The following is a 72,089-nucleotide window of genomic DNA, read 5'->3' on the forward strand; positions in this document are numbered from 1 at the left end:
TGTCAAGATCTTGTACCTCCTTGGGCCTCAACGCTCTGTAAAATTAAGAGAAGTATCCTTGGGAAACGAGCATGGGGATAAATCGTGATACATTCAAACATTGATGCAAGGACTTGGGGACCAAAAATGGTGGAAGTGCTTATAACAGGATATGGTTTGTACCACTCCCCTTAGACTGAGGTTCTGTCTGAACCTTCAGGAGGAGAACGGAATAAACTCCCTTCAGGCTCCAAAACAAGGAGTTGAATATATTGTTTTGGCCTACGGAAAGGCTAAATAGCAGGTATAGCAAACAGAATCTGCACCTACAGGTAACACATGTGCAAATCGCATGTATAACCTTATTTCTACATCTAAATTTGTACGGATGGATACAATAGATATGTATTATACAAGATGGTACATATGTACACTTATGATACAGCATGAACATCTACATTTGTGAATAAAGCTCGTTAAAAGAGGCCTGGAGAGGAGCTTCAGCAGCTGACAGGACATGCTGCCTGCCCAGAGAACTAGAATTCAGTTCCCAGAACCCAAATCAGGCAGCTCAGCTGCCTGAAACTCTAGATCCGGGGGCTCGGACACCCTCCCCTGGCCTTGGTCTGTACACACAGACACATATCTAAAAGTTCACTGAGGGGGGTGAGCCATGACATCAGCCAATGGCATGGGTGCAGTGGATTCTCTGTCCATCAAAGGAAGATATGAAGCCATTTTCCCTCCCTCTTCATCGAAGTAGAACGGCTCCAGGAAAAGACACCTGCTAAAAAAAGATACTAGGACTTCCAATGCTCAGAACAAAGAGTGAGCAAGGAAGGGGGTCTCTGAGCCAGCTAGACGAATATCCCCAAGGACCTGTGAAGTCTGCCCCTCTCCTGGAGAATTCTGATTTGTGGGGTTTTCATTTTCTCTTTATCTATGGAAATAATAACTTCTCTTTTCCTAATTTAACTGTCTAGTGTTGAAGAAAGCCTATACTGCATTCTGAATGGGAGACATTTACTGAGACAGCACAGTATAATTACACTGAATACATGGATGCAGAACCCACAGATGCAGAAGCTGATAGCATAGAAAAACACTGCCCTCTGACGATGAGCAGGGACAGAAAAGAGTGCTCAAAGAACAAAAACGAGGATCCTGCAGAAACACAAATTGGACTGGAAGTGAGATGTGGAAACCTTTAATCCCAGCACTCAGGAGGAAGAGACAGGCAGATCTCTGAGTTTGCAGCTAGTCTGATCTACATAGAAAGTCCCAGGGCAGCCAGGGATGCATAGTGAGACCTGAGACTAGAACCAGTGTTCTCGCTTTGGACAATGTCACCTGTCGTTAGACTGTCGGTTCCTCCAAGGTTCATTTACAAGTGTCATGAAGCTCCGATTAAAATTCCAGAGAGCTTTTTAATGACAACAGACAAATTGGAAATAGTCACAAAAGAAGAGCTAGGAAAACATTCATGAGAGCCATGGGGAGGTAGACTCTGGCTCACCAAACACTGGAGCATGATACTAATCCTACACAATTAGACCAGAGCACTGCTGGCACATGAGTGAAGGGTATCAAAGGGATAGGATAAAAAGTCAGGGAAGAGAGGAGATGAAGGAAGTGTCAACCTGGAAAGACATGAAACAATGAAAGATCCATCCTCAGCTATCTTCAAAGCCATCTCCTAACGGATCAGAGATGCAAATTCAAAGAGCAAACAGCAGCAAAACCCAGAAACACAGTAGGAAGGAATACGGGTGGCTCATACAATAATCAGAAAACTGAGCTACCTCTAGCTCACCACACCATACAATGAAATAAAAGATGGATATACTCAAGATTAGGAATTAATTTTCTAAATTTCATGTATCAAAACTGGCAGGGTGGGCAAAACAATTTGCGATATACATCACAAATAAGAGGCTATATCCCTAATGTATAAAAACTTTGTCAAACCAAGGATCAATATACCCAACGTCCTACAGATAAATAGACAAAGAGGTGGAAGGAAAACTCATGAAAGAAGTCTGTAAACATCCTGGGCACATATGAAAGAACTTTAATTTTACTCACAGTAAGAGAAGTGTTTATTAGCTGGGCCTTGATATGATTTCTCTGCATCAGGAATGTGGAGCCCAGTTCCAAGACTGGGGAGTGAGCATCTCTTATACTATGAGGTGAGGGCAAGGTGACACAAAATCAAAGCTCAGTTTGACAACGTCCCATAACTCCATAACTGGACATGAAGCACAGCAGTCTACCCATCCCCCAAAATCTGGCTGAACGAAAACACAAGGTTTTTATGACCTCATCTATAATTTCAGACCATGAGAAGGCACTACAGCACGAGAGGCATCAGTTAGGCACACTGTGCTACATTCGAGCAACGGAGGACTGGGTAGCCATAAAAAGCAATCAGCAGGCAATCTCTAAACCAATAATGAGAGGCTTTGCAGGTGTTTCTGAGCTAAGTGAAAGTTGATGCCCATGATATGCCATCTTTTGCACAAAGAAGAAAGAAAATACGAGAGATGCTGATCTTCTTGTGAGGAGACAGGGGGAAGCTCAAACCTGATTTCCTACGAAGTTTGAGAGATGGGGTCAGCATAGACATGTTGGAGAACTGACTGATTCCAGGTGAGAGGCAGAGCAGGGACACAGTGAACCCGTGTATTTCATCAAGCTTCAAACCAGCTGAACATGCTGGAGTAACATGCACAATTGAGAGACAGGAAGGAAGGAAGGAAGGAAGGAAGGGAGGGAGGGAGGGAGGGAGGGAGGGAGGGAGGGAGGGAGGGAGGAAGGGAGGAACAAACAAATGAATGCTCTTTTCAGTGGGATAGTATTCACTAATATACCCTGTTCTTCATTTGTTTGTTCCTTTCCTAATCAGCTCTCAATAAGAGCAAACAAGACCACAGATGAGTGACCAGGGGAAGAGTGGTCTTGTTTGCTCTTATTGAGAGCTGATTAGGAAAGGAATCAGGTGGGCAGAAGAATCATCATTTTGCAGCTATCAAGGCAGAGATGGGGCTAGGCGAGAAGCACAGGATGACTGATTATCCCTGGGACGCCTGGGAGGAATACTGATGATGAGCAGACTCTGTGCAAAGGCATCTCCTGAGATTTCTACAGCAGAGAACGGCACTTGGCAGACGACAGGGAACCGTGCAGCATTTAACCACGTGATCAAAGTAAATACCACCCGTGTAAAAGCATTTGACGTGGGTGTGGCGAGAGTTTATGGGTGTGGGTGCACCCATGTGTTTTCTACAAGCCTTTCTCGTGCTTGGATGGGTGGCAGCGTTTGGCCCTTTGGGTGCTTGCCTGACTTTGTATTTCGATCTGGCAAGATGGCTCAAAACAGTACTTGTCCAAGCATTTGATGACCTGCGTTTGATCCCTAGATCCTACCATGTGGCAGAAGAGAACTGACTCCCAGCGGTTGTCCTTTGGCCAAAGAAAACCATTTAGCCAATCTCACTGTCCAGGGACAGGGAAGGACACTCCTTCTCTAGTGGGAAGGCCCTCGGAGTTTACAAGCATTAGTATGGTTTCCGGGTTCAAGAGTCTTAAGTCCCATTGTAGAAACTTACTCTGATAATATAATCAGACACAGTCATCCATATTTGACTCCTAGCATCTTTGTAAGAGAGAAGGAAACTGGAAGAAACACATACGGAGGCTTCTGCACTCTGCGTAGAGGTTCTTAGTACCTTGGGACCACCCCTGACATGACCCTCGACCCTGGGTCCCTGGAAGTGTGATTCAGACTACGCCTCTTTTTATGAAGTTTTGGCCTGTGTAGGAATTACTTTATACTGATTCAGAACAGGTCATGAGCGTAAGCTTCAGCATCCAGGTTGGCAAAGCAGAGGTGTAAATCCCCACACTGTCCTCCCTTGTGCTTTCCTGTCTTCTGAGCCCCTTGCTGCTGCTCTGACCATTGTACAATTGCCTCCGTCGGCTACAGAAAAACACCTCATGGTATTTAGAATCTCCAAGTTCTTGACCAAGCTAAATCACAGGTTACACGGGTGTCAAGGCTGAGTAATTGGTGCTTAGAATATGCCCAGCATCGTCACTCCAGATGAACCCCTAGACAGGTGCTGTCCACTTCTCTGCCTGTATTTCATCACACAGGTGGTTAGTCTTTCAGGCTGTGAAAATGCCAGGCATAGTAGTTCTGCCCCCAGGATGCTTATGGTGCTTGGCAACCTCTACCACACACACCCTTTGAAGACTGCCCTATTCCTATGTGGGAAACTTGCCTCTGAAGCTAATGGGTGGAGTGGAGGCAGGATGGAGGTCCTAGTGTTTGTTGGGTCTCTCAGCCCTGGGGGAAGCTCTTACACAGGATGCAAGGCTAGAGGAAGGAGAACAGAGAATCACCATGTGACGGAGCACGAGGCATGACCCAGTCTTTGACCTGTAGGGAGGCAGCTAAGAACTGCACCCAGCCCTCTGCAGAGGGTTTCTGAAGTCAGAAGGAGTTAGGAATAAACAGCTCCTAAAAACCCACATGGTCTCCAACCCATTAAAATGAAACCCTGATTTCACATACATCTTCCTGTTAGCACCTTTGACCCAGATCCAAAGTTGTTGTCTACCACCACCTGTATATGAGGTTGTATGGTGAGTCAGGTGGCCCCTCTTCTGGCTCTGCTTTCATTTTAGCTGCCTCATTCTTACTTTGGCTTCTTAAACATTTTCATTACGTTAAGATGAAATAAGTTTCCAGCAGATGCATCTCTTTCAGCAGTGATATAGAATATAAATTACTTAATAGGCCAAAAGAAACTTCTATATCTGATTGCATGTAAAATGTGGGTGGGGAGGCGGAGACCTATTTTATTGGCCTTAAGCAAGCTCATCAAGAAGAGAAAGCATGCTCTGCCGAGACGGATTTTGTCTTCACACAGACTGCGAGAGACACCTAAGGAGTCTCTGACGCATGGAAGTGAGCTCCACAAGACACCAAGCAGTAATCCACACTTGTGGAAGTGCTCCCCACCAGGGTGCCCACCTCACCTTGAGAAACAGGATCTTCGGGAGCTGTAGAGGCAAGAGTCTATTCCCCAGCCCCAAACAAGGATGGAGCCATCCGAGACTATGGGTCATCGTTCTAAGTGGCTCTCATGTTCTCTTTCCATTTCCTTCGTAGCCCCAAGCCATAGACCTGACAATCTGGGTTTATGCTCTCCATTTTCCGAGAAGAGATGTGGCCAGCCTGAACCTGGAGAAACAAGACTCCTGGGAACTGCCCAGGAGGTAAACAGACCAGTAGGCAGCTAGGGTTTGCTTTCTCCTTTTCGACAGAGATGTCACCCTGTTGCAAGTGGCAGGAGTCCAACATTTGTCTAAAGCCTATCCAGGGGTTCCCTTCTTGATTAATGAGAGGGAAAACCCAGAATCCACAGGTTCCCCAGGACCTCTGTGTCTCCCCCTCCTCCAACCCTAAGGTTTTTCAAACCCTTTATTAAAATTCATACTCACAGGTAAAGCAAGGATGGACTCAGCTCTGGCCAACCCATAGACCAACCAGTCACGTGTGCATGCGTGTACACAGCAGGTGATAACCATTGAAGACCACGAAACAAAGGTCTCTAAACATTTTATTCATCCTCATCCCAACCCGTTCCAAGAGGGGGCTGTGATGCCTATGGTGGTTTGAATGAGATGTCCCCCGATAGTCTTAGGCACTTGCCCCCCCCCCAGTTGGTGGCTTTTGGGAGGATGTTTAGGAGTTGTGATTTGCTGGAGAATATATGTCACTGTCTATAGACTCTGAGGTTGCAAAACTCACATGCCATCTTCAGTGTGTTCTCATTGCTTCTTGCAGGCTCTCAGATGCTCCAGCCACAACCCACCTGCCACCTGCCCACCATAATAGGCTATATCTCTCTGGAACTCTAAGGTCCAAATTAATTCTTCCTTCTGCAAGTTGCCTTGGTGATGCTGATTTATGACAGCAAACAGGAACATAGCCAGTATGGTGTTTGACACCAGAGCCCATCACTTGGAATCATGCTTTATCTCAGGGATGGGACCAGTGTGTCAGTCAGTCTGACTCATTCGTAATGCCAGATTCTTCCTTCAGCTGCTGGTTAGAACTCCCTTCCTTAGACTGTGCCTTCCACTTCTTTCACCCCATCCCCAAGGCCTCTGCTTTAGCTTCCAATGCCTATGCAGATTAGCCAAAGCTGCGTTCGGCACTGTCCTTCATTTCTGCCTTTCTGACCACCTTCAATGCATTTCTTCTCTGTTCTAGATTCCCATCATCCTAGACAATCCCTTAGTGACATGCAAATATTGCCCTTCATGCCTAAGATACTGTCTGGCAAATGTGGAGAAGCTTCTAGAAATCTGAAAGAGACACATGGTCCTTTATGAACTTGAACAGAGCAGTCGGGTTGGAGACAGCCCTTGTAAAACTGGAGACAGTGTGTGGAAACCAGGCATGTGCATCTCCTTCCATGTTATTTTGCCATCTGTCTTTACCCAGGAATTGTGTTAAAAGGTTAGAGATCAATGTTCGGCTGCTTCTCAGTTCAAAGCCACACTTATACTTTCATCCTAGGCTATATTTGACAGTAAGGAGAACACTTGCCAATAGATGGGTCAATTCGGTGGCCAGGATGCTGTGAGTTACAATGTATTGGCTAGTAAGCTTTCTCCCCCTTCTTTCACTTCTTTTCATGGTAATACCCACAGAGAATTTTTTCAGTTTTGTGTAATACAGCTGTACCAAATGCTAGAATGATGGATAGGCAGATAAGGGAGGAAAGAATTGAGACATTCTGGGAGAGGAAATCGAGCGTTTATAAACACATGTGTACTAGTACCCTCAGTAACAAACCCGTTCAACATCCACGTAGATGCCTGCCATCTGTCACTTCCCTTCACTGTTGACACCGTAAAAGATCAGAGGGTGGTGTTAACACACATGGGTTCCACATGTCACTGTGAACTTGAAGAGGAGGCTCAGAGAAAAAGCACACCCCAGTTGTTTTCTTTACAAGGTTTGGTTTTTCCACTGTTGACATCTCTTTGAACCTCATAGTGAAGTTGGGAGGTAAACTCAGGAAAGATATTTAAACCTTGGCTTTGAGTAGAAGGATATCAAAATATAAATCTATCCTCATGTGATGGTCATTAGGGAATAATATGGAAAAACGTGGTCACATCTTTATTTTACCCATGGTTCCAATGGAACACACAAAGACAAGTGCATCACGCCTGTGCAGGAAAGCCACTGTGGCTGCAAGACCCCCAGTCTCCAACAAGAACCCCGGTGGCCCAAGTGTGTTCCCTACGTGATGCTGTGTGGCAGCAGCAGAGTATCTCCTGTCCCTCGGGGTGCACAGTTCTCCTTTGACTTTTGAATCTTCAAGAGCGTGAGCTCCAGGTGTTCATGTGGTGTTACAAGTGATACCCGGACAATCTAAAGCCCATTCTCGCTACCTCTTCCCCAGCAGGCTACAGAATTTTCCTATAGACAAACCCACCCCTTCCCTCTCCCATGATACCCCTAGACAGTTGACTCCACGCCTGTTGACTTCCCGATTCCTACTCAGACAATTCCACTCCTCCCCCATGACCGTGTCATTCAAAGCTTTGTGAGCTCTCAACAACCCTCACCAACGTCTCTGTTTCCCTGCTCTCTGTGCCACCTTTTAAAAACGCTTTTTATATTTTGAAACTATGATATAACCTGTATATATTATATATAGATTCTTATTTGAATCAATATAGCTTAATAGTCAGTATTGACAACAGCCTGGTCAACGAATCACCCATTTATTGGCAAGTATTCTCCTCCTTTCGATCAAATGTGTCTTTAGGATAAAAGTGTAAGTGTGGCTTTGAACTAAGAAATTTGAAATGACAATATAATATATACATATAACCTATATATAATATATAATATAATGAAACTATAATATAATAATATACTACACCTTCCCTTTTCTCCAGCCAACTCCTTGTGAATCTCCCCTTGTTCTCTTTCAAATCCATGACTTCTTTTTCTTTACTTGTTGCTTCACACACACACACACACACATACACACATGCAACCACGTCAACCTGCTTACTTCATACAATATTTTCTGTATGCGTACGATCCCAGAAATGACCATTTAGTGTTAGATAAGCAACGGGGGAGGGGCTCTTCTCTGGGAAGACAATTTCTCGCACCCTCAGTATTCCTCGGTTTAGAGAAGTGTAGTTCTCACCCTGTGTCAAAGAAACTTCTCTCTGTAAAAGATGGAGACCATTACAGAGAACCACAACCAATCAAAGTGCGGAGAATTAGAGACTGTGCAGTGCCCAGTCCCAGCTGATAGATTTACGGCACCACTCCTTCCTGTGCCTATCCCACACCAGGATTCACTGCAGGAGAGGAGACAGAAGAATTCTAAGTGACAGAGGACCGGGAAATATTCTTTGCTGTGAAATTACAGCAGAAATGCTAGAGAGGCTATGCCCAGCTTCATCTGGCCCTCACTGAAGCCAGACTCAACCCAGAGAGCACAAATTGGATTGTGGTGTTGCCACCTTGGTCTGGCTCTCATCATGTCACCCATTGCCCTGCAGGTGGGATGAATAAAACATACACGGTACCCAAGCCTTCAGCTCCCAGAGCCTGCTGTGCCAGCGCCAGCCTCCTCTTGCTGCACCAGGCACTGGTACATGTCCAGATCCCTTTCTGGAATGTGCTTTCCTTCAAACACTTCCCTAAATAAATGCTATTCGGCTTTCGGGTCTGGTCAGCTTACTTTTCCTCAATGGAGTGATTGCTGACCCCTGAGAAATTATCCATTTATATACTCCATATGTGTCTCTTCATAGAACTAAAATGATGTCTATTTGCCTCACTTGTATCAGTTTCATGGGTTGGCCATCCTCCCTTCCCCCAGATTACAAGCTTCCGGTGAACAGTACCTATTTGGTTTTATAAACTTCAGTGATCTTGAACTTCAGCTGTTGACCTCTGGTGTGCATATTTTTGTTAGGTCATCACTGGTGACAGGCCGTGGACCACCTAGGCAAGACTCCTGCTCTTAGTGATTTGCATTTAGCTCAGGAGACAGGTCTAAAGACACACATAGATTGAAGACTATGATGCTGAGAATGAGGGAGGCTCTAACAGAAGTGTGGGGGGTGTGAGAGAAGTGGGCAATAATCTCATGTAAAAAGAGAGGAGGGACAGATGAGAAACACAGAACATCACTAAATGCAGTAATATGGGAGGTTTGGACACAAGGACAAGGGAGACTTTAGGGATGTTCACAGGCCAGCGCCCCAAAGCACCGAAGGAGCAGAGATTAGTGACATGGGTGTAAAGACCACCAAGACAAGTGTGTGAAGCATTTGCGTGCCTTTGTGAGTGAAATAAGGAGCCACTGAACAGACTTAAGAGAATTATCACACTTGATTTATGGTTTCTAAGACCCTATAGGTGTTATAGAAATTGGGTGTGAGCCCATGAGGCAAAAATTTCAAGAGGATCCTAGGAATAGGGTGGAGCCTCAGAAAGAGGGTGAGGCAGGAAGGACAGGTTTCTGAGGCAAAGCAGAAGGCTGGGACCAGGGACGCTGTCAGATATCACGAATCTAATAGCAGGGTAGATTGTGATGGGCTAGATGGCTGGTTGGATGGCTGCTTGGATGTGTATGAATTTATTTTTTCTGTCAAAGATAGTCAACCTATCAAGAACCAATATTCTACAAATGTCCACTCCGTGTAAAACTTTTATGCAAAGGAATTCAAAATTTTAATCTCCCCATTTTATAAAATTTTTATTAGGATATTTTAATCTCTCCACCAGGAAAAACTTTTGTTTATATAAATGCCCCATTGCATTCTGGGACCCTGTTGTCCCAGAACAGCTGACCCCTTCTTGTTTAACCTTTTCTTTCACTTCCTTTGTGCTGATTCTTTTGAAACTAGTCAAGTATGAAAGATGGTGAGTTCACACCCCACCCTCAAGGAGAAGACATAGCTATCTCCTGCTTTAGAATAAGTGTGCTTGTTAGCCTGGTGTGGGTTGTGTGTGTGTGTGTGTTTCTAAATAGAAATTGCCTTGACCAAGTTACTTTCATACTATTCTTGTGTTTCTTTGTGTGACACCAATAATATTTGTTTCGGATGGATGATGGATGGATGGATGGATGGATGGATGGATGGATGGACAAATTGGTAAAAGTAAATAACACAGCAGAGAATGAGTTTTCATAGTGAAAGATATGCTTTAGGCACATTGTTTCCTGGATCAGCCAAGGATTCTTGGAGAAACAGAACCAATAAAGTATATATGCAGTGAGATCTATTAATAAAGTATACATAAGAGGGATCCATGTCAAGTAAGCAGCTTTCATTGTTGGAGGGTGTGTTGGAAGACTGAAAACTCAGACAGGAGTGGTGTTGAAGCCAAATATTTTATTCCACAGAATACCTTATTGTTGTGTTGTTGTTGGTTTTCCCTCTGAAAGTCTTCAACTGATTGGATGAGGCCCACCAACATCACTGAGGAAAATCTTTCCTTACACTCTATTGTTTGAAGAGAGTTACTATGTCATCAAATACCTTTTTAGTAGCTCTTAGATGACTGATTCACAATACAACCAGATAATGTGCCCTATCTGTAACTGATTCTGTGTGACAACTTCAGGGATCAATACTGATGACAGAAACCAAACGGGACATGAGGCATACAATGCTTTCTTTCTGGTCCCTTACGGAAAGTTTGCTGGGCCCTGGGTTCCCTTCCTTTCTCAGAGATACTCAAGCAAGGTAACTGTTGATGCTTAGGGGAAGACTTGGGATTCATATTGAGCCAGTCTGAGCCCAGGAAGGAATTGAGAAGATATTAAAAGGATTAAAGATGACAAGAGGTACCACCAAGGCAAAGAAGCAGAAGGTGGTTGTATTTGAGTTTAAATCAGTTTGCATATTCTGGCATTAGACAAATGTGATCTCATTGCTCAAAAATGAAAGCCTAGAGATTCCAGACCATAAACCCAGCCTAATCAATCTCAACCAAACTCCCAGCAATTTGTACATGTGACGAGATAATACCAAGAAGGCAAGACTGTTGACTGAGGTTTCTGTCCCACCCAGTCCCAAAGAAACACACGGAGGTCTACATTAATTATAAACTGGTTAACCTATTAGCTCAGGCTTCTTCTTAACTTGTACATCTTACACTAACCCATAATTCTTGTCTGTGTTAGTCACATGGCTTGACTTTTTATTGGCGAGGCATTCTTATCTTGCTTCCTCTTGGTCTGAGTGATGACTGAAGATGGAGCCTTTCCTCTTCCCAGAATTCTACTGTTCTGGTCATTCCGCCTATACTTCCTGCCTGGCTACTGGCCAATCAGCATTTTATTAAACCAATAGAGCTGACATATCTTTACAGGGTACAAGACCATTGTCCCACAGCACAGAACACAGCAGTTTGCCAAATGTTGTGGGCAGTAACAGGCTGGGTGTCACTCAATTTCTAAGCAGTTAATCACCACTTCCAAGATGGAGAAAAATAACTCCTGAAAATTTGCAATTCTTTCTGACTAGAGCATATTATAAAAGTTTAAATGTTAATAAAGTAGCTTCCTATATAATCTCTTCTGCTTTTTGTCTGTCACTTGGTATTTGAGAAGAGTTTGTCTTATCAGTGGGAAACTACCACCTCCTTCCTCTTCTAGAATAAACTGCCAAAATAAGTGGATTCTGACATCTCAATCCTTAACCTACATCTGAGCCAAATAATATTTGAAAATCTTCTCTGAGAAGGACTGGAAGAAAATTCATAGAATTTTAATAATCTTCTGTGTGATTTATTTTTACATTTCACATGAAAGAAAATTTTAATTAAACAGTATTTTCAAAAAAAATTTAAATAAGAAAGACAGAAATTCTCTTCCTTGAGAAGACTATATATGCACCCTTCTTGGATGCATGCAATTACTATTTTCCTAAGCCCTTGTCTTCCCCCTGTCTCTGTCTCTTTTTGACTCTCTCTGTCTCTGATTTTATCTCTCTCTCTCATGCGCACACATGTGAGTGCACACACATATACACATGCACACACACATGCACACACACACACACACGAATCTTTCTGTATCAAAACCTTTTTCCTAATAAACTCCAACTTGACTTCACTAAACAACAGGAAAGACAATTTTTTTTTCAGACAAAAGTCAGTCATGGTGAATTTCCAAGCAGGTATTGTAACCTTGGTGCATACCAAGTTCCAGGCTGAGCATTTAGCATACAAAACCCCTATAATCTCTGAAGAATTCCCACACATGAACACATTTGTGTCTTGGATTTCCAAATGATAAATCAAGACAATCTAGCTCTTAGGACACACTCACCCCGATCCACAGTGCCTCTCTTAGCCACTCTAGGAAGCCATAGCACTAGCTGTAAGAAGATAGAAATTGGTACTCTGAAATAACAAATTATATAGCTACATTCCTCTTGAGTCATCTGAATTGGATGTTTATTCTCTGACAGTTTCATATGTATACATAATGAATTTTACTCCTCAGCACACAGGTGCCCTCTTTCCTTCCTCTCCTGCTCCCAGTGAAACCCTTCTTCTTTCTTAAAAAAAAAGAAAAGAAAGAAAGAAAGAAAAAAAGAAAGAAAGAAAGAAAAAGCCCCCCTCCACCACTTTCATGTCTTCTCTTTGTGTGTGACCCACTGAGTTTAATTTGGGTTGTGCACGTGTGTGGCTGGGAGGTTATTTTCTGGCACATGGGAACTTATAAGTGGCCACATCACTGAAGAAAGCGACACTTCCCCCTCCAGCAACCAATAACTGGCCTGTGTCCCTTAGGAGGGCCAGGGCCTCATGAGCATCTTCCTCCTTCATGTTGAGAAGTTAAATGGCCCCATCTCATGTAGCTAACCACAGGCGCAGGGTGTGTGTGTGAGTGCAATGGTCACATCTTGTCCAGAGACATCCTTTAAATGCGTCTGTCCCCATACTCTAGCCCTTACATTCTTTCTACTTCCACAAGTTTCTCCAACCTTGGGATGTCCTGTTGGAGCATGTGTTAGGAATGCCATTTGGGGCTAAGTACCACACTATCATTTATTCCGGGCACTTTGACCTGTGGGGAGGCTATCTTTTTAAGTTCACCACCCACGGCTGCAGTGTCCTTGAGAAGGCATCCTGTGACAATCGGCATTCCCTTCACTCTGTTCCCTTTCCTCCGGCCAGTAACAGAGAACACAAGCACATTAGGATCCGTGCACCCAGCATCCTTTGCCGACGTTGACAAGGAGCCATCTATCCCAATTAGCAGCCATACAGCTGCTCTGCTTTCTCTTCCTGCACATCTCTCACCAAGTGTCTACTGCTGTTGTTTGCATTTTCTGGAAAAATGCTTTCGGCTCGTTGCAGGATGTCATTAACGAACAGTTTTATATCACAACAGTCCAACAGCCCCTGTTCTCCCTTCCAGCTTTCACAGACCCCGTGGGGCTCTGAGCACCTAAGACTCCCCGTCTTCGTACCTGACCTGCCGTGGCAAAGCTGCTCATCAGCCTTCTCACCTGGCCTTGCCTTTTAGCTGTCGTGGCTGTGGGGCGCAGAGAATCAGCCTTGCACCTGCTCTCGGTTCCCGCCAGGCCGTGTCCCCTCACTGCCAATCTTTTCTCTGCAGTCTGGCTCAGCGCTCACCCTCATAACATCGGCTTTCCTGTGAGGCAGGCTGGCCTTAAGCTCTGGGCTGAGAGTCGAGGGTCAACATGGCAGCTCCTCTTGCTCCCTGTGGTCCACTCCTCCAGCTCATGCTTTGTGCCACCTCCCAGAGTTCCCTGGGGGAACTGTGCTCCGGGTGGCCTCAGAGGTGATTTTCTTCTTGGTGGCACCTGCCTTTCTCCAAGTTGTACACAACAAAACCAACTTCCAATTTGACGCTTCCTGGGAAAGCCTCTCAAATACAGTGTTCTGGTCAGCCCTTCTCTCGTCCTCTGCTAGAGAAGCCAAAGTGAGCCAACTGCTGCACGACACATCCTCACTTCTCATCACCATGGGAACACTTACCACAAATGTCAATTTCAGTAACAAGTTCAACACTATCAAGTCCTGTAGATACTCAGCGGGGCATAGCTGTGTCACCTGGGTGGGAAGAGCCACCTCGGGAAAGTTTTCTGAAAAAGTCATGCAAGCTCAGGCAGGGGATGGCAGGGGATGAAAGGGCATGGCACGGAATGGCAGGGATGGCTGGGCTCGCTCTCCTCTTCCAGAGCTCTCTTGACCTTTTGATACACTCTTCACACTCGGCACTTTAATTCTTCCAAGGAATATATTTTAAGGTCTAAGTTTGTTTTAGTAGCTCCATAATTTTCATCTGTAATTTCCTGGAGTCGCTACTGGGGCAGTGCAAGAGGGTAGACAAAGGCTGCGCGGCTGGTGCTGCTGTCTCATGGTCTGCGAGTGTGCAACTCGAAGTGCTATAAGCAGGCATGGTCTTTATGCTGTTCTGTTTGTACTCAGACAAGAACCAGATTCCTTTCCCCATTAACACTAGTGTTTTTAAGTTTAAAATGCATTGAGACTCCATATCACCCCAATCAGAATGACAATCATAAAATAAAAAAGAAAGAGAGAGAGAGAGAGAGAGAGAGAGAGAGAGAAGAAATGCTGGTGAGGTAGAGAAACAGCCCTAGCACAGAGCTGGTGGGAATGAAAACTACAGACGTCACAACGGAAATCAGTAAGGATATTATAAAATGCTAAAAATAGAATTACTATATGACCCAAATATACCATTCCTGGATATAAACCTAGAGGATTCTAAGACAGTAAACCACAGAGACACATACATGTCCCTGTTACTTGCTATATTATTCATAACCGCCAAGACATGGAACAAGCCTGCAGGCCCATTAGTTGGCGAATGGAAAGGGAAAAAGTAGTGCATATAGGTAATAGCAATAGAAGTCTATTCAATGTGTAAAGAAAAATGAAATTATAACATTTGACAGAAAATTCATGGAGTTGAAGATGATTAGGTTATGTGAAATAAGTCAGGACTAGTGTGGTGGTCCTGAATGAGAATGACCCCCTTGGCTCATAAGTTTGAATGCTTGGTCCCCAGGTAGTGGAGTTGCTTGGGAAGGATTAGGAAGAGTGTTTTTTGTTGGAAGAGGTATGTGATTGTTGGAGAATGTATGTCACTGGGGGGTGGGCTTTGAGGTTTTAAAAGCCCAATCCAGGTCCAGCGTCACTCTCTACCTGTTGCCTGTGAATCAGGATTCAAGTTCCCAGTTCCTGCCATGATGATAATGAATTAATTCTCTGAAACTGCAAGCAAGTCCCCAATTAAATGCTTTCTTTTATAAGGGGTGATGCCCACTGTGGGCAGCACCATTCCCTGGCTGAGGTCATGGACTGAATAAATGGAGAAAAGGCTGGAGCTAATGACTGAATTCCTGTCTCTGCCTTGTGTTTATGGGTATTATGTGCTTCAAGCTCATCCTGCTCTGATTTCCCTGCTGTGATTGTTTGAATCCTTGAACTATAAACCAAAATTAACCCTTTATCCATTGAGTTGCTTTGGTCAGGGCATTTTGCCTCAGCATTGGGAAAAGAAAGCATGACAGGGAGTGTGTGAAATAAGAGACAGTAACTGAATATAGGTCAGGAGGGACTCATGGGGGGGCATGTAAACGTGTAAAGGAAGAGAGAAGAGTGGCAGCGGTGTTAATAAGAACTGAGTATGTGTCTGTATGGAAATGCAACAGTAGAACCCATTGTTTCATACGCTAACTAAAAATCTAAATAAAAATTACCACAGTAGAAGTGTTGGCTGGCCGTATGAGTTGATGCAGCTCTGGCATCTGGAGTCTAAAGGAATTTTTTTCACCTGTGCCTGAGTGACCTTGTATAAGTAACTTTTCTCTCCTTCAGCGTCCTCCCTTTGAAGTAGGCAGCAATAGCAGTAATGGCCTCATAGGTCTTCATGGTGTTAGATGAACTCATAAGGGCACCGTGGCATAACAAAGGCTTTTGGCAGGTGTCAAGAGTATCTGTGATTCCCTAAAATGGCACAGCCTCCAGAACCGATCTCAAGAACGGGTTTCATGCAGAAGTCAGAAGCCTCCTCATAAGTCAAAGACACTGAAAAATACTCTGAGACCCAAGATGGACTCATGTAACACCATGGCCTGGCCCTCATCACCCACCCTCTGCCTGTGTCTGTTTGTCTGTACTGATACTGTCACTGTGTTGGAAGGGGAGCTATATCCAGAATCCACAGAGAAGGCATGCATAAAGAAACTACCCCCGTGGTTATACACTCATATTATCCTGCTGCTCCACTGTCAAAACATATTTCATGACCCCATTCTCTGTCTTTATCCTCTTATTCTTCCGCCCCTTTCTTCTTCTGCTTGGTTCCCTCTTCCTCTCCTTCCTTCCCACCTTTCCTTTTCCTCTTTCTCTGGAACTCAATGTTTTCCTCTTTTCAGGGTCTGGTTGAATAAATAGATTTTTTTTTTTTACTTCTCAGGGAAATACTATTTTGGGGAAAACTATTGCTTCCCTTTTGTCTGTCTCTATGTCCAAGAAATGGGAACTGATCCGAACAGAGCCAAGCCGATGTTGCTGTGTAGAATGTGAAATGGCTTCCGAATATCCCTGAACTCTAAAAACCTCAACTCAGGGGCCTGTAGCCACCATGTTTCCTACAAATGGACCAGAGAAGTGGAGGTAGATGAGGGAAACAGGTTCAGGGAAGGATGTTCTCCTAGACTCTAGACCAAAGGCCAAAGCATCGTCCTCTAGTGGGTCTCTCAACATTGTCTTAACCGAAGCACCTTGCTTAAATAGGGCACCTGCCACTAGCCAATCAACTAACTGGATGACTTACACTTGCCATTCATTGCTATTTCTTCTGGGCACCAGCAGATACCCAGCATGCTAGCTGACAATTGGATTCAAAGAAAGCTGGTAATGGGAATAACACATCACACCAGAATATCCTTGTGGTACCAACTCTGCCTAGCTATCTAATATTTAATGCCTTGCCTCAAAGAAAATGTCTAATGAAATAAACATCAGCAGACACGGGGCCACCAAGAACCTGCTTTAGCACAAAGAGGTCTTTAAGATGCTTGAGAATATTCTAGGAAGCTCCCTTTTCTGTGCGGTATTATGCCAAGACTCGGTTTTATTTACACCCCCCCTTACACACACACACACACACACACACACACTGTCTCCTCCTCTTGCTCCTCCTTCTCCTCCTCTCAGTCTACAGAGATAAATCCTACCAATAATTTCCATTTCAAGCTGCTGTCAGCAGATCTTCCTATCATTTTTCCTAGCTTTTAACATAGTAAAAAAAAATAAAAAACAAAATTTTCCATTGCCTGACTATTACTAAAAAATCTAACTGGCAATGCAAAACACAGCAGCCTTCAACCGTATCCCTGTGGGAACTTGGTCACATTCCCAAACTCCTTTTCCCAGGAGACCCCTTTGTATCCCTGCATTTATAAGACATCTGGCTCTTCGTCCCTACAAGCTCAAATCCAGCTGCCTTGGCCCTGGCTTGAGCTGTGGAAGCTGAGGCTTCTTGGCGTGTCAGATTCTTTTGTTTGCATTACTTTACCCCCACTGTGGTCTAACCTGCAATGGTTAGTGGGCCCACATGCCAGGGTGGTCCAGCCTCACCTCCTTGAGGGGCTCTAAAGTACAGCACTGGGAAACCCAAACTACATTCTACATTCACCCACTAGAAAAGAGAGTTGGTGATGCTAACGATTAATGGAAATGACATTTTAGAGTAGCCACAATTGTTTCTTGTCATGCAGATCTATACTAGATCCAAAATTCTTCACATTCGCTGGGTCACCCTAGGCCACACCCAGTTGTGTTGCAGCTTAGTTGTTTGAGCCATAAAGGGCACAGAAGACACAAAGAAAGTCAAAGTTATTGGTGCAAAAATTATATTTATTAAGAAATTCTACCCTAACTGAGCCTTTTCAATACTTAAAATTTCTCTCCAATGCCCCTCAACCTGATCTCTCTGAGCCTAGAGACAGTAGAATTCCAAATTCAGAGCTTAGGGGCAGAACTTGAAGGAACTAAACAGTAAAACAGAATCGGTCTTACATCATAAGCCACATCAGCATTTAACTAATGGCATTTTTAGTAATACATATATAGTACATACATACATAGAATAATAGTGTATTTTTACAAACAATGACATTTTTAATTCAGTGAAAGATAGGAACTAAGGTAATTCACACAGCGTTCCAGGTCTTCTGGGAAAAGGTTAACTCTGTATTGTGTTCAATTTCCTTCTCAGTTGCTTTTCCCAAAATCAGCAGAAATCCCATTGTGTTTACCGTCCACAGCACTGGGAGGGTCACAGAACTCCCTGACCCCCGTGTTCCCTAAGTATGTTCCTTCATGTTAAAAGCTTGCTGAAAAGGTCTCTCCCTGGCTAGGGAAAATCACAACCGGGATGGAGGAGAAGATCCCGAGGCCACGAGGCCACACCTCCAGATGTGGAGTTATTGGCGGGCTATAACTGAGTGTGGGGGGTCACTTTTCTTTAGGCCCACGCTCCAGTAGATGGCCCGGTCCCTGTGAGCATACAGGGAGTACTAACTGGAATCAGTATATACTATTAAAAAACAAAAGGCTTCAAGTTGAGAGGTAGATGTGTTGGAAGGTGACCTGACTTGTGGGCAGGCAGTGAGAAGTAGGTGTGAACAAGACACATCGTATACAAGCGTAAAATTTTCACAAAGAACATTTGGGAAAGAACTTCTCAAAGTTTCTCCAATACTTTTCCGGCTCCAGTAGAAACAAACAATAGGTTTACTGAGAGGGTGATGGGTTTGCAAGATTTCTGTCACTGGTTTGACAAAAGCTTCTCCCCTGTGACTGATTTAAAATAGAGATGGTACTTAGTAAGGCTCCAAGTGCTGATAACACAACCACGCCCACAGACCCCCCTCCCTGACCAGGAGCCAGTGACGTCAGGAGAGCAGGCTAGGTCTTCTGCTCCAGGTCCAGATCTTCAGGGGGCGGCAGTGTTTTTTGCATCAGTTTTCAGTGAAACACATCCAGGCTTCACAGTATGGCTACCTGATGCGCTCGCTCCCCATAACTTCAAAACTAAGAAATAAGTAGAAGCCAAAGACGACTTTTCGGTAGGAGCCCAGCGCAGCATGGCGCCTTTTTCTGCACTGTGACCTACTCCCTTTCCTTTGAGATATCAGAGCACCTGTTGGAGGACCATTTGGGGCCAGTGGGGAAATAGAGAGCAGAAATCAAGGTACATTCAGAGCCTTAATCCCTCAATAGGCCAGGTATTATCAGAAGCCTGCTGCCCCAGGCTTTAATGCTCCTTTGCCTGTGATTATGAAAATATCCTTATTACATTGCAACATGGCATAATCATTTGCATTTTTATTGTTTTCACTCAAAAGCTCCTAAGTTATTTAGATAAGCACCATTAAGCAAAATTCTAAGTAATTAGTTCTTTTGATGGCTCCTGGTGACAGGAGAGGAACCCGGAGACATTTATTAACAGTAGCATTAGTCCCAAGTGGGACATAACCGCACACAGAACTCAGCCCCGGTACAACCTCTCATTAAACCCCGAGAAGGAATTAGCTATTTTTCCCTTCCCATGCCAGTCTTCATCAGCCAGTCCCTGCCACTTAGGCAGGATCATTATATCATTTACTCTACAAACATTCCACAAATCACTGCTAATGCAAAATCCCGCAGGGTGGCTAAAGCAATCACACCTGTCTTCAGAGAACTCAGAACTTCCAATTCAACTGCACTCATCAGGACTTCAAGACCAGATGGGAAGCTGAGGTCCATCTTCATCCTTCCTTGTGGTGGGTCACAGACAGATCTGAATGGGCTTCTCTAAGACTCACCATTGGTCAATAGGATCCACGTTTCGCAACTAAGGTCCATCCCAGAATCCCACTGAAACAAGAGACAACCCACGGATGGGGAAGACTTTTGGTAAGTGAAAGTCTGTGGCAAGGCATCCATTCTTTCCAAGCAATGACAAATATCTCTGCCCTCTTCAGTTGACATGGAATGTATCAAAGCGAGGAAAGTTCTTAAGCTTAGAAAATAACCCAAAGGTTTTCTGGCTCTACACACTCGTTCATACACAGGGACACATCGGAAAATGAGAAGCTAGGCTCCACAACTGAGTGAGAACATGCAGTGTTTGCCTTTCTGAGCCCAGGTTAATTGACTTAACATAATATTTTCTAGGACTTATAAAAGAAGATATAAAGTGGCCTAAGAAGAAAGGGGAGGGGAGAGACAGAACACCTGAGATTTGAATGAAGGGGGTCCAGGGAGAGGAAGGGTCTAAGCAGGAGAGATAAAAAGCTGAGGACGACTGGATGGGGAGAGCCAAGCAAAACAAAGGAGGCATGAAAGTGTCACAGAGAAACGTGCTGCTCTGTAAGCCAAGAAAAGAGAAAGAGAAGAATATAAGAGGAGATGGGGAAGGGGAAGTCATGATCAGAATGTATTGTATGAATTTAATAAGAAAGAGAAGAGAGAGAGAGGAGAGAGAGATGGGAGAGAGTGAAGTGGGGAATGACTTAAAGGGAGATTTATATGAAGAACTTAAGGGCTTTATCTCATGTATTTCAGAAAACAGGTCTTTGAGGGAAGAGCATCTGAGGCAGACAGGAAGGGTCTCAGATGATCTTCCTGTTTTCCTGTGTGACTAGTCCTGGTGACTCCTATGACCCCTGGAGTCTACAGCCAACTGATAAGCGGTTGCCTGTCAAGGTTGAAACCTGAGGACCTCTGAAATTCTGATTCAATTCAGAACCTCAGCCTCCGCTCACCTGCCTTGTGCTTTGAAGGCAGGCTCTTTCTACAGGGTAAAAATCCTGCATGGTGCTCTCTCCCATCCTGTAGCAAAAGCCAACTCAAATGAAACTTTAAATAAGACTTTAAGTAAGAGCTCCTGTTTCTGACCAGCTTTGCTAACAGATGACTTCCCAAGCGCAGACATAGGCCTGCTGAGGATCAGGCTCCGGAAGACTTTAGGTGTTAGAAGTGTGCATGAACCTCAGTTCTGACTCGGAAGTGTCATGCAACACACCTGCTGTGAGATCTCAGCAAAGCTGCAGCTCCCTGGAGACATCCCCACACGTTCATCTGCCTCCCCAGCACCATATTGCCTGCTTCCCCAACCACACAGAAACAGAAAATGCACCACGTTTTTGGGTCAGTGTTTCAGAGGAACAAAATATCCTTGAATTTGTCCCTAGATTCTGACTTGTTCTCGTTTCTATATCATTAAAGGCCCATGAAAAACAATGCAAAATTCAGTGTTGGCTCTCTCAACAAAATAAAACACACAGGGCCCTTTTTTCACAGTAGTTGGACTTCGTTTGAGCTGAAATTCTACGTGCCCTTCCAGGAGCCACATTACTGACAGAAAGTTCCATGGAAACTCTGAAAGAGAGGCTTCATCAGGTGGCAATGACCCAGGTGTACCAAAGCCACTCTGATTCAAAGTGCCTGCCTGAAGCATGCAAGGCATAGGAACCCAGAAGATGAGTAAAGATTGTATCTCTAGATCATGTGGAAACCCAACATGGGGACAACAGGGAACACGGGAGGCAGCAACTTCCAGGTGAGGAAGATATGAAAACGCTTAGCAGGTAAGTACCAGCCTGAGGCTGCTGATGCCTGGAAATCGTGGTTAATGTAGAAAATGCCAGGATTTCCATTGCTTTTCCATTTCCCAGCCCACTGACCCCACTGCCCTGCCAATAACTCCAGATTGGCTCCACCCATTATCATTAAAAAACATGCAAGAGGCATTTCTTTCCCTCTCCCGCAGGATTCTCCTCTGGACACTGCTGAAGGAGTGGGATTTCTAAGTCCCACTGTCTCGCTTGGGCAGTATTACTCATTTCTATTGGCGATGAGGAAACGATAGATGAATTCGGAGGATTTCTTGATGAAACAGCTTACAACCGCCCTGCTGCTGACAAAATCATCATAGCTATCCCGTTACACCTCTCTGCCAGCTGTGTAATTAGTGTCGTTTCCAGTCAATCATGGAAACAGAGGTGAGTGTGGAGGATGCAACACAGAACTGCATGAATGTGAATGTTTCAGGGCACCTCTGGAGAGATGGTACTCGCAATGACAGAGACTTGGCACATGTTTCCAGAGGGTCTTAAGTGCCCTTACCAATATCAAGTCTGCCGTCTTCTGATAGATACACTTTAAGAGGAAGCGTTGGGGTGGGTGTTTCTGAAGGCACGTGGGGAGCATGCTCCATTTGGAACTCATTTGAAAATGCATTAAATTAGCATATTGCTATGGGTAGTACACGTAATTTCACTTCTGTGCTTTCCAAACCAGAACATGATTTCAAAAGACCAAAACCTAAACAATGCAATTTATACCCTAGAGTCTCCTCCTCCTACGCTTCGGAACTATGCACAATTGACTGCCTTCTCTTGTAGATCTTCCCGGTTAGGGTCTGGTACTGCGTAAAGAGGTTATTAACATTTGCTTGGCATATAACACAAATACAATTAAGTAGTATCTGTGTTAGCTATGGTAAAGAAAGAAATGGAAAATATTGGTTAAAACCCTGGTACGGTATATTCAGCAATTTGTGATCAGTTGTCCTCCCTAAGCCAGGAACATCTATACACTCCCAACCTGTGTTCAGAGAGAGTTGACCATGAAGGTCAGAAATACCTTCTCAACCAAGGAGATCATTTAGCACAATTCTGACTGTACAGTAATGAGCTGCTGAGTCTCTCATGGTGTCTCTTAAGATTCGTGACAGAAAAGGGTTTCCTTTTTCTGTCTGGTTCCTTCATAGCTATGCTAGTGAGAATCATGGCCACCAAAGACACCCACCTCCTAATCCATGGAGGTGGTGACAGAAGAATATTATACACCGGACAACACAAAACACAAAGCAGTCTTTTCTCTGAGTCCCAAGATCCATAAGGTGTTCTTCATATTTAAATTCTCCACGTGAGTCAATTAGGATTTTATAGTAACTGTATAATGGCATGGGGAAGTTTATAGAAACCGTCAAAAATAATCAACAAATCTAAACCTTTACAATCTAAAGCTACAGTAGATTAAAGATAAACCCACCTGTTTCTGATTTCAAGTTATAGGTTTCTGCTTGAGAGATGAGGTTAGGTGAGGAAAGTTTAGACCATCATCTTGTAAAGATGAAAGTACCACTGAGAAACTCCTGTGTCGGCATTTGTGCTTGTGCAAAGTGACTGTCAGTACAGTGTTGGATATGACATGGTTGACAAGGTGTATGAAAGAGCCACATAGGAAACCTTTGCATGAGCACAGCAAGACACACAGTGGGTTTTATGGATAGTGATAGTGGGGATGGAGACAATGGATGAGGTCTAGGGACAGTTGGAGGGTTGTACAGACAGTAGCTAGAGACTTGGAGGGAGAGAGGGGGAAAGTGTTGATGGAGATGCCAAACTATAAATCTGGACAATAGACTAGATGACAATCATTCAATATAACATGAGATACTTTTATTAAGTCAGAAATAAAAATGGTTGATGTAATACAATGAGTGCTCAGTTGGATTTATGTTTGCAATGGGAAAGTATTTTGGTTGGTTTTGTGTTGTTTTATAAACTTGACACAAGTGAAAATCATCTGAGAAGAGGGAATCTTAACTGAGTAAATGCCTCATCAGACTGACCTGTAGGCAACTGCAAGCTTCTATGGCATTTTCTTCATTGACGATTGATATGGAAAGTGCTGCCACTCCTGGCCAAGTGGTCATGGAGTGTTAGAAAAAAATCAAACTGAGCAAGCTAGCAAGCAACATCCCTCCGTGGTCTCTGCTTCAGTTTCTGCCCCCAGTTCTTGCCTTGAATTCCTGTCCTGGTGGGTTGTGATCTCGAAGCTGTAAAGTAGAAATGAATCTTTCCTCCCTAAACTACTTTTGATCATGGTATTTTATCACAGTGATAGAAACCTAACTGAGCCAGACAGGTTGTACGGGATTGCAGGAGATAATAATAAACAATTGGAGATGTCACAGGAGAAATTTAATTTTTAGAAACAAATTTGAGCACATCAAATTATGAATGGAGATGGAGGTCACTGAGTATATCAACATACAAAGTAAATGTGTAGAATTAGGATTCAATTAAAAATATTTAAAATAAAGGACAAAAAGAAAACCTACAAAGAGGAAGACTATGTTTATAGACAAAAAAACGAATATGAAGAAAACTAAGAAGATTTAAAGCCATAAGATGGTATAAGACAGTGGATACTACATGAAGTACCAAATGCCGCTGGGAAATAAAGCAGGGTAGATGAGTGGACACTGGATTTTACACTATGGATATTATCAGGCACTTGAGATAGATAAGTGAACAAGGCTTTGTGAATAAGGGTCAAGTTCAAAGTCGTGGGGTGAAGAAATAGGAAGCAATGAACTGGGAAGTCAAAGAATCATACTGAGAAGGAATTGTTGGTATGCTTTGTTGGTAGAGAGGATGAGCATGGATACCCAAAAGGGATACCTTGTGTCATGAGATCCCAACAAGATGAACTGAACCCAGCACCAAAATGGAGGGAGGGGCAGATGTCAAAGGAAGGATGTCAATGTCATGAGTGGTGAGGAAACACAGCCACGGTTCTTGCCAGTGAATTTTTAAACTTAGTGGAAGAAAAACTGAAGGACAGAATTACTACCTTCTGATTTCAGTTATCCTGATAAAAAGATGAATTCATATGAATTCTTAATTGTGAAAAAAGGGAGAATCATTCTAGCATTTAAGCCAAATAGCTCCTACAGTCTCAGATATTATCATCTCAGCATAGATTTGAATTTATAAAATTATAATCCAGCAGTTTACATTAGCTAAAAAAGCAATTATAATTTTATCTGATGCTCAACATTAGGCAAGATCACATTTGTAATTCACAGGAAGCATTTTTTATTTTTTAAAAGATTTTTTTATTCATTTTACATACCAGTCTTAGTCATTCCTCCTGCTCGCCCCTCCACTTCCCCTCAACCCATCCCCCATCCACTTCTCGGAAAGGGTAAGGCTTCCCATGGGTAGTCACAAAGTCTGGCATGTGAAGTTGCAGCAGAACCAAGCCTCTCCCCATTGCATCAAGGCAGAGCAAGGCATAGAAAATGGGCTCCAAATAGCTATCTTATGCACCAGGGATAGGTACTGGTCCCACTGCCAGGGGCCCCTCATACAGACCTACCTACACAACTGTCTCACGTGCAGAGGGACGAGCTCTCTCCCACGCAGGACCCCAGATGTCAGTCTAGAGTCCCTGAGCGCCTCTAAGTTCATGTCAATTGTCTCTGTGGGTTTCTTCCTCATGATCTTGACCCCATTTTTTGTTTGTTGGTTTGTTTGTTTTTGTTTTGGGGTGGTTTTTTTGTGTTTGTTTTATTTTTAGATACAGGGTTTCTCTGTGTAACATCCCTGGCTGTCCTGGAACTTACTCTGTAGACCAGGATGACCTTGAATTCACTGATCCAATCTACCTGCCTCTGCTTCCCAAGTGCTGGGATAAAAGGGGTGTACCACCACATCTGGCTACTCTGTTTCTTTTTTCTTCTTTTGAAGGACTTTCTATTCTTTTTCTTTTCTCTCCCAAGCCTACATATATTTTTTAACACACTACAAACCATTTAGAGGTTTTTGTTTTGTTTTGTTTTTCATCTGAATATGTCTTTACTGTCTATCTCTGACTTTTTCTGAGCACATGACTCTTTAATCTGCCAAGCAGCATGGCTAGGATTAAAGCTGTGGCTTTGGCAACTGGCTCCACCCCATTCCTTAGCTTTCTGAGAGTCTAGCTTCATGGCAGAGGTACTGACAGGAGTCATGCTTATTGCCACAACTCTGAGGAGTTTCTAGGTCCATGCCATAACCAAGAAGCCTGCTACCGGCTACTCATAAACACCATTTAAGTGTTTGGTGGCAGTACCTTTTAAAAGAGATACAAGGTTTGTGCCATTAATGTTGATGATATCATTTTTCATAGCTGAGTAATACTCCTTTGTGTAAATGTGCCACATTTTCTCTTCCCATTCTTCTGTCGAGGAGCATTGAGGTTGTTTTTGGGAAGTACTTTAACTCTCTTTCCTCTCTTCCACAAATCCCCCTCTGCTATCACCAGAATCTCTCAAAACTGGAGGCATGCCAGCTTACCCTGGCACTACTCTCTTCTTCCATTTCCACCAGGGTAAATACTGCAGCTTCAGTAAATCTAAATTGTTTCCTGGCACGGTGTTTCCTTCTATGCATTTTCCACATGCAAAGCTTTGTATCACACAAGATCCAAAAACAACCTGTGAAATGCCCAACTTGATTGTGACTAGAACAGGGTTGTGAGGGAATGAACCAGCTGGAAGGAATCACACATTATTGAGTTGTGGCTCAGCCTGCTTATCACTAAGACAAAAGCTGCCCTTGTAGTACGTGATGTCGGTGTTGGGCATTGGCCCAAGTTGGCCATCACTATTGAAGGTAACATTTTAAATGCCGATGACTGTTCCCAAAGAAGCATGAGGTTAAGTGGGTAAAAAGGCGATCAATAGCTCTGATGAACTGAGCATGGCGCAATGAAGTGGCCAATACTAGAAAAGATTTGAATTATTGATTATGTATGTCACATGCACATTTTAGGTATTGAATTTCCAGACACTTAAAGATATCAAAAGGAATGAATAGAAACAGTAGCCATATGACTCACTGGTGATGGGAGGTTAGACTACTGGGCTCTTGGGCTAATAAAACTTAGCAAACACACAAGGAAGCCAGGTGCATTTCATCTCAATGTCTAGCTGCTGAAGGGACTGTTTCGTCACAGAAGAGCAAGAACTTTACAGCTACTTCCTTTAAAGTTACAGCTGAAAGAAGTTGCTTTAAAAGCCAAGGGCAGACAACAAGAAAATCTTGTAAAAACCATTTACTCATTGAAGCTATTTGTGGCTGCAGGAGCTCTTGGAAGAAAAGTCGGTGTCTTCCAAGCAATGGAAAGCCTTTCATGCTGTCTTGAACCTTCATCTCCTCCATCTCAACACACAGTAGCCACTGAGGGTAGGCGGGGGCTGGAGAGATTCCATGCTGGACGCCTCTCCCCAGAGTTCCTTATCTTTAGCTTCCTTTCTCCAGCCTGCTGTGGGACACAGGGGGCTGATCTGAGTGTGATATACAGTGAGCTCTGCCGTACGAGTCTCCAGCCTGCTCTGGGACACAGGCATGTTTCTGACTGTGATATACAGTGAGTCCTGCTGTATTACAGCCTCTCACAGTACTCAATCAATGGGATGCACCAGTACTAAAGTACACTGGGGGCACCAGTCCTGCACTTGGTTTCTCTGGGATCATGGTGACATGGTTGCATCCTTCTTCTAAGGACTACTGAGGGATGGGAGTAATACGAGTAATGGGAGGGGTTATGGAGCATTTTAGAGGCTGATATTTCTCCTCTCCTCCTCTTTTCCACCTCTCCTTTCCCCTCCTCTCTTCTCTATCCCTCCTTCCCCTCCCCATTTCCCCTCCACACCTTTCCTTTCTTCTTTTCCTGTCTTCCTTTTCTCTCTTTCTTCAGTTTCTCTCCTCCCCAATTCCTCTCCCTTTCTCTCCTTCCTCACAGCCACACCCTGTCCATTATTTCTTGAAGCCTACATTCTGTGGTGCCTCCCCACTGCTGCTTAACTCAAGAGTGTTAGAGTTCATTACCATGTTACTCCCTCAAAACCCAAGTAGTAGAAACAGAAAGTCAGTCCGGCCCCTAATCTCTGTGACCACCTGGATTTTAAATGCCTTGACTTAGAAGAGGCCTATATCACTTCCAATTGCAGTTGTTGACTAGAATTAGTTCCATACCTTCCTTAACTAAACAGGAACTAAGTAAGACCTTCAACCCTTCTGATAGTCCAGGAGGATCAAATAGATTCTCAAGCAGTAGAGCCTGGCCTTCTATCACAGAGCCAGCAGTGATGTAAGATGATTTATTTGGTGATTACAGAGAGGGCCCTCTGACTCCCATCACTAGGAAGCAGCAGCTCCTCCCACTTCCTTTGAGTTAAAATTGCTGATTCCTGGAACTCTCCCAAAAGCTGTGATCAAACACAAAATTACCAAATTAACCCCCAAATTGGCAATCAGATTGTGATAACTGTTCCCTCCGATGTTCAAGAAAATTAACCATTAGCTCTTTAGAAAAGTAAGGCAAGTGCAGGCCTCCTGTTGTACTGATTGACTTTGTCCCCACAGACAAATCCTGGGGCAGCTCCCACCAAGTGACTACACACATGCACAGAGGGGCAGAAAGGCAATAAAATCTATCTTTAAATGCTTTGTCTGCAGAGTGATTACAAAATCCAGACAAACACAGGCACAGCAATCCTGACTCATTCTTAGTGCCCAGGTATACAGGAGAAGCACAGAGCTACAGTCTTGGCTTTGAGTGCCCAGAGATCACCTGATATCTCAGATTACAGCTCTTAGCCTATTCCTTGGCATGCAAGCTGAGACTACTAGATCAAGGGTTTTGACCCTGTGACATACAGATACAGCTATATTATTGCATGTTTTTACAGAAAAATTCACAGGTCTCATAAGAAAAACATGCATACCCATGTACACACACATTTGTGTACATTTGAGTATACATATGTGTATAACACATGCATGTGAGATTCCTTATCTTGAAAACTAATCCACAGGCTTGTAGGATGTCACCTGATTCATTCAGAATTAACATTGATGACCCCACCATATTTCCAGTTATTTTCTCACCCTGGAAGGATATAGCTCACATGCCAGAATATGAGATCGTCTCAGCATAGAGGGAATGTACAATTGGGGCTAAACAGATCTTCACATCTAACTTCATATTCCCCCTCTTAGTGTTTATAATACATCGTATCTAGAAGGTCACAGAAGCATCTGTTATAAATTATCTTCTCTGTTGGTTCCCTCCCATGCTTTATCTCCATATTTTTCCTTTGTTCTCAGTTCTACAAAATAAGAGATAAACCATGATTTCCTCTAAGTGAAGTTGGAAGTCATATTTTAAGGCATGCAAAACCTCTGAACTGCGATTCCAAATGCCCACTGAAGTGGACAGTAACTGCTCTGCGCGGACGCTGACCGAAGAAGGTTTAAATGGTTAAGAGAGTCCTTTAATAGGCCACATTTTCAACCTTGAATGTCCCAAAGTACCGAAAGCACTCGCTCTCTGTGTCGTTGTCTGCTTGCTTTAATTAAGCACAGGTCTAGCTTGGCTAGCATTCTAATTAACTCCTGGGCTAATTCTGCATCAGATCCTTAGGAGCATGCTGCAGATAATCCTAGCAAAGTATTAACTTTTCCCACCTTCAGTTTCCACAAAGAAGCCCACCAGGAAAAGTTTGGAACATCCAACGTTATGGTCAGCATTTCCCCATGGAAACAAAGGAGAGGGAAAACTTAACTGAAAACCATCGTCAGTTTCCATTGGAATACATCAGAGGGCAGAAACAACTGAAGGTTTCTGTTGTTACAAGTTCTTTCCATTCGGGCATCTTGACAGTGCATGAGGTGAGGATGGCTCTGTCTTTAGACTGGAGTTGGTATGGAGAGTCTCAGAGAATGGATGTGCACTGTTCTTTACTGTTCCCTCAGCCCACAGTAGCCGTAGCAACAGCAGAGATGGGCGCGATAGATCTGCTCTCTGAAGCATGGGTGGTTCAACTGATAACTCCATTTTCCCCAAGTGATTGATCTCTCTGCATCCCACCCCAGTTTCCTAACATCTGTAAGCCCGGACCCTTCCTTCCCTGGCAGCTGCTGCTCTTCCTTGTCTTGTCTTTCACATAACACACTATATTTGCACAAAGCAAGGGGGCCCTCCCCTGTGGAATCATCTATGCATCCTCGTCGAGCAGGGACTTCTTATAACTTCCACTTTGGGTGTTGATCTTGTTATGAGGCCTGGGATTGGTCAGATGAACTAGCACCACAGTTGTGTGCTTCATTGCCTCAGTGCCTGCATGCTCGAAAAGCAGTGCTGTGAGGGAAAGCCCTAACTGTGGACTTAGCGGCAGGAAGGAAGGATCTGAAAATTTGGCCTGAATGGATCCAAAAGCTGATTCATATCAGAAGAGTGATGTGAGCCAGATGTGTCATGATTTTGAACATCAGAGTTGGTTCTTTGTCCTTGTGTGACTGCTTCATCATTTCCTGTTTCACTGTTTGGAGGACGCTCATTTGTTCCCAGCCGCCCAGACTCGAAATAATCACACAGAAACTATATCAATTGTAGTACTGTTTGGCCAACAGCTTAAGCATATTTTCAGCTAGCTCTTACATCTTAAATTAACCCATTTTTATTATTTTATATTTACCACAAGGCTCATAGTTTACTGGCAAGATTTTGATGCTTCTGCCTCCTGCAGTGACTCCATAGCGTCTCTGACTTTGCCTTTTTTTTTTTCAGCATTTAGCTTAGTTTTTTTTTTTCTTTTTGCCTAGGGTCTATTTTGCCCTGCCATAGACCCAAGCAACATTTTTTTATTTATTAACCAATAAAAGCAACACATATACAGAAGGACTTTTTACATGATGATCTCCCTTTTTCTGTCTAAATAAAAAAGAAGGTTTTAACTTTAACACAGTAAAATTGCATAAAACAAAACAGGTATCAAGCAAGAATTACAGTTAAAATATTTATATCTATTTTATCTTTTATCATAACTAGGGAAAACTATAACTATAACTATCTATTCTTTAACTCCATCAAAGACTCCATAAGGATACAATATTACCTAAGTAAACAGGAAGTGCATTCTAAGCAACTTTTAAAACTCTAGAATTGACAGAGACACCTCACTGCCTGGACAGTCACCCAAAGTTCTACTGTAACATTGGGGTACCCATCTTTAGCCTTCAGGCCCATAGTATATACCAGACTCTTCCATGAAGCAGGAACCCCAAAGGACTGTCTCACCTTCTCTAGACAACTGCAGCAGTCATTTCTCTGTGGGTCCTGCGTGTCCAGTTCATACAGCATAACATCAAGCAGTCCAGGAACGAGCAGTTTCTTGCCCAAATGGCTAACCAATTCCACAAGGAGCCTCTTCAATGCCCATCACCCTCTTGAAGTAGATTGGTGCTGCCAGGAGTAGATGTGTCTTATTGTCATGGAAAGTCCTAAGTTTTTTTAAAAATTTTAAATGTCATATTCTGTTAGTCTTTGTAAAGTTTGAAGAATAACTATCCATCTGAAATATATCTATGTACATTTAGAAAATCTAACTAACATAACTAGAAGCTTGGCTATTATAGATGACTATCTATCAATCTGTATTTCTTAATTATACATTACATTTAATCAAGAGCAGAAATATACATATAAAAATTGACCTTCAATTTGTATCAATAAACCAAGATCCATACCAGTGCAAAGTATTCATCTCTATAGCAAATACCCCTTTAAATGTAAACAAACATTTATAAACAATATTTGGGAATATGGGTGCAGTTCTCCATTAAATATGCTTCTGTTTCTGTTTATAATATTTATACACCTATGCAAAGTTATTCTGTCATATTGTATGCATGCATGTTTCTACCTCTGTTTAAGACATTTTGTATATTAATGCAATTTTAGGATATATTTATCATATTGCATTATACATTTCTACCTCTGATCAAGATATTTATATATTATTTACATTTTGAGATCATTGTCCTCCTTTGATGCACAGTCATTAAAATATTATTTAATATTCTAATATGAAGTCTTAAAGTTATACAGGCATTAAAAATTATAGGTCAATAGTCATCCATTTTTGTCACACTTATAATTAGACTAATCAGTTTATTTAGATGCATAGAGATTTATTCTACATAGATAGATAATCTTCAAACATTTCAAAGAATTGTAGAATATAGCATTTAAATAATTTAGGGTTCTGTTGACATGAGGCATGATTGTTCCTGGCAGCACTAATCTACTCCTGAGAGAATGTTGAGCACCAAAGACTTGGAGCTTGTTTTCTTCTTGGCAAAACTGGCCTTTGGGCAAGGAGCTGCTCATGTCTCGACCACTGACAAAATGCACAGTGTCCAGACAGGAAAACAGGACAAAAATTTTTTTTTTTCCTGCCTCTGAAAATGGTCTGTCAGTTACTCTAGGCTTTAGTCAAAGTTGGTTGCTCCAACACTGCAAATGAGACTTTGGGTGATTGCCTAGGTAGCCAGTTGCCTCTGTCATCTACTGCACATTTTGGAAGCTGTTTGATTGCACTTCCTACCTACCCAAGTAATATTATCTCCCTTGTCAGGTCTTCAATGGGGTTAAAGACTAGATAGTCATAGTTACTTTCCTCATATGCCTTAGCCAAGCTATTTCTAATACAAGACTTAGATTCCTTAGGATAGAATAATTATTAAAATGTTTAGCATATATTGTTATGTTTAATATTGTTTATGCTGGTTGTAATTCTATTTTTTACACTTGATTTATGTTCCTACTGTATATAGTTTGTATTAGGTTTAGAACTCTCTTATTTAGACAAAAGGGGAAGGTGATGAGGAACGTATTGAGTCTGTTCAAAGGACATGTAGACAAAGGCCATCTTAGTGCTGGGGTCCTTTTAATGACTATGCAAAACAAACCCCCAAACATTACCCAAGAAGACACTGTAATTCTAGTAATAATGTAGAAGAAATCATTGTATCTGTGCCAAACAAAGCCCATTTGTCTTTCTATAAAAAGTCATTTCTGCTTCTGCCAGTTCTCTAAAATCTACATGGTCATAGGTTTACTCCAGCCAAACACAGTTGAGCAGCAGAGCTCTTCAGGGCTAGATGACCCCAGAGGGTCTAGTAAACACATATGTGTTTCTATTAAAAAGACACCCTATAATTTTTTTCCAATCTCAAAGTTCTCAACGTTGTTCCTAATAAATATATATTTGGGATCATAATACCATCCTCTAAAGTATGCTGGAATAGAACTCTTGTTCTCATTAAGTTTACCCTGCTTACATATGTGGCTACAGGACTGTTAATCAACCGCCTATTTGCTTTGTAAATTGGGAACCATGCAGTCCTAAGCTAACAAGGCCACAGAATGAACTTCTGTGTGGAAGTTTTCCTAAGAAAATTGAATTTCATTTATAAAGCCTCTATTATCTGCTGTCCAGAGGCCAGGAAACCAAGCCCAAGCAACATTTTCTACCAGAAAGTTAGACTGCTTGCTGCTCCCCCAAGTCCCTTATCCTGCTGAGACGTGACCTTCGCTATCTGCAAGACTGAGACCTGAAGGCAGGTTTTCCAAAGAGCCAACCCTTTGCTTTGCAGTAGCTTATCACACCTGAGCAGATGAAAGTTCTTACCAGACGTAACTCCCCTCTGTGGTCTCAGTTGTACAGACCGAATGTATTCTGATAAAAAAAAAAAAAAAAAGATAGGCATATTCTGGGAGAGACGGCTCAGTGGTGAAGAACATGCACTACTTTTCCAGGGGACAGAAGTTCAGTTTTTAGCACCCACTTGGGGCAGTTAACAACTACTTATCATTCCAGTCCCAGAGGACCAGATAGCCCATTCTGCTCTCCATCGTCACCTGCACACACACACACACACACACACACACACACACACACACACACACACTTACTTTTAAACAAATTAATCAAATTTTAAAAAGGCAGGCATATCTGTATAAAATCACATATTAACTATACTTCCACCAAAAAAAAAAAAGCCAAAGAAACTTATTGGTTGGTGAATGAAAATCAATTATCATTTCAAATATCTAATGCCCCTTTACAAAAGTAGGTTCTAAGAGAATGTTAAAGATAACTTATACATGAATAAAAAGGACCAGAATCTTTACTTGGGAGCTCCAGTAGCTCACAGCCCCTGCTATGACTCTCTCCATGAGACTTAAGGCTGCAGGCTAAACCTCTGGCCTTTGTGTGATAGCAAAGCCTTTGGGGAAGCACCAGAGTGAAACAAAAATTATCCATAGGTGACACAGACTTAATGGATGTAGTCAATTTATTACCATCATTAATAATATTAGAATTTAAGAGTACAAGTCCCCTGTTGGAAGGAAGCTCATCTTTATTTCATAAGGGTTTGATCAACGCCTCCTTTGTGGGTAAGATAAGTCTCCAAGGTCTTCTTATGGGGCTTATGTTCTTTGAAATATGTATATTCATAACATTGTACCTCAGCGAACTCAAGAGAAGGTAAAACATCTTCTCTCATGGGGTGGTTCTTCCTAAACTGCTCTTGCAATTTCATTGAGCTAATTCAAGAAGTATACTTCTTATTAGATAGTTACCTAGAATGTTTGTCTTTTTATAAAGTAAAAAATAACCCTTTTTCATTGTTCTGGGGTCTTTGTGCAATCTCAGAGATAGCTTTAGGTAACTGGCTTTTTTTTTTTTCTGAACACACCATCTAACAAACCTTAACAACACGAAAATTGGCAGAGGAAGGGCTGAGCAGGTAAGTCTGTCTGGATCACGGCCCCTGAGAAAGAGTGTACAGTAATGAGTGTAATTGGACTGGAACAAAATATTTTGAAGTCCAACTGGAAGGTAAAACACTAACAAGAGCCATAACTTTTCCACAAGTAAGAAAACTTTGTGTCTTGTTTTTTCTAACAACAAAGACTAATAAAATCAATCATAAAGCACAGAAACCTCTTCCTGCAGGCACAGATTCTCTGCTGCCTTAACAGAGTTCATAAAAAGGAACAAGCTATCTTTCATCTTCCAAACTAAGGCCTTAATCAGTAAACCAAGGAAATAAACCCATCAAAATAAACAGAATTGGAGCTTTAACTTCATTTCTTGTTATACTAAACTTGCCTTCATTTCAGATTTCATAAAACTCTGACCTAAAGTCTATAAAATGTTAGGAAGTTTGAACTAACTGTTCTCTCTGTGACTTCATTCAGGGACACTCTAAGAATATCAACTTTATAGTTGTCTCTGTATGTAACAAGATTAGAGCTCCCTTAATTTAAGAGATATAAAAGTCTAATTTGTCAATGTCCTCTGGAGTGGAGGATCATACACACACAGTAAGCACTCAAGGCTTCTTTCATCTATGTACACACGGGGACATGAAGCCACAGAAAACCTCAGCTTCGGTACTGAATGTTAGCCCCAGGTCAAAGGTAAACATGACACACTAGAACTCTGGTCCACCCTCAAAGACCTCCCCTCCTTTCCACAAATTCCCGACTAACTAGAGCTCAAAATAGTAAAAAGGCAGGGACTGAAACCAATACACTGTTGTCTCTCACCCAGTGGAGAGCGTTTCTCTATTGTCTCTCTGCAGAAACACGCACCACCCTAGAGAGCCAAACTCCCAGAAACTATTGCCTGCAACATGGTTATAAAATAGCCTCTGTATGAGCAATACTAATGAGAGAATTAGGACAGAGTCAAAAAGACAAACGACATAAGTTTAATCTCATTTGTGGTTCCTAGATTTTATGTAGATATCTAAAATCAGGAAGCAGAGGAAAGCACCAAACAGAGCATCAGCAATGTTAAGATTTTATAGCTGAAAGGCTGCAAATTCAGAGAGGACCAAGAGGTGAGTGACCACCCACCCAGTGAGACACCCCACTCTATTAGACTCTCCATACTGAAACAAAACCCCGGGCCCCTCTCCCACCTGCATCAGCTTCTCTAGCCAGCCAGCAGGCAAGTTTTCTGCAGGTAGGCTGCTCCAATACCCCCATCCCATCCACTGGACCCTGTAAACAACAAGTTTCACTCTGCCCCAAACTCTTCTATCCCCCTGCAACCTCAGGGGAACTCTAAAACACAAGCTGCAATTACACAGAGAGGACAAGAGAGGAACCTTGAAGCACAGACTGCGACGACACAGAGAGGACCAAGAGAGCAAACTAAGAGAGCAGGCCAAGAAAGCAGGCCAAGAGAGACCTTAGTGGCTCCCTGAGACACAGACAGCAACAGTACAGAGCAGACCAAGAACAGTTCCCAAAGACATAGACAGCCATTGCAAGAGGAAAAGACCCAGCCAGCACCAATTGCAGAAAGAGATGTATAAGTGCCAATGCAAGAATTCATTCAACACCCTAAAAAGCAACATGGTAACACCAGAACCCAGTGGTCATGCAACAGGAAGTCTTGATCATCCTAACCCAGGAGAAGCAGAAAAAAACAATTTTAAATGTAACTTTATGAGTAGGATGGAGACCTTTAGAGAGGAAATGAAAAATTCCATTAAAGAAATGGAGAAAAAGACGAGCAAAATATTGGAAGAAATCAATAAGTCTCTCAAAGAAACCCAAAAATTCAAGAAAAAAAACAATAAAACAGGTGAAGCAAACAGTTCAAACAGATCAAGACTTGAAGACTAAAATAGAGACAATGAAGAAAACACAAACCGAGGGAATCTGGATATGGAAAATCTGGTAAATGAATGGGAACTACAGAGGCAAACATAACCAACAGAATATAAAAGATGGAAAAAAGAATCTCAGATGCTAAAGATACTATTCCGGAGATTCATTGGTCAAAGAAAACATTCAATTCAACAAATTCTGAATACAAAACATCCAAGAAATCTGGGACATCATGAAAAGACCGAACCTTAGAATAATAGTGATAGGAAGAAGGAAAACTCCAGCTCAAAGGCACAGAATATGTTCAACAAAACCATAGAAGAAAACTTTCCAAACCTAAAGAAGGATATCCCAATGAAGGTACAAGAAGCTTACAGAACACCAAATATACTGAACAAAAAAAAGTCCCTTCACCATATAATAATCAAAACACATAACATACAGAATAAAGAAACAATATTAGAGCTGAAAAGAAAAAAAAAGGTCAAGTAACATATAAACACAGACCTCTCAGAATTACACCTGACTTCTCAGTGGAAACCATGAAAGTCAGATGATCCTGGACAGATGTACTATAGACACTAAGAGACCATGGATGCAAGCTCCAGACTACTATACCCAGCAAAGCTTTTGAACACCATTGATGGAGAATACAAGATATTCTGTGATGAAACCAGATTTAAGCAGTACCTAATCACAAGCCCAGCCCTACATAAAGTACTAGAAGGAAAATTCCAACCCAAGGAGTTTCCATCAACCAACCACAAAAACACAGGCAACAGATAATCTCCCACCAGCAAGTCCCAAAGAAGGGAAACACACAAACACTACCACCAAAAAAAAAAAAAAAAAACAGGAATTAACCATCACTGGTCAGTAATATCTCTTAATATCAATGGGCTCAATTCACCTATAAAAAGAACAGGTTAAGAGAATGGATACAAAAGCAGGAGCCATCTATCTGCTGTATACAATAAACACACCTCAACCTCAAAGACCGACATTACCTCAGAGTAAAGGGCTGGAAAAAATTTTCCAATCAAATGGACCAAAGAAATAAGCAGATGTAGCTATGCTGATATCTAACAAAATAGATTTCAAACAAAAATTAATCAGAAGAGGACACTTTATACTTATAACAGGAACAATCCATCAAGATGCAGTCTGAATCCTGAACATCTATGCCCCAAATACAAAAGCACCCACACCTGTAAAAGAAACATTACTAGGGGCTGGAGAGATGGCTCAGAGGTTAAGAGCATTGCCTGCTTTTCCAAAGGTCCTGAGTTCAATTCCCAGCAACCACATGGTGGCTCACAACCATCTGTAATGGGGTCTGGTGCCCTCTTCTGGCCTGCAGGCATACATACAGACAGAATATTGTATACATAATAAATAAATAAATATTTTAAAAAAAGAAAGAAACATTACTAAAGATTAAATTGCACATCAAACTCCACACACTAATAGAAGAAGATTTCAATATCCCACTCTACCCAATTGACAGGTCAACCAGACAGAAAATTAACAGATGTCATGACTCAAATGGACTTAACAGACATCTACAGAACATTCCACCCAAACACAAAAGAATATTTCTTCACAGCACCTCATGGAACCTTCTGTAAAATTGAACACATACTCAGAAACAAAGCCAACCTCAACAGATACAAAAAAATAGGAATAACTCCCCTGTATCTTATTGGATCACCATGCTTTAATGTTAGAATTTAACAACACTAATTGGAGAAAGCCTGCAAACTCATGGAAATTGAACAGTGCTCAATTGAACCACCCCAGAAATAAAAAAATTAAAGATTTCCTAGAATTCAATGAAAATGCAAGCACAATGTACCCAAACCTATGGAATATTATGAAAGCAGTGCTAAGAGGAAAGTTTATAACACTAGGGGCCCACATAAAGGAAATGAAGAAATCTCATACTAGTGAATTAGCAGCACACCTGAAAGCTCTAGAACAAAAAGAAGCAGACTCGCCCAGGAGGAGTAGATGACAGGAAATAATCAAAATCAATAAAATAAAATAAAAACAAAGAGAACAATACAAAGAATCAATGAAACAAAGAGCTGGTTCTTTGAGGAAATTAACAAGGCAGACAAACTCTTGTCAAAACTAATCAAAAGGCAGAGAGAGGACATCCAAATTAACAAAATCAGAAATGAAAAGAAGGACATAACAACAGACACTAAAGAAATTCAATAAATCATTAGGTCATACTTCAAAAACCTATACTCCACAAAATTGGAAAATATAAAAGAAATGGGCAATTTTTCTGGATAGTTATCACATACTAAAATTAAATCAAGACCATGCAAACAATTTAAATAGACCTATAACATGCAAGGAAATAAAAGCAGTCATCAAAAGCCTCCCAACAACAACAACAAAAAGCCCAGGGCTGGATGGTTTCAGTGCAGATTTCTACCAGAACTTCTAATATAGGTATTAGAAGAGCTAGTACCTATACTACTCAAATCGTTCTACACAATAGAACAGAAGGAACATTGTCAAACTCTTTTTATGAGGTTACAGTAACCCTGATACCAAAACCACACTCAACCAGACTCAACCAAGAAAGAGAATTACAGACCAATCTCACGTATGAATATAGATGCAAAAATACTCAACAAAATACCGGCAAACCAATCCAAGAACACATAAAAAAATTACTCACCATGATCAAGTCAGCTTCATTCCAGAGAGGCAGGGATGGTTCAACATATGAAAATCTATCGATGTAATCCACCATATAAATAAACTGAAAGAAAAAAAAACATATGATCATCTCATTAGATATTGAAAAAGCATTTGACAAAATCCAACACTCGTTCATGATAAAGGTCTAGTAGATATCAGGGATACGAGGAACATATCTAAACATAATAAAAGCAATATACAACAAGCCGACAGCCAACATCAAATTAAAAGAAGAGAAACTCAAAGGGATTCCATTAAAATCTGAAACAAGACAAGGCTGTCCACTCTCTCCATATCTATTCAAAATAGTTCTTTTTTTTTCTTTCTTTCTTTCTTTATTTATTAAATATTTCAGTCTCTTCCCCACCTCCGCCTCCCCTTTCCCTCCCCCTCCACCAATCCATTCCCCCTCCCTCTTCAGCCCAAAAACCCAAAGAAAAACATATAGGCATCCTCCTGAATATTAACCTTCATCAGGCGATGAAAGGAGACAGAGACAGAGACCCACATTGGAGCACCGGACTGAAATCTCAAGGTCCAAATCAGGAGCAGAAGGAGAGCGAACATGAGCAAGGAACTCAGGACCGCGAGGGGTGCACCCACACACTGAGACAATGGAGATGCTCTATCGGGAACTCACCAAGGCCAGCTGACCTGGGTCTGAAAAAGCCTGGGTTAAAACCGGTCTCAAAATAGTTCTTGAAGTTCTGGCTTGAGCAATAAGACAACAAAAGGAGATCAGGGGAGTTCAAATTGGAAAGGAAGAAGTCAAACATTTGCTATTTGCAGATGATATGATAGTGTCCATAAGTGACCCCAGAAACTTTACCAGAGAACTCCTACAACTGATAAAAAACCTTCAATAATGTGGCAGGATACATGATCAACTCAGAAAAATCAGTAGCCCTCTTATATACAAATGATAAAGAAGCTGTGAAAAAAATCAGAAAAACATTACCTTTCACAATAGCCACAAATAATATAAAATATCTTCGGGTAACACTAACTAAAGAAGTGAAAGACAGTCTTTGAGAAAGAAATTGAAGAAGATATCAGAAAATGGAAAGATCTCCCATATCCTTGCATAGGTAGGATCAACATAATAAAAATGGCAATCCTACCAAAAGCAATCTATAGATTTAATGCAGTCCCCATCAAAATTCCAACACAATTCTTCACAGACCTTGAAAGAACAATAATCAACATCATATGGGAAAATAAAAACCAGGATAGCCAAAACAATCCCTGTACAATAAAGGAACTGCCAGAGGCATCACCATTCCTGACATCAAGCTCTATTATAGAACTACAGTAAAGAAGACAGCTTGGTATTTGGCATAAAAAAAAAAAAAGACAGGTTGACCAATGAAATTGAATCAAAGACCCAAATATTAATCCACACACCTATGAACTTTTGATTTTTGAGAATCTAAAATTATACAACGAAAAACAAGAAAGCATCTTCAACAAATGGTGCTGCATAACTGGTCGGCAACATGTAGAAGAATGCAGATAGATCCATATCTATCACCATGCACAAAACTCAAGTCCAAATGGATTAAAGACTTTAATATAAATCCAGCCATACTGAATATGATGGGAGAGAAAGTGGGAAGTAGCCTTCAATGCATGTGCATAGGACACCACTTCCTAAATATAACACTAGTAGCACAGAAACTTAGAGCAACAATAAACAAATGGGACCTGCTGAAAATGAGAAGCTTCTGTAAAGGAAAGGACACAGTCAATAAGACAAACAGGCAGCCTACTGAATGGAAAAAGTTCTTTATCAACCCCACATCAGACAGAGCATATATTTTTAAAAAAATTAGACATCAAAATTCCAAATAATCCAATTTCAAAATGGGGTACAGAACTAAACTGAGAATTCTCAACAGAAGAATCTCAAATGGCCGAAAGACACTTAACTTAAAGAAATGTTTGAAATACATAGCCATCAAAGAAATACAAATCAAAAGGAATCTTACACCAGTCAGAATGGCTATTAATTGTCTGGACAGAAAAAGCATTAATGATACATCCCGGGGAATAAGAATACACTGTGAATTTGATAACTTGGTTGCAATGGAACAATTTTTTAAAAGTAAAACTGAAGTTATCCCAGTTAACTCGAGAGCTCTATTCTCCCCACCTCATTCTTTCCTTCTTTCTGGGTTCTAGAGAGGGGAGGACGCGGCAGATAGCATCTCAACAATATGGTCATCTAAGAGTAGCATTTGACATGCCAACATGGATGTAGAAATTGTACACCTAGCCTACCCCTAGATCAAGAGATACTGGCTACAAAGGGCTATGGAGAGAGGGCAATTCAGCCCTCTTCAGGGAGGAGACGCAGATAAGTTACCCAATTCCAAGGGGTCAGCCCTAAACACAGATATGAGAACAACACTAAATGGCTTTTGCAGGTTGTTTTTATATATGAATATACATGTGCATAGATATATGCAGCAATGGTAATTTAAAAAGGGGTCACGAATTTGAAACAGAATTGGGGAGAATAAGAGAAGATGGAGGGGTAGAATGGTGTAAATACAGCACTCATGTTTGAAATTCTCAAAACCAACAAGTTAAAGAACTCCCCTAGGAGGTATTCCTTGACTCCTCCTAAAATATTATTAACTAAGTTATGTAAATAGTATTAAGAACATTCTCAAACAGGAGGTAGCTAGTCAACCTGGATTCACTGGTAAATTTTATAGAACAGTTCAGTAAGAAATAACATAAACTATTGGCACTCTCTTTCAGAAATGAGGACCAGCCAGCACTGCCCTAACCAGCAAAACCTAAGCCAGACAAGAAAATATTATTTCTGAAAACAAGGTATCTATATTATGAGCATAGATATAAAAGCCCCTAGTGAAATATTAGCAAATAAATCCAGAAAAGTTTTTTAAATGATATATCAGAATCAAGTGGGAAATATTCTAGGTATCCCAGGTATTCAAAAGTCAAAAATATTTTTTTATAATCTACCAGGTAGGCAAATAATAACTACATGGAGTATGCCCATTAGTGCCATAAAAGCATTTAACAAGGTTAAATGCTCAGTCGTGGGGGGAAAGTGAAACAGAAACCACCAAGTACATTTAAAATAGAAATAAATTTTCTTTTTCAAAATTTGACTTTAAAACATCTAAAAAATACCTTCGGTTACATCATGTTGGAAGAGGTCAAACCCGTGTCTTCTGTTAATTCAAGGGAAAGCGTAGGTTGCCTTTCTTAGTATTTTTACAAACTATCGTGTGTGAAATCATAACTATTGCAATAAGAAAGAAGAGTAAAAGCTATTCTAATTAGAAAAAAGGAAATAAAAATGTCTTCATTCATAAGTGATGGGCTGATGTAGAAAAGTTTCAAAAGAACCTACAAAATCAGCTCCAAGAATCAGCAAGAGAGGACCTGATGTCCTGGGCGGAGTGGGTACGCCAGAGGCAGCTGCTATCAAGAGCAATTGGTCTTTCACTGTGGAAAAATGTTAGTCCAAACAGACAGACCCTAAGTCCATGACCAAAAGGAGTCAACATCCGCGTTCCCCTGGGAAATGAGCAGAACTCTACAGGAAGACCACATGTGTCTTTTCTTTTCTCTTATTTTATACTCCTTGAGAAGAGAGACCGGGAATAAGAGCCAGGAATCAAAGAAGAGAGAACCTAACTAGCAGAGACGACACATCAGCTGCGTTCACGTGTCAGAACAAAAACGCTCTACGGTTGAATAAAGGAAACTGTAGCTGTGTGGCTTTATAAGATGGCAGTCGGGAGACTCCAGCCTTCATGTTAGTATAAGAGACAGGAAAGATGAAGGAAACTGTGTTGAAGCTTCTTCCCAAAGATATTGCCCACATTTGCTTTCTGCCTAAACATCGGCGTGAACAATAGCAGGCTGTCTAAGCCTCATCCACCCTAGTCTGAAGTTGTTTTGTTTAAACTAGAATGTCTGTGCTCATTTCTGCAGTGGGCTGTGATGTCTGTGTGTCTGTCTGCTCTCTGATGATGTGTGTGCACAACCAAATGCCAGGTTTGCGAGAGTAATCGCCACCCTGCAGCTGAGCCCTGTAATCATCCCACTGAACCCGGCGCAACTGTGCAGACCTGTCTTAGCCTCACCACAGGCAGTCTTCACGTATGAAGCTCGGATTATTCTGCTTTGAGGGGAGTTCCCGCTGAACAGAGTCCCACAACCCTGAGATCTGGCCATTCCTGCTCCCCAACCCCAGCACTCTTTCGAAATGTGGCTTTGGGAGCTGTTTGTCTGAGGGGCAGCACTTTCAGGCTGGTGTTGAGTGTCCCCAGAGTTCCTGTCATCCACGCAGTCATTGCTCTGTCCTCCAAAGCATTAAGGCTCTTGACAAGTCACAGGAGTCCACAACAGCTGAGGCTCCCCCTGGGTCTAAGAAGAGCCTCTCTCCAACCCGGTGCTGGGGATAATCAAAGAAATTCCACGCAGCAGGCTGCAGCAGCAGGCTCAGCTTTTAGCCTATCTGCACACTTTTTATGGCTCCACCTCTACCTACACAACCCAAACAACAGGAGAAACCTAAGAAACCAAATGCCTGTTCAAAGCAATTTCTGCACATAAGGGCACAGAACAGGATATTATCCCTTTTCCATCTTTCAGTCCATCCACAGGATCCAGGCCTAGGTCATTAAAATCACTTAAACCTGCCCTTTATTGCCAGCCTTGCAAGGAAAGAGGTATTAAGCTGGTTTGCAAAACATTCCAACCTACAATATGTCACTAGCCAGGCCTCTATTCCCAGAGATGAGGAGGCCGCTGTCTGTGAGTGGAGGTGTACCATTAAGTCAATCACAACACAGACCTGGGAACTTTTGTTTTTCCAGAATGGGTTTTTCTGTAAGAGTTTGCAAAGCCCTGAATCTTGTCCTTTCGTTCTCCCATCTTTAAATGACAACCTGAAAGCTGCTAACAGATCTAGACTTGACACCTGCTATTTAGAATTCTAAAGGGGAGGGGTGATCAGAGTCCACACCAGCAGAGGAAGATGTTCTCAGTCAGCCTCTGTCCCTAGAGAGTGACTTGCAGTTCGGCCTGTGTCTACCTCACTCAGGAGCTAATTTCTCTGGGATGAGAAGCTCTGTCTAAATTGGAAACAAAGAAATCTCCAGAGAATTGTTATCAAAAAAGGGTGAGGGAACAACAACAACGAAACAAAAGCCCACTTTCCACAGCCCTTCCTCACTGGAACCCTTGTCAACAAAAACATCAAGATATCTAAAGCTCAAACTCTAGCCTCTTCATAAGTGACGCATTCAGACAAAAACAAAAGAAAACAAACAAGCAAAACCTCCTGAATTTGCAGAGCCAGAAGATAGATAGCACTTTCAAATAGAAGAGAAAGGGGATCGTAGAAAGGTTCTGCGAGGGAAAATGTCTACAAAGGCATTCACTCTATGACTCAGTGGATAGGAGCAGAAGCCTAGGAAGGGAAGAATGGGAAGTTACAGCCAGCTGTGCAGCATCAGAAAACCTGCTCTGCTAGGGGGCACAGTGGGAAGCAAGGATCAGGAGAACAAAGACAGTGAAGGAAGCTGAAGCATCGTGAACCCTCTACGCAACAAAGAAATCAGAACCCCAGGGATGGGGCATCCCCCCCCCCCGTGCTATAAAAGAAGATGTAGGAAGGAAATACAAGATAAACACCATCTTCAAGTGAATCACTGTGTGCTTCTCGATGTCTTCAGGAACACTGGTTAGCTAGTGAGACAATATGGAAAATAAAAGCCAATATGAGTAGAAATTCAAAAGGGAAAATAATGCAGGCACCTAATTGCTTCGCAATTTAAGGATGATGAAACAGAAGACACTGAGATTAAAGGAAAGACTGGCATGACCTCCTAAGCCTTTATCTCGCCTGGAGTTAAACACCGTGGCTCTTCAAAAGGACAAGAAAGCATGTGTTTACAGTCAGATGCGGGGTGACATGGAACCCTTGGGTACAGAGATGACTCAAATCTGTCCGAGGTAAATAGGTTTAGGAAAAATTAAATGCGAAATCCAGAATTACTTATTCACTAGTTCAGCAGGGTTGTAATGTGTGCATCTGAAACCTCCCTAAGCATATACCAATGTGGTTCTCGACTGCCCCAGTCTGTGTCGCCAGAGTCTCACACAGAACATCCACTGCGCTTTGTTCGATAGAAATCTCAGAGACTCTTTGAGGGTCAGTATCTCTGAGATGAAAGTGACCTGATATGGCTTAGATCTTCAATATTAAAATAATCTCACCTAGTATATTTGAGCTGCTTTCAACAGTTCATTAAAATACCTGCAAAGACAGCAGTGAAGACTGAAACTCCCTACTTCCAACCAACAGATGCTCATAGCAGACTGGGGGACTCACAGCTTCAATGCAAGAGAAGTTTCTTCTAAAACAAACAAACAGAAAGGAGATGTTGGAAAAGAAGGAGACTGTGCTCAGATGTTTGCAGGCATCTTTGCTGATATGGTCAGCCTCACAAACGGAGGGAGGCATCTGATTGTGCCCTCTCTGGGTCCACCGCCACAGGAACAGTGTGTGAGCTAAAAACTCCTCCAGACAAACCTAGCAGGAGCTCATCACATAGGACCTGGTGATCCTGTTTCTAAAAACCTGGTCTAAAGAAGATGCCGGAGGCGTTAAGCAGGATAGATGCACAAAGTTGTTTAGGGCATCCCTCAAAAATCAAGTGAAGAAATTGGCAACTACATGAACATCTTTCTCAGAGGAAGAGTTAAATAAATCATGACCTAGCCTTGAGATCTAACACAGAAGCTCAGCTTCAGGGGAATTAACAATGAACATGTTGAAAATACATCATTGGGAAAGAGTAGAAATAACCTTTAGAGTATATAAATGTTAAAATCTCTCTCCCTCTCTTTCTCTCTCTCTAACACACACACACACACACACACACACACACACACACACACGTGCGCGCGCCAGAATAACATCAAAGTCAACAAACAAGTTATTAGTGGTTCCCTGGCTGACCAAAACCCATGACATATTAAAATGTCTACACAATGAGCACTAGGCACTAGTCATCTTTTATAACATAATAACTACATAAACATTATTGAAATAAAAGAAATTAACAAAGTGTCATCATTATGTGTAGAACAATACTGAACTGTGAATAAGACTGATTCTTTTATTAGCGAAGACCAGTTCATCACTTGAATCTGAGCATGCCTCTAGGTGTGATGGTATAGAATAATTTAATTAAAACTATAAATCTCAAGTGTGACATTCAGCAATAGCACAAGGTAAGAATAAGCCAGATCCAAGTATATGCAATAGAAGTAGCTAGGGAACCTTCAAAACTGAACTCTGCAGCCATACAAAACAGAGGGTGAGAGCATAGTATGTCATTTTTCAGGTGACATGGGTGATCCTGGAGGTTTATACAACATAAACCAAGCACAGAAACACAATTATAGTACATATCCTCCTTCATATGTGGAACTTAAACAAGTTGATCTCCAAAGAATATTGATTAATATTGCTTAGTTACCAGAGACTGAGAAAAAGAGCTAAGATAACAGGTTCCAAAATCCATGGGAAAAGAAGAGTGAGTTCCAGAGGCCTATAGCAGAGTAGGCAAAGATCATTCCAAGTGATTTACCCATTTCAAAGTAGCTATAAGAGAGGGCTTCATGTTTCCCAAGACAAATAAGAGAAGCCTTGGGGTGCAGTGACTTCAATTGCTCTGACTTGACTATGACACACTAAGTGTGTTCAGTGGTCTGAATGAGATATCCCCCGAGTCTTGGGCATTGGGATACTTGGTCCACTATTGTTGACCCTGTTGGGGGATGTTTAAGAGATGCAGTCTTGTCAGAGGAAGTACACCACTTGAGGTGGGTTTTGAGAGTAAGAAACCTCACCTAGTTCTGGTTCAAAATATGAGACCTCAAATTCCTGCTCCTGTTAGCAGGCCTCTGTCCCATGGACTCTTACCCCCCTTGGAACCATAAGCCCAAATAAATCCTTTCTTTGATAAATGACCTTGGCCATGGTGTTTCATCACAGCAATAGAAAAACAACCAATAAAGAAGTTGGTTTTCTGTTTTTGTTTTGTTTTGTTTTTGTATTTTTTTGAGACAGGGTTTCTCCAAGAAGTTAGTACCAAAAAATAAGCTAGAGCTGACAGACCTGACCATGCTGGTTTTTGGAAGACTGTGGAGAAGTTGCCTTGGTTATGATGTGTTACCATAGCAATAGAAAAGTCACTAATGTAGTATGTTTGTAAGTGCCACACCAAATATCACAAATTGGTACCACGATCAGTCAACTAAAGCCAGAACTTTTAAATGTGCTGTCTGGTCAACCTTTCCCACAGGTTTGGGGATATTGCAAGCACGGAGCTGATCCTCAGCATCCTCTATCATGAATAGGATTGCTCCAAATGCAGAAAATGATTCTCTGATGCAGGTCAGATGGCGTGGTTAGCACTGGAGAGGTCCTTCATCATGGTGGCAGGTGGCAGATTCACAAACAGCTAGACACAGAGAGATGAAAATAATAGAAGACGTCATACAAGAATAAACGACCCGGCACTTCATTCTACAGTGAGTTCCCACATCAGTGCCCCTGGAATACATTGAGAGCATATCATTAAAGCTGTGTCTTCACATCCCACAAGGACATAGGCTAGATCACCCAAAGAAGAAAACATCGATATGTCAAATGTACATGTAGGTGGCCTGCGGCAACAAGAAATAGGCCTTCATTCCATCCCATTAATATTTTATCTGAATTGCATTTTTCCCTTGTAGTCTGTGATCATACCAGGCTGAGCTATCCACAGTCAGGATGCTACTTGGCCTTTTTAGATTTATTCATCATTGTCTCCAAATGAAACAGTTAAATTTTATGCAGCAATACAGCATAAAAAGCCAGAGATCTTGTCGTGTGTTTTCAAAAGTAAATCATTGTCACCCATCCAGAAAAGCAACATAATGGAACATTTAAATTCTGTCACTGAAAACCTTCGACACATGGAGATAATGCTGAATATGTAGGTGTTTAATATTTTTAATGCAGAAAGATGTTAAATAAATATTTACAAGTGTTTACTTGAAATTCAAAATCAGTTACTGTGGGAAGCCAAAACATGTAGGAAAGGGGTATTTAGAATATTTTCTTTGTAAATTTGAAGCTGGCTAAGGATCAAGACTTTAACAGACTGCAGGCAGAAGTCGCGGGAATGCTGGAAGAAGGCAAGAAGGACAAAGATTCAAACAAATTTACAGAAAGAACAGGATTTTCCACTTACAGCCATTTTGAGATCATCCCGCCCCACCTGCCTCCCTGGGTGTCTCAGAAGCCACCTTAGCTAGATGGCTCTCACAGGGCAGAATGGTACTGTGACCACAGATGAATGTCCGTCCTCCACAGCCCGCAGTGTCCCCTGGAACACAGCTGTCAGCTGGACATGCCTGTGAACGACGCCTTTCACCTCTGTGGTGGAAACCCTTGTGATTAACGCCTGGGTTTCAAGGCTTCTCCTGTGGGATATTATGAAGTGCAGGATTGACTCCAAGCAGTGGCTGCCACATCTGTTTATGAATGCAGTCAACAGACACAGGACGTGCAAATAGGAATGAAGTATTAAATTCCACATGCCCGGGGGAGGGGAGTTGAATTGTGCAGGAGAAGCTGCAGAATCCTCCAGTGCGTCCCTCCCCCACCCAGCTGCTCTTTCTGGCTCTCCTTTACCAAACCTCCTCCTTTCGGGGACCTGTGAGGTCGGCTCATGTCAAGCTCGGGCTTATGTGCTCCTCTCGTTCTTCCAGTGCTTTCTGTCCCTCTGCCAAATGCCATCCGCATAAGGGTGGTGCCCAGAGGCCCTGTGCAGCTATGCCCAGCCCTGGCGAGTGGGTCCAACTGCTTACAGAGCAGTGTCCCTAGGTTCCGGAAGTCATCTCCAACCCGCATGGGAAGCCTGTAACTCCTGCCTCCAAATGTTTCTTTTCTCAATTTTCCCATTACACAAATGTCATCATGACCCATCCCCCGGGCCCCAACCTAGGCATCCCCATCACTAATCAGCATCTCTTTCCTCCTAGGCGAGCCACATCCTGCCTGTTATCTTGAGAGCATATTCTGGCCATAAGCTCTCCCGCTTCTTTCTTCATCTGAGCTATGCAGATCTTGTCTGCCGTGCAGCACTGCAGGCGGTACAGTCTCCAGCCGGCCAGGGCTCCAATCCCAGCGCTCCCACTTACCGGCCAAGGCAAATCCATTTCCCGTTCTCTCTCGCAGAACTGCTGATAAGCTCGGGGCGTGCTGAAACAGAGCAAACACTGGCCGACAGGACCCTGGCCCCATCATAGTTTATCTTCTTTGTGGCAGCCAGGGCGAAGCGACATAAACCAGACCTGATCACTCCTGTGTTACACACAACAGTGTCTGCCTCTTTTCATTAGTCCACATTCCCTCCTGGGACTAAAGCATGGTCGTGGGATGGCATCTGTTTCCAAGAGTTTTCTGAGCCATCCAGGCCACCAATCACTGGACCTCATGTTTCACAACACCCAACACATTCCTCCATGGACTGCTTCCTCCTACCCTCACCCTTCCTCCTCCCTCCCTTCTCTCTGTGTGTGTATCCTTTCCTCTCCCTCTTCCCCTGCCTGCTTCCTTCCTCTTCCCTCTTGCCCCATCCTTGCCTCTTTCCCTTGGCTACCCCATCTCCATCCCTCTTTACCTTTCACCCTTCCTCTCCCCCTCCCTCTTCTTCATGACCTCCGAGCCTCAGCGCAGAATAACTTCTAACTCTGGATGGGAAGATGTAGAAGGCAATGATACAGCAGGGACAGATGCCAAGTGAGGGATGTAGACCAGCAAAGAGAGGGCCCAGCTGGACCACATGAAACTGATGACCAGACATCAAAGGGAACCCGAACTTCAGAATGGAACTCTGTATCTTACAACGTGGAGATCCTAGGTGACTGAGACAAGGGTCCAAATCAACAGAGAAAGAGATAGTGGAATCTCAAAGGAAGAAATTTGGAAATGTAAAAGTATCTTCATTCTTAAAGAAAAAAAAAGTTCATGCCAGGTGGTTGTGTGCACACAAGTTCAAGGCCAGCCTCATCTACAGAGTGATTTTCCAGGACAGCCAGGGCTACACAGAGGAACCCCATCTAAAAACAAAATGAAATAAAACAAGCAACAGCAACAACAATGCATTCCATCAGTGTGGCTTTGATTGTTTTATAGAGGACAAGAGAATGGGGCGGGGTGACTGTAAGCAGAGAGAGCGAGTCTGGTTTCGCTGGTGCTGTTGATTTCGTGTACTGAGGCTGTTAAAGGCAGGCTTCTGTGCTGTGGGTAATGACCTCGAACAGAGTGGAGAAATAGCGGTGCAGTAGAAGCCTTCCTGGACAAAGTTCTTGAGTAGGTAGAGACATGTGGGCCAGTCAGGAGGGCTGGCCTTTGAGAGGGCTGTGCACATGTCTTCAGCAAGGGCTGTTAAACTTGAGTGTGCATCAGGCAAAGGCAGGCAGAACACGTGAACACAAATGCTTGTTAGAGTGAGGTATGGTGCAGGGTGTGGTCACAGTCCCCGGGGATTCCGGAAAAGACAAAGGGTTGGTGAATCTAGGAGAAAAGAGGAGCAAAATGAGCCAGGGTGCTTTCTATGTCTGACAAACCTGACCTTGCTAACAGCCCATCATGAATTCCACTTCAATGCTGTGGTGGCGATTCCTGCCTCAGTTTCCATCCCGCTGCCTTGTTCTATGCTCAGTAAACTTGCTGGCTCTGGTATTTATGCAAGCCAATTCCTGAAAGTAAATCAAGTGTGTGCGTGTGACTCTGTGTATGTGTGTGCTTGTGGGCATGTGCGGTGATCTAGTCACACTGACACGGTGGCGCGACTTCCCAGTAGTTTTATCTTCATCTTTTGAAGCACGGATTAGCTCACTCCATGTCTCTGCTTCACTACCCAGCACAGTGGTAAGGCTAAGCTTTGTGTGCAGACTTCTGCATCTCTTTTGGTGGCAGCTCTACCTTAGCAGTCTTCCAACCTTCAAGCTTCTCAGTCACCCTTAGCCTCACTAATTCATTGCCAGCGACTGCTCACTGTGAAGCCTGCCTTTCTCACGACTTCTAGCGCCCAGATGCTTGTCCCTGGCACCAGCCTTTCTTCACAGTTAGCACTGAAGCCACTGCGTCCATTTTCAGCTTTGATGACCAATGGTAGCTGATCACAACCCAGCTACCAGAGTGACCCTCAGAACACGGGATCTAAAGCAAACTGTTTCTGCATGGTAGGCTTCACTGAGCTGCCAGCTGCGTAGCCCCCAGGCCCTAGGTCCCACTCCACCTCCGAGGCCTGATCGGGACCTGCTTCCTCCATGACTCGGGAGAATATTCACTCGATTGCGCTGGCCGCCCATGCTCCTGGAGTGCAGCAGACGTGGTTTTCCCAGAGCTTAGGCCCCTGAGTTCTTTCACTATCTCAGATGCTTTCCCCTAACCCCCTCGTAGCAACTCCACCTTCTTCAGGTCTTCATCCAAATATTCGTTCTCCATTGGGCTCCCTGGGCATGTCACTTAAGCCTATAGTGACCCATCCTGCCCAGCTTTGACTGTCCCTGCCCTGGTCTTCTCTTCCTCATGTCTGTGGCCATCTCACCTGGGTACCTACTGCCCCCTCCCAGCCTCATTGCACTTAATATCTAGCTGTCCCTTCAAATAATATGGATGAATCCTCGTGTGTGTGTGTGTGTGTGTGTGTGTGTGTGTGTGTGTGTGTGTTTCTCCCTTATATTTCCCAAACACACAGAATAACTCCTGGTCCATATTTGAGGAATGGATGCTTTGGTCAACATGTTTTCTAATGTGTTTATTCTATCTATCTATCTATCTATCTATCTATCTATCATTTATCTATCATCTATCTATCTATCTATCTATCTATCATCTATCTATCATCTATTTGTCTGTCTGTCTGAATGTCTATCTCCCTCCTCCTTTCTTCCCTCCTCTCTGCCATTAGATGAGGCACTCCTCTGTGCCTCTGGTAGCAAATGTCTCTCCCTACCCCATCCACACATACAGACATCCAGAGTTCATGATCCCCTGAGAAAGCACCCCGCGGAAAAGCCTCACTTTCAGTCAGCCCTGACCTCACTGGGATAGATCTGAACCTTGGAACCCCGGAGGATGTGGGGAGGCCCCTCTGCACACCACACATGATGCCTGAATGTGGGTTCTGCCTGTTGCTCAGCCTCCAGCCACCACGGACGGGACATCATGTCCTCATTGTTGATGCACATATTAGCTGGGAACTAAAAATTGTGCCCAAGGAGCCCAGGCCTTCCTTCCCTGTGACTCAAACCTCTCTCAAAGGCAAGCGTTATTCCTTTTCTTTGTAAAGCTGGATCTATGCATTTCATCTTAAAATGAAAGACCCTTGCTTATAGAAAACATCCTTGGGAAAGAGGGAGTGATGCTTATCTTGAAACTCCCAGGGTAAAAGGCAAAGCTTTTACAAGCTGCAGTAAAATCCAGGAAACCTTCCCCCAAAGAAAAGAAGTAGGGAGGACAAACTCTGAGCAAGAGGGAGGCGCGTCCTGGCTCTCCCGCGGGAGCTGCCGAGGCTGACGAACGTTTGCAGCTGTCTCTGGCCTCTGGTCCCCCTTGCCGTATAGAGGCCTGTTTCCTGTCTTCATCAAAGCTCCGCAGCCCCATCGCCTTTGCCTGCCATACTCCGTTGGCTTGTGAATACTCCATTAACTTTTAAATCCAGCCATTTAAATGCTTGCCTAGCCCGGCTCTCCTTTACCTCGAAGAAGCATCATGGTAACATGTGTCTCTCCTCCACTCATCATTTCACTCGGGCGTCTGGGAAGATGATCTCAGTGACTCTACTTTAATTCCTTGGCTCTTTAAAAAGGCCATACTACCCACAGAACAAAGTAGGCTGTGAGATGGGCCCTTCATCTAACCACATCTGGTCAGCTCAGCCTGTACAGCCAGCTGCCCTGCTGGCCCAGCCAGGAGCCTCCTTCTCGGCCCAGATGGCCTCCAGAGCATGTCCATCTGTCCTCTGCTGTGAGGCCAGGGTTCTGCTTACTATGGGCAGACATGCCAGGATGGTCTTTCTCTGGTCTAACCTGCACTGTGAATTCAACAGCCCATATCTTTCCTGCTTCCTGATGAAAGAAAGGGCCATCCTGGTGTCCTCTAGAATAAAGGAATCATGGGGCTTGTGGACAGAATAAGATTATTCCATTTTTTTTCTGTCTTGGTTACTTCTGGTGCTTTAACCAATGACTGGCAAGACAATATGATATCCCATCGGAAGAATAATGCGTCACTAAGGGCCCACACGCTGACCCGACCTCAGTTCGTGTGCTCATGTTTTGGAAACCATCACTCACACACAGTGAAGGAGTTAAGGGATGCAAACCCATTTGTATGACCCCACACTCTCGAGTGTGGAGGTCTGGGAGACGGGGCTGCCCAGGACTGCTAAAATAGTCTCCAGTGCCCTGCTCCCTAGATTCAAACCCCTGCTACCTTGCTTCCTGGCTCTCTGATTTTATGCAGATGACTGAACCTCTCTGTGTTTCAGCTTTCATTAGTAAAATAAAGATGACAACAGCAGCCAGGGCTTTAAGATGCTGTGAGGCTCAGCTCAGGGAAGACTGTGAAGAATGGGCTGGATCTAAATATTACAGTCGTGCGGCCACGAATGTTTGCTAGAAACATTAGCTCACTGTGTTCTTGTTTTTCCCTTTGGCAATTCCTAATCACACACAATGCCCACTACCTTATTTCACCCAGTCTTCCCTTGCTGGTACCCCTCTTCCCAAACAGAGCCCCTCCTGCTTGTACATCTTTTCTTATGTGTGCAGAACGCGTGCAGGTGGCTACAGTTACTATGTGCTCATGATCTCAGCAGCCATGTCATACCAAGAGGACAACATTTAATAGCTTTCTTACTCTTCCTCTGCCCTTATAATCTTGCTGCTTCCTCTTCCACAGTGTTCCCTGGGGCTAGGAGAGATGACATAGAAGTTCTTAACTCTCTTTAATATTTACAAATCTTCTTCTGAAGGATTATCCACACTAGCAAACAGGAAATATACTCATGGTCTTTGGAATTCCCCTGAATGAGGAAAAGCCCCCAATATTCCAGACTGGCAACAGAACAAAGTCTGCACACATAAGACCCTCTGAGACGCCTTAACTAGACACAACTCCTGGTCAGTCATAGATTTATATGCCAGGACATGTCCTTTGGATATCTTCAATGCCAGTATATCCAATACCAGATGTAGGTCCAGAAGTGCCCAGCACAGAATCAGTGGGCACTCAACACAGGGAAAGGAGGGACCACAGTCAGCACATTGCTAGAGCCCATCTTTCCATTCCACTGTTGTGAAATATATCACCACAGCACCAGACTTCCCAGAGAAAACACAGAGAGAGTAACAAGATTCTGGCATAACTAGAAGGTCAGTGTACACCACACAAAATACGTTCTTGTTCTTACTGTCTAAGTAGAGATAAAAGACAACCCTGGCTACGACAGCAGAAACTCAAGGCTACGGGAAGATAGGCACAAGATTCTGTTGAATACAAAGCATCAGGATATAAAACAGAGCCAAGAACTGTGTCTGCCTTTATCTCCCACTCCCACGGGTCTGCTATGACAAAGTCTCACATACCACACAGCAGACAGTACTAGAAATATATAGACTATTTCCCAGTCAGTTCTGGAGCTGGAAGTCTGAAACCAAGGTGTCAGCAGGCCTGGGCATCTTCTGACCCTAGAGAGAAGAGATTTTATGTGACCATCCCTGTTAACCTGTCTTTATGAAGCCATCTTTGCATAAGGGCATCAGTCACAATGGACTAGGGGCAACCTGCTCCTCTACCGTCTCAACTAATCCTTGTGTCTAAATAAAACTATGGAATTTCAACTTATGTAATTTGTGAGATGCTTTTCAATCCAGAATAGTATGCCTGTGGAATTAGAGAGGATGCATCTGAATGAATTTCCTCATGAAAACAGAACTGCTACTGGAGCAAGATCTGCAGGCTATCCCCAGTGTACCACTTCCCCTCCAGCTCCTCCTCCCTCCTGCTCCACCTCCAGGGTGAGCTGGGTTGCCAATGGCGTGTCTCTATCTTCCATGCTCCGGCACATACCTGTGCTGCCAGCTACGCATAGCGTACAGATGCAGCGTGTGGGAAGTTGCAGCTACAGTCTGACAAAGACAGAATCAATCATCCCGAGTGCCTTTTCTAAGCCGTGCTTCTCTCCCACAGTAACGTCTGGTGGGAGCCCCGCTGAGCTATCTTAGGAGGATAAACGGCGGTATTTTCCATGTTTGTTTTACATATCCTGCAGTGTGGGCATTAAACGGCGATCAACAGCGATCATCTCAGAACACGTAGGACGGGATTTCACTTCTCTACACACGGTTTTTCAGAGCGAGGCTAGTGCAGGGCCTGAAATGGAGTGCAAGTACCAGAAATGTCTCCTGAAATGGAAGCTGACGCATGTCCAGAGCTCTCGAGTCAAGTCTAATAGCATTGGTGCCACACAATAGCCCTGCTCCTGCCAGGAAAGGATGGTGACATTTGGGGACTACACGGCCTATGCACAGCCTTCCTCATAAGCCATTACATCCCTTAGCCACATCTATTGAGGTCCAGCTCCCACCTGCAGTCAAGGAGGGAGACTCTGAGAAATGAAGAAGACTTGGGCAAACAGCTTAGTGGTCAGGCTAAGAATTCAAACCCTGCTTGAACTAATTGCCTCCACCCTCCCTGGTTTTTGGGGGGCAGATAAGAAACATGAACACAGTCTGGCTTCAGGAAACAGAGAGCAGGAACCTGGAGTTTGGGGCAGGAGTTAAGGATGACAGGGGCACCCTGGGAAACTGCTCCATAGCTGAGGTCAACACCATGTCTGGGAGCAGCCTCCTGGGGTTTATCATTCTCTGACAAAGCCCCTGGAGCTCTGGTGCACAAAACCACCCAGCGGCTTCCATACAAGGATGGGATGGGAACTTCAATGATGCAGAACTAGAGTTCGTCCCCTTCCTTTGCCATCAGCACAGACAACGGTGGGGTTCTGAGCCTGGACTGAACATTGTGAGCATCCGAGGCAGAGCTCACAGTGCTGGCCGCAGCATGTTGACAGAGGAGCGTTCTTGGCCCTGGCTGTTGCTACCATTCAAGGTCGCACAGGGCTCTTGAGTCTTTCTATTGTGCAGCAGATGTTCCACTGGAAGAGTCAAATGAAAAAGGCTTCAGGCTGCTAGGAATTAGAAGTGTTTCTGAAATGAGCTAGCGCTAAGGTTATGGAATGGGTGCCCAACACTGCATTCAAGACTCCATTTGGATGGAGATAGATGGTGCCTCTTAAACGCATGAACATCAGACAAGCCAAGGTTGCCCCATTCACTTGACTCTCATCTTGTGACCTGGTGCCTGGCTCAAGAGAAGGTCAGTGGTGACGTCAGGAAACAGCAGAGTTTAGGAAACAGACATTGTCCCACACTGGAGGACTGGGAAACTCCTGTCTTGACAGGCCGTAGACAAGTTTATTGTGCCAGAATATTTAAACGAGAGCTCCATGTTAAAGGGGGTAAGCACAACCACCTGTATGTATGCCTTTATAAATCTCTCTGCTTATTTTTAAAACCCAAGCAATGTAAGGATATTTTAGTAAACACATCAACTCCTCCTCCTCCTCCTCCTCCTCCTCCTCCTCCTCCTCCTCCTCCTCCTACTACTACTACTACTACTACTACTACTACTTTGCTTGGTGGAAAAGAAGATGCTTATTTTGACAAGTTGCCCCACAGTTCCCCTTAGAGCACTAACTTGCCCTGTGATTCGGGACTGCTAATGTTTGCTCCTCTGACTAATCAATCCCTCGCGAGCTCAGTAGCCAAACAGCAGCGGCACTTCAGAGACATCAGAACCCGATAATGTATTCCTTGCCGGTCTTTCCAGACAATTAGAGCCCTAACAACTCTTGTGTGCTAAGCAAGCCCCGGGCTGCTCCCTCCCAACAACTTTGCAAGAGGCGCTGTCAGACCTACTTAAAAACAAGCGCACCAGAGAGAGGCCCCCAGAGAGTGTCTGCACCTGAGCTAGCGGTGCTGGGCAGGGGCCGATTCCTGCCATGCACAGCCTGGACTCGCCAAAACGAGGTTCTTGTCTGGGATTCTGGCAAGTCTGCAGCACTCTGTACTGGGCTCTGCTGAATGAGGGCGATTTGACCAATGATGCCTGGATGGCAGATGCTTTACGTATACTGTCAAGTTTGCTGTGGCACAATCCAAGTTATTTTAGGATGCCAGGCACACAACGAGCCTGCTGAGGGTTGTTGACAGCCACATGCAGAGAGATTGCAGCACAATTACAGGGTGGGCAGCATTCAAAGAGAGCAATAGACGGTGCTGTGCAGGCCTTTCCTCTTGCAGATAAGCCGAGAAACCAGAGAGCTTAATGATTGCTTGCAGAAGGATCATACGGAGAGGTACATGTGTGTCCAATCTAAATTTGCCACCTTATGCTGGAGTTCTCTGCTGGCAAAATCTAAATTGGCTATTTGCACTGTCCAAACGCATGAACTGATTTTCAGAACGTTGACTCTTTGCCCACCAACAGCTTAAAGTAGAATGGACCAGCTGGACGGATGGTCCTGTCCAACGCTTCCACTGTGCCCTACAAACAGACTCAAGGCCACCAGGTAAACCTGCTGACGTGGTTGATTTTGCCTCTCATCGAGCCTGGACACACTTATCTTTAACCTAAAAGTCCTTGAGAGCTAATTCTCAAAACTTTAAGAGTTTCCAATGGGGAAGGGAGAGTGGAGGGCTTCCATTAAGATCCTTGTCTCTAAAAAAGGAAGAAGGAGACAGAAAATGGAGAGGAAATATAATTTCATTCACTTTGCCTTGACTTTCACATAGTGGGTTGATTTCAGCTACATGTGAAACTCCTCGAAAACTGTTAAACAGACTGCATTAAGGAAGGATATGAAGGGGAGGCTATAAGAGAAAAATAAAAATGTTTTGATTCTAAGAGTAGAATACGTGTTCTCTGTAATTTTTCATTATAACACATGGAGGGAAAATCAAGAGAAAACCACAAAGGGTGCCTTTAAAGTAATTAGTGCCTCCAGCACACTAAGCAGGGGCTGTGTGTCTAGTTATCTGTGCGCTGATACACAAGGCCCCAGCCCTTGCTCTCTTTCTGCCATTTCTGTCCTGGTTTCATAATGATAATACCTGTCTCCTTGTACTTGGTAGTCACAGTAAATACAGTAAAAATGAGCTGGCAGACAGCCTGTCTGATTCACTCCCACCCCAGCCTACAGCAACTTATCCACCCTGTCGACGTGAAGGGTGTTCTCCTAAACCAAACAACACTGGTGACGTGGGCAGCTTGAACACGTCCCCTGTGGCTGCACACTCCAGTCTCCTGAAAAACGAAGCTAACTGTTGTCCTTTACTGGAATATCTAAGACTGTCCATCTGTTCCTGAGAAGGGGAGGTCAAGTGAGGAGAAATAGACAGACAAGAGACAGAAGATAGAGTCGGGAGGGATTCCAGTGAGTATTGTAACAAAAAACCCTGAGTTCATTACTCACAGTCTTTATATACCCCAAACGAAAGTAGGGGCACAAGACTTCCATGATATAAAGAACAAACAAGCGTAATTACCTCCTTACATCCCAGAACACCTGTAACCATGCCCTAAGTCAAACGTCATGTTGACTGGCCTTTGAGGAGCAAAGCATCCAACAGCCACACCTTTGGTCAAACATCTTGGTGTTCGTCCTTGAGGAGCAACAAGAGGTCTGAACTCTGGCTTTAGTAAAGACGGAACAGATTCCAAACTGTGGACTCTAGTGCACTTTATCTTGGCTCCAGGTTTTGGAGGGTTCAGTCCATGACATGGCAATTTTTAAATGCTTCTTCAGGTGAGTGTTGTTCTGATAGAAATTTCAGGGGGGGGCACAGGTGATGACAGCCCTTCTCTGAACTGAGATCACTATGGAAATGTATTCTGATGTGATGGGCAGGGAAGAGGAACAGACATGTTGCTTAGGAGACATAACCAATAAGAACGGGGATTCAAGTAACAGAGGGGGCTCTAGTTTGACTGATGTTGACAGCAGTGACATCTGCCCCATCCCATGATGCTTCCAGATTCTGAGGGAGACAAAACTCTCTTTGGAACACATTGTAGTCTTATTTTTCTATTCTGCCACCCAGCTCCCAAATAAATACATGGAGACTTATTTTTACTTAAGAATGCCCAGCCTTAACTTGGCTTACTTCTAGCCAGCTTTTCTTAACTTAAACTATCCCATTTACTTTTTACCTCTGGGCCTTTTCTTTTCTCTATTTTATATACCTTTCTTTATTTCTTATTTCATAACTTATTGTTCTCCTCCTTTTCTTGCTCCCCCTCTTCTCTCTTTTATTCTCTCTGCAGGGCAGCCCATCCTATCCCTCTTCTGCCTAGCTATTGTCTGTTCAGCTCTTTATTGGATCAATCAGGTGTTTTAAACAGGCAAAGTAACACAGCTTTATAGAGTTAAACAAATGTAACATAAAAGAATACAACACATCTTTGCATCATTAAACAAATTTTCCACAGCATAAACGAATGTAGCACATCTTAAACTAATATTCCACAACAACAGATCTCACCAAGGACTCTGGAAATAAACAAGCAGCTCGTTTTGTTCACACTTCATCAGTTATTTTTATGTCATGAATTGAAGGGGAACTGTTTGGGGGGAGGAGGGGGCACTGTAAGCTGGGCAAGGGCAAAGGTAATGTTGAGGGGTAAGAACAATATACAATATATACATGAAAACACCACAACGGTAAACATTACTTTGAATATAAATGAAAACATTATTAGTAAACAGCTGCAAATTGTAATTGTGAGAGATCCCCTCCCAACTTCTCTCTTTTGATTCTAGAGAGGAAAAACTCAAATTGAGAGTATTTCTCTTTTTTTTTGGTTTTTCGAGACAGGGTTTCTCTGTGGCTTTGGAGCCTGTCCTGGCACTAGCTCTGTAGACCAGGCTGGTCTCGAACTCACAGAGATCCGCCTGCCTCTGCCTCCCGATTGCTTGGATTAAAGGCGTGCGCCACCATCGCCTGGCTTGAGAGTATTTCTTAAACAAGGAATTATTAAACTAGGTTTTTTGACCTTGAGATTTACCAAATTTATATTCCACTGACTATTTTATCTCGTTTATGTGTGTCTATGCACATGTGTCCTACAGTGCACATGTCAAGGTCAGAAGATAACCATTGGTGTCAGCCCTTACCTTCCACCTTGCTTGAAACAGGATCTCATACACAAGGCAAGCTAGCTCATGAGTTTTGAAGGAATCTCCTATCTCCACCTCATCTTGATACAGGAAAACTAGAATTGCATGCATATGATACCACATTCAGCTTTATGTAAATTCTGGATCCAAACTCAAGTACCTACATCATGCAGCCAGGGCTGTACACATAGAGCCTTCTCCTTGGCATCTCCCCTGAATAATTTCAAAAATCTTCTGTATTTTTCCATATTCAGAAAGGTTGAAAGGATCCTTTGTCTTCTGGATTCCCTTTGCTTCCAAATTGTTTCCCTCATCATGCTGTGTAGTGCTGTGTAAGGGAAGCCTAATATTGTAATAAAATGCAAGCAGTGGAGACTTTATTACTTATCAGAACATGGACCATCTACATATGCTTTTATATTCAGAGCACTTTAAAAATGTGTACACAGCCAGGCAGTGGTGGCGCACGCCTTTAACCCCAGCATTTGGGAGGCAGAGGCAGGTGGATCTCTGTGAGTTCGAGGCCAGCCTGGTCTACAAGAGCTAGTTCCAGGACAGGCTCCAAAGCTACAGAGAAACACTGTCTCAAAAAACAAACAAACAAAAAGAGTATACATAATACACACATACACACACATATACATGTTAAATATTCTATATGTTTATCTACAGACACACATATACATGTTAAACATGTCTGTATGTTTATCTTCAGAGATGAGAGGCAATGTTGTTCTCATGCAACTGTGGCTGTCTGAAGACACAAAAACTTCTGCCCTATTAAAAAGTGTCTTCATTTGCCAAGGGCCATAGATACAGAAGGAACCCAGCTGTTCCTCTGCTAATCTATAAATAAAACTTGTTGTTGCTGACACGGTTCCTGGAGGAAGCACTTTCTTTATGTGCTTTAACTTTGAAATGTCTCACCTACCTCAAGATGGGCTGCAAACGCCCGCAACCCTCAGTCAGACGTTTGAAGCAGAAAGATTACCTACACGGCAACACTTGACAAAGACCTCTCCTTGCAAATGGATATGAAATTCAAAAGTGCGAGTGAACATGGGTGAGCCCATATTTCTTTGCTCAGGTGTCAACGCTCCATCTCTATGAAGCTCCCCAATGACTTCTCCTGCCTGACAGCAAGCGAGGAAACACAGAGGCCATCATCAATCTCGCAGAGAAAGTAGTGACTGGGATGGAAAAAGATCTCTACAGGAACTGTGACTCCAGCTCCAGGAGATGAAGAAGAGAACACATTGGGGAGAAGAAGAGAAGGGCCCTAGGCACACATTCTTCCTCTACCCAGCTCTTGTCTTCCAATGGGATGCTCCTATTAAACTGCTCGCTTGCCCTCAAATTTACAAGTCCAGACTCAGAAGTAGAAATGAACCCATAATTAGTATAGAACCCATGGTTTTCATGCTGGTGGGAGTGATGCGGTGGTATGAAGGATGTGTTCGGAGTGGGACTGGCATACACACAGACTTAGGGAGCATACCTACAAACACAGCACCGAGCCCAAATGGAAACCTTGAGGGGTTGCGGACACCAGTGGGCAGGGAACTGGAAGGTGGGGCAGGGGAGAAGCACAGCTTGGAAGGACCCGGCATTTCTCTGTCACATGAGTTCTGTCAGCAGACAGGAGTGGGGGCAGGTGGGTGCAGCCAGATTGGAAACTGGGCTGAAGTATATTCTAGGCATTAAAGATGACATAAAACAAGAGAAGATAAAAGGGACCAAGATGCTCATGTTAGGGAATTTTTGTTCTTGCGACAGCTCCTCCCTACCTAGGGTGTAATGGCAAAACCAGAGGAGACTGTTCTTTTAACTCAAGTCACAAAAACAAAAGCAGGCTTTGATCACTTCAAAGGGAACAAAATACAGTAAGTGGGGAGACCCAGAGCATCCCAAGGACTGACAGACAAGGAGGGTATTAGGCTCTGATGGGAGATAACGAAGCAGCATTTGGAAGGCTCAACAAACACACCCAGAAGCCAGAGCCATGTAGGTGTGCTGTGGAAGTTCTTGGTCATGAGCAGGTCTGCCCCGTGGGTGAGGGGCCCTGGGCCTTGACTACAGAGTGTAGTCAAGCTGGAGAGAAGCCAGACGCAGCCCTGTGAGGAGCACACGGTGCCATCTGTCAAGGCAGAACTGAAAGTTGCCGATGATCAGGTTGCTACTTGTGAAAAGTAGATGAGGAGATAGCACAAATTATCTGAAAGCGTTAAAACCGAGAAACCTCACCCCATGAACAGGTCATTCTGGGTTTTCACATCCTGAATCTGGATTGAGACCCAAAAGAAGAACCTGGACCTCAAGAGGCATTTCAGAACCATGCCACAGCTGCAAATCTAAATAACAGGGCTAAGAAAAGCTACAGAGAGAATGAAGTCAGCCTAACCTTCCACGCTCAGTTTAGGAAAGAACAATGTGACCACCCAAAGCTAACTCTTAGGTGTCTTTAAGCCCATCTGTGGGTTGCAGCATACATAAACCTTGCGACATGTTGTAAGAAGGCCGCTTGTTGGTTCCCGGCTACTCGGCCCTGAAACAATCACACAGAAACTATATTATTTAAATCACTGCTTGGCCCATTAGCTCTAGCTTCTTATTGGCTAACTCTTACATATTAATTTAACCCATCTCCATAAGTCTGTGCATCACCACGAGGTCGTGGCCTACCAGCAAAGTTTCAGCGCATCTGTCTCTGGCGGCTTCTCTCTCTCACTCTGCCTCCTTTCTCTCAGCATTTAGTTTAGTTTTCCACACCTACCTAAGCTCTGCCCTATCGACAGGCCAAGGCAGTTTCTTTATTCACCAATGGTAATCACAGCACACAAAGGAGAATTTTACATCAGTGACACAATGGTCTTAGTGCTTGACTGGAAGGTTTTAGTTGATTCTAGACTTTTGGTTTTATTTTGAAAGCAATTGGAGAATTAAGTTTATTTTTTAGAAAAGTGCTTGAACTCCAAAGAACTTCATTTACTGTTTATTACACATATGAAATATGAGTGAGTACTCAAAAAGACCTCATCTCTCTGGTTCGTAAGTCTTTCCTGGAAGGGATATAACGTGTTTCATATGTAGTAAGTTTTGGAAATCCATGTAACATGCCTTTAAGAATTTCACTGATTAAAGGGGCTAGAGAGACAGCTCAGCAGTGAGAGTGTTGTTCTTTTAGAAAAAATAAGCTTACTTCTTAGCACTCAGGTTGAGTGACTCACGGCTACCTGTAACTTCAACTCTGGGGGACCTAACAACATTTTCTGGCTTTGGGGTACACATGGACACACATGCACACAGTTATAAATAAAATTTTTTTTCAAAATTTAATTAAGTCTAAGTTTAGTTGACTATTCAAGTAAATATCATTTCTTCAATTTCTGAGTTAATCAAACAAATACTAAGAAGTTCAAGTGGTCAGACTTATTTTTATATGAAAATTGCTAAGCGTATTGAAACAAATGTATCATTGTAGCAGCTCAAGGAAAGGGGAAAATTTTGACTGAACATTGACGTAAATAAATTATCATACTAAAAATACCACCTTTCCTGAGACAAAACCTTATTTTCAAAAATCTTAATTAATGTTTGTATACTTCCAACAGACTGTAAAAGGTGTCGTATTTCGTTTTGACATACAACTAGGTTTTTTTTTTTAATGGGAATTTTATTAGTTACTCGATAGGAGAAAAATGGGTCCAACATTTCATCTGACTTTAAAGCCTCGCCCGCCTCGCACACGACCTTTTCCAGGGCAGCACCCAAGGTATATCCATGCAACAAACACCATCAATAACTCTATCCAAGTGACAGCTTCTCAGGTCACTGTTTGAGAAGCACATCTGTCCTGCCTGATCGGTGTGTTGCATTTACTCTCTGGCCCTCCTTCCTGCTGGCTTGAAGTCTAATGTCATGTGAGCTCTACCGACATCACTGAGACGTGTCTCTGGACTTGACAGCTAAGACTCCCCCACTTCTGGGAGGTGTTTTCCCTGAGGGTGTAGAGAAAAGGAACTTTCCCAAAGCTGAAAGCTCTTTACAATTATACTCCACGCACAGCACCCAGCACAGTGTTCAATACAACAGGACCTCCTCGGCATCGGCTCTTAATGTCAAGCTTTAATTGTCTTCTTCCTTCAAGAGGAAAACTAAAATAGTCAAGGCACTCGTATGAAGGCCTTTAGAAGATTTGGGGCTAAGCATTCACTTGGGCGAGCGTTTCTCAACCTGTGGGTCATGACCCCCTTGGGAAACCTCTGTCTCCAAAAGTATTTACACTATGATTCATAACAGTAGCCGGATGAAATTAATTTTATGGTTTGGGGGCTGTCACAACATGAAGACCTGTAGTCAAGGGTTGCAGCATGAGGAAGGTTGAGAACCGCGGCTTTGGGCACAACGTCCCTTCCATGGCAACGCTTGGTACCTGCAGGGCCATTTCAGGCAAAGCAGAGAAGCAGTTTACCCAGCATGGACTCAGGCCCTTTGTCTAAGAGACTCCTCCACTTGGTCTTCGTCATGCTCTTGAGCCATCATTTACAAACTCAGCCCAGATCACAGGGGTCCCTGAAGTGTACTTCAAGGTGCTGACGCTGGTCCCTATATATGAGGGAACCTTCAGAAAGAGTCTTTGAACTTGTGTTTAAAACTTAAGATAAATATAACTATCACAGTTTTAGAGGGATGGGGCCTCCCCTAGCTTCTGACTTACTTGCTCAGGGCCCAAGAGTCATAGAGTAATGGCAATCACTCCAGATATTTCCCAGCCCCTTCCATGAACAAACTCAATAATGCATGCCTATATCCTAGAACCTGTGGGCTGGAATATAAAGGCCTGTGTGTGGATTAACCCCGTGGAAGAGGACAGTGACTGGTAGGGACCTTAAGATGGTTCTCAAAGAGCAAGCTGAACTTCACCCAACAGAGGCGTTAGTGGTCTGGCTTTCCAGGCACCCCGTAGAGATGTTAATGGTGTTGGAAATGGCAGATTAGGGACTTACACATGGAAGACTAGGGACTTACACAGTTATACTTCAGCAAGGCCTTGCAGAAAATGTCTTTGAAATCCCTAATATAAAGAGAACTGTTTCCCGAACCCACCGCTCACTCCCACCCTCGGGCTTCAGGCACCAGCCCCGGTCGGGTAAGGTGCCTGTAGCTTCACATAAAGGACCTGGAGTCTTGGATATGGATACCGAGAGGACTCTTCAGGGTGAAGATTCTCTCAGGCAGCATCTCCTGAGCAGGTGCCCAAAGGCCTGTTGAGTGCCTGGCTGAGCTTAATGAGAAGCTCCAGACGTCTGCCTGGGAAGGGTTTGGAGCTCAGTTCTAAGCGAAGCCAGACAAGGTAGTAACCCAGATTCCTTTAAAGATGTGACTCCTCAGATCCCATAAGGAAGCTCTGTGTAGAGAGTTGCCCTCCACTTCAGAGACCAAAGAATCCCCCTGCCAAGAAACCACGGCATTCATTGGTCCTTGTTACATGGCACATGTGGCCATCTGGTCAGAGGTTGTTTTAACTCAAACAGTAATTAACTTCAAATGGGTGACGTCAAAGCGTATCCCCGCCCCCCAAACTGTCATGTTTCTACCCACATGCTCCTCATAAGAACGCCTTACTGTCCCAAAGACACATCCCATCACACACTGTCCCGTCTTGGCTGGCAGACACAGTATGCTGAACAAGTGCTGCTAATGCCATAGGATGACATAGATCCACCTGCAGGATGCTTCTTTAGCATCCTTCTGCTCCATAGAGGGTCCTGACATGCTCACCAGTCCCCCGCCTTAAGGGCACGGGAGGGCAAGGTGCTACCTGTCCTAAACCAGCTCAACTGGGAAACTATATCCCCCCCCACACACACACGCTACAACATTTAGCAGTGTTAAAATGCACTGTAGGTTGTCACAGCTTTAAGTTCTGCTATGACATCTAGTGGGTAGCAGCCTCGGGTACTGTTATCACACCCTACAATTTACAAGACAACCCCCATGGAAAAGAATGCAATGTCAGCATAAGCCTGTAAAGTCGTTTGAAACAAGGCATCTCAGACCTTGCACAGTTATCACATCCTCTGCCACACAGTCTCACTACTTCTAGAAATGATAAAGACATCATTTGGGGTTGGGGGAGAAATAAGAGAATATTAACGCTGAGAAGTTCTGGTCAACAGAAGGGCGCTCTCGCCTACCCACCCTAGACATCAGGGACAATTAGAACACAGTATAGGTTGCTATAGTAACCTCAGTGGCATGATACTGTCACCCACACAACCCTGCTTGCTCTCTGTGTTTAGATTTACACTGAACTCTCTTGGGGCCACTTTGCAAACTCCCATCTCTTTTGAGCGTCCTCACTTCCATAGGAAGAGCAGATGGCTACGTCAACTCCTAGGCCCAGACCATGCCTTTATGTGGCTGCATCATGCTTGGCTCATGGAGGCTGTAGTGGCTGCCCCAGGGCCACATGAACAGCGGAAGCCCTCTCTCTCCAAAGCTCCTCCTCCTTACAATCCAGAGGGCTCTGCTTGCACTCAACACCAGCGTCTCTGGGAAGACCCTTGCCCTCATCTCCTGCAGAGTCAAGGAAGCAGTGGTGACGCCTCTCACCGCTGTGGCCAGCTCCTCATGCACACCTATACCATCTGGGGTTCTTGCCCGTATCACCTTTAGGACCCTGGAAACAACAACTGTAAAAATAGCACAATTTTGACTCTAATTTAAAACATGGTCATTCTTCATTCATGAGTTCCCATTACACATACCGTAAACTAATTAACCAGTTATAAACAACAATCACACTTCCTCCTTTATCTCACAGGAATGGATACCATCCAATAAGAATTCCCTTGCCAGGTAGGGGTAATCTCACCAGGCTGTGCTGAATGTGTATACGAAGAATGCCCAGAGGTAGGAAACTATCAGAGGGGCCAAGGGCTGACATTTGTTATAGGGACTGTGGTTTCCATGGCAGCAGCAGATGGAGCAATACGCAGCCGTCCCAGAAATATCTAATTGTTTCTTACTGAAATAACGCAGCTGCGTCTTACCGCAGTACTCTTTCACATGTGCCCTGAAGTAATTCACGCTGTTGCTGCATTACTGAATGAAGGTGTAATTCTCCCAATTACATTTAAGTCGGAAGAGAAAGATCCTGACACACTTTGTTAGGAAAATGGTACCAAAGAGGAAGTGCTGAATCCTGAGGGTCGTTAAGAACATTCCCCTCCCAGTGGCTTTTTGAGGGGATTCTAAGTTTCCTGACAGCATTTAGTTTACTGTTCAATAAAAGAGGCCTCACAGCATTTTTGGAATATGTGTTGGCACGTCTGGAAAAGCAGATGCATTTTAGCATCATGTAACTGGGAAGAAACTATAAAGGGGAACTTGAGCATGACCTGCGGGCCTATTTCTCTCCGCTCTTGGAACACTTCCTTCTCTATGTTCCTAATAAAGACCAATGGTGATAAACCAGGGTGGCTGCCCCCAAAAGGACACTAGTCACTGAGTTAGGACTTTTTGATTGTCAAGGGAAGGATGCTGCTAATACCTCGTGGAGAGAGGCCAAGGAGGCTGCTCTGAGTCCAACAATGATCAAGGAAGTTCTCACATCCCAGGGTCACTGCTCTAGCTCAAGATGCCCAGGCACAGAGGTTAGGAAAGCCCAGCAGACAGAAGATGTATTTGTCTAGACTTCGATGACAGTGAATAGGAGCTGCTTTCTGTCTGTACTGACCTTACCAATTAGCCAAAATATATGTATAAAAATAGACATTTTCAGAGTAAGGCTGCATACTCGCTATGTCCGATGCTTTGCACTGTGCACATGCAATGCCCAGCTTTTTCTCACAGTGAGCTTCCCACTATTTACAAATGGACATCCTCCCCTTGTCTGCTCTTACCCCACAAAGATATTTTTCCCTATAACGATACTTTATCGATTGACTGAACAGCAAGAAAGCCCAAGCCATCTTTCACACCTATATTTAGGTCAAATACCCTGACCCTATCTACATCGATGATTCCTATTTGTATCCCTATAAAATTCACATGTTGAAATCCTATGTGTAAGGTGATGGAGTAAAAGGTGAGACCTTTGAAGAGCTGATGAGATTGTAAGAGTCAAGTCCTCCTAAGTGAGATTAGTACACTTGTGGAAGAGACCCCAAAGAGCCGCTTCTACCATGGGAAGACACTGCAAGCAAGCACCGTGCAATTCTCTGAGAGGAACAGACCTTCCACAGACACAAAGCCTCACAGTGCTGTGGTGTTGAACTTTCCAGACTCTGGAACTAGGAAAGAACGAATATTTAGGGTAGTTTGATACAGGCGCATGCACAGCAGAAAGTAGAAAGACAGGTCTACAGGGTTGAAGATGGCAATATACGAACCAAGGATGGAGGATCCGGGGATACACTCTTCCCTGCAAAGTCCCAGTGGTGTAATATCAGACTTCAGCCTCCAGAACCAAGACAATACACCTCATTGACTAAACCACCAGTCTACAGAGTACATAGTGTGTACATGTACATATGGGCTGACTAAACCACCAGTCTATGGAGTATGTGGTGTGTACATGTACTTATGGGCAGGGATACGTGCTCCTTCATGCACTCTGTGGCCGGAAGAGGAGGAATATGTCCAGCTCTATCCTTCACCTATTTTTCTCCTTGTGATAGGGACTCTCACTGAACCCACAAGAAGCCTGGCCAGTGAACTCCACTGATCCTCATCTCAACTTTGCCTCCAGCACACACATGCTGGAAGTCCAAGGACATATGCAGCCACTTTTCCATCGTGGATACTGGGGATTTAATGTCATGGCCTCCTGCTAATACCAAAAGCACCATTATCCACGGAGCCAAATTCTCAGCCCTGTGCTAGCAACACCAACATACAAATACAAGACACTATTTCTTGAAATTTATCCTCTTGCTAGACTGGGTATGACTAGATCAGGAGAAGACATCTTGGATCCAGAAGGTTCTGGATGTTAAGTTTAGCCAAGGTGTTCCACAGGTGAATAACTCCACTCTCTAGACCAATATATAAAGGGTCTGTTCTTTAAAGCCACTTTGTTAGGGAGTCTTTGTGACAGACAGCAGCTGCACCTTTTCTCTAAGGACACATCCTGCATTCAGACCTCTGTTAACTGTAAAGTGACTTGCATGCAATTTTCAAGGAAAGCCTCGAAGAGATCACACATGCTCTCTTACCACGCTTACATATCCTTTACCATAATTATAAGATCGGAAGTGCCACCTATCGGACCCGTCTCTGCCTTTGACACAAAGTCATTTCGTCAACACTAACTCGGTTTTCACTCCCAGCCTAACTGCTCTATGAGTTCATATTCTCTCACTCATAGATGGTAGCTCTGGACTTTCAGATACATGCTTTCCATTTGGGATCCCCACAGCAGGCAGGAAATGAGTGAAGTCTCATGGGGTCTGGGGGACATTGATGCAGGGGGAGTAGAAGGCAGTGGTGGAAGGGGGTTAAGGTGGATAATGAAACTGGAAGTGTTAAATGTGGTGGTGATGGGAAGGCAGGGGAGAAGGGATAAATAACACCAAAGGCCTTAGCAAATTGCTATATGGAAGCCCACCTCTATAGAAACTTCCTACTATGTATGCACACACACACACACACACACACACACACACACACACACACATGATTTAAATAGAACTTCCCTATAACAGGGGAAGAATGCCCCTACTATATAGTAGAGGCTAGCAAAATAGCCCAGTGGCAGGCATGGTTACCTCTTTTGGAGTTGTTGTTAAGTGGGGTCCTTAAAACCCCAAGCATTGCAGGCAGTTGTTTCTGCACTCTCTTGTCTTCTCTTCTTTTCTCTCCTCTCCCCCCTCTTTCTTCCTCCCTACCTCTCTCCCTTCTCCTCTCTCTCCCTCCCTCTTCCTACTCACTTACCAACTCTCTCTCCTGTTTTCCTGACTTCCATTGACCAATAGAAGTGAAAGAGAAAGACCCCAAATGTGCAGCACCCAGTGGTGACTGAACTCTCTCACGTTAAGAACTGTCTACAGCAGAACTGCCGTCTACGCTGGAATATCTGCGTGCAATTCAGCACATCAACCTAGGATGGTTTTCGAGTTTTCAGTGTGATCTGTCTTCATGTTCTGAAGCTTGTTTCTCATGCAGATCCCCATGGAAATTAGATGGAAGAGCAGTCTACAATCCAGATCAAAATTAAAACTCACTGAGCCATTGCTCTGCAGAAGCAGACTGATCTGTTCTGTCTTCCTTTCCTCGTTAGGATGAAGGGCAACATGGAAGCATCTGGACCATTCAGCAATGACCCAACTTATCTTCTCCATCGCCCGTTTTCACTCGCAGAAGTTTAGTTGAGCTAAAGAGAAGATAAAGTGTGGAAATAGCCTAATTCTTTCCCTGGCTCTGTCAGAGAGGATGCATATAACCTTGGGGGGGAATATCCTTTCCCTGTCTTTGCTTCCTCATTTTCAAAGCAGAGAAAACAAAATTCCATTCATTTAGTAATAAATTATCTCATTACTGAGCATAAACACTGTTATTGTTTAACATTTATTCCTGCAATCTGTCAGGACATTCTGAAATTTCTATGTAAAATACACAACTTAATGTGCTGTTTCTCCTTCTTTCTCTCGCATGGTGTGTCTGGAGGAGGCGAGGCAGAATGGTGAACACATGGGCTGTGTAAACGAAATGCTATTTAATTTATTTTCAAATGTATAAAAGGAAATGTAATTAAGCTCCCTAAAAGCCTTCCAAATAAACTTCACTAAAGAAATGGAAAAGGGGATCGTAACTGATCAAAGCAGTAAATCAGAGCCCATGACACTCGGAGATGAGGACCAGATTGGGCAGCTCGCAGCGAAACGACTGCCATGGAAGTCAGACTTCCCAGGACAGAAAGAAAATGTCAGAAAGGCAGATCAGATGCTGGCCAGCACTGGAAACAAACGTATTTGCGTCTGAAGTCTGGAGCAGATTGGTGACCGCGAGCAACCCTTCTATCTTTTCGTCTCCACTTCCCTCTGTGTCTGCTACTCCACCCCCTGTCTTGTCTCTCCTCCCCTCCCATTTCCTCGCCTCTCTTTTTTGACCTCCCTTCCCTTCCTCTCGCTCCCTCTGATCTTCATGCTCATACAACTAAATGTGCTTGTATACTTTCTTTTAATGTTGGAAGCCAAGCCATGAGAACAAAACTACAGAAAGACAGCCCTGCAGATGGACTTGCAGCCCCTTAGCAGACACTTTGGTTATGTATGCCTGCCGCAAAGCATAGGGGAGAAACATACACAAAAACAGCCACTGAAGAGTCTGTGAGTCTGTCCTGCCTTTTTAGTTAAACTTACTTTCAGTGTTCAGAAAGAGCCATATCAGAACCAGGACAACTTCAAACATGGATGCCTATCACCTTGTGTGTATTTCCAGAGTATTGTTAGGTTAACTTCTCAGTAATTAGAAAATGCCTCAAGATCAACAGTCTTTGTGTTTTTTTCTCCCAAAACATCAAATCTTTAGGAAATTCAAGCTTTAAAAAAATCCTCTATTTCTGTTCCAGGGCTCTC

At 43.4% G+C, this 72,089-nt stretch overlaps 1 long non-coding RNA gene across 5 annotated transcripts; it reads right to left on the minus strand.

The window, feature by feature from the left end:
* Nucleotides 1–18,524: 18,524 nt before the first annotated feature.
* LOC126503290 (uncharacterized) lies at nt 18,525–49,714 on the minus strand. Of its 5 annotated transcripts, none has more exons than XR_007592242.1 (7): nt 49,397–49,714; nt 47,322–47,667; nt 39,123–39,206; nt 33,426–33,473; nt 31,031–31,233; nt 19,792–19,981; nt 18,525–18,919 (listed from the first exon to the last, which is right to left on the minus strand). It is a non-coding gene; the product is annotated as an uncharacterized lncRNA (long non-coding RNA). The 5 variants fall into 5 exon arrangements; XR_007592241.1 differs by lacking the exon at nt 18,525–18,919 and adding an exon at nt 45,453–45,552 and having other exon boundaries at nt 19,237–19,981; XR_007592239.1 differs by lacking the exon at nt 18,525–18,919 and having other exon boundaries at nt 19,237–19,981.
* Between the last annotated feature and the right edge of the window lie 22,375 nt (nt 49,715–72,089).

This window comes from Alexandromys fortis, unplaced genomic scaffold, assembly GCF_014885135.2.
Source record: "Alexandromys fortis isolate MF-2015 unplaced genomic scaffold, M_Fortis_MF-2015_v1.1 scaffold_52, whole genome shotgun sequence".
NCBI classification, from domain to species: Eukaryota; Metazoa; Chordata; class Mammalia; order Rodentia; family Cricetidae; genus Alexandromys; species Alexandromys fortis.